Here is a 72,089-nt window from a genome sequence, read left to right as displayed (position 1 = left end):
GAACATCCAGGTGTTCGCTCAACTCTACAAAAAAACCTTTAAAAAATCTTCAGTTGTGGGTAAACTAGTCAACTCTCTTTAATTTGTTTGGTCCCCCCAACCCTAGGGTTACCTGTGAATGGATGGATAATGCTTTTGTTTCATTTTTTTATCTATAATGTACAGTATATTTTTGTTTGTGAATATAAAAAACATTTTTTGCAGATTTGATAATCTCCAGAAGCTAGGACCTTAGTATAATCAGTTAGCAAAAGTTGTCCATCTGGACACCAGATTGCTACGTAGACATAGTGGAAAATATATCCATTACTTGTTACAACAGTTCCTAGTCTAGTAATGTTATACAAAGTTAAAACCTCATGTTATGAGTGTGGAGCTCTTCACATGGTAATGATCATTATGAAGACCACTAGGTGTGTTTGTAAGTTTAGAACTAGATAAGGCCCTAGAGTAGAGCTCAAACCTTCATGTGTATTTGTTCAGAGATCTTCAGATTAAAACGGGCTCCACATAGAGCTAAATCATATCTAGCTACAATCATCAACATTAAAATTTTAACACCAAGAAGGAAAGGTCACGAAATTATGGAAATCGCATGATCCATAGATATGTTAATGATACGCAAATGATAAAAAATGGAAACAAAATATTCAAAACATCTTAATTTATTCATGACCAAGTATAAGTGTCATGTGCACACACACTCCTTGGCATGCTATCAGTGAGGTTTTTAATTGTTGTCTGAAGAATGTTGTGCCATGATAAATGCACTTCGGCACACAAATCATCAAGATTTGCTGCTGGCAGCTCCCTTTGCAATTGCTGACCAATGAAGTCCCATTATTGCTTGATGGGAAACAAGTCCAGAGACGCTGCAGGCTATGGTAGCATGTTTAGGCAATGGAGGTTGCTCACAGTAGCACAAGCAACATGTGGCCTTGTCCTATTGAAAAACAGCCACTGGGACACTTTGGGGAAATGGCCATACCACTGGTTCAGCAACCAAATCAATATAATGCTGAGCTTCAATTCTACCTGAAATGAAGACTTCAGGGGTCCGGCTACCATGCATTATGCCACCCCAAACTATAATAACAGGCATAGAACCAGTGTGCGGTTTCCTTGTGTAGGCCTCTTCATAGAATTGTCCATGTGGTCTCCAGACCAATCTCTGGGACTCATCACTGAAGAGGAAAGACCTCCATTCCACCCTCCATTGTCTTGCTGTGCATATTGATAATCTTTGAAAGCAATGGTGCGAGGTCAATGAAACACCTATAGCTGGACATCTGGTTCATAATCCGGTGTCGTGCAAACGCCTTCTGATGATGTATAGACACTGTTTGGTGCCCTAGGCTTGGGATGTGATGTCCAAGTTCATTTTCAGGATAGACGATCAGTCCACCTCTTGCTGTCATTCCAGTCTGTCATTTTTTTCTCTCACCCACCAGGACACACAACACTGAACAGTGCTGACATCTCAGCCTAGGAACGTAGTCATCTGCTGGAGTGATACATCAAGGTCTCTCACTTTAAGGATTCTATCCCCGTTAGTTTGTGACTGGCGATTACTGGAACATCGACAACTAGGAGGCTTCTTACAATCATTCCAAATTACTTTATCTGATTTTTCAGGTTTCATATTTTTTTAAAACGGTGCTTTCAATCTGGCCTTTATGCCACTCCCACATGTCACAGATTGGAGCTAGGTGCTTGAAAAATTTGGATATCGCGCAACCTTCATTTATTTCAGTAATGCAACTTAAAAGGTGAAACTAATATATGAGATAGACTCATTACATGCAATGCGAGATATTTCAAGCCTTTATTTGTTATAATTTGGATGATTATGGCTTACAGCTTATGTGTAACATTTTCTTTTTATTGAAGATTTTGTATTAGGCATAATAATTTCTTATGTCAATACATTTATAATTTTTAAGGTATATAAACAGTGGCCAGTGTTATAATACGAACATATCAGTATAAACCACTTGTAACAGATTATGAACATATCCTTCAGCTAGCATGAGTAAATATCAATTCGACTTAAGAATCTCTTTATTTCTGAGTCAGTAAAGGACGTGAGTCTTTATTAGTGACCTCATTATTCTGGAGTATGTACTCTAAATAAAAACAGATTAATAACTTCTGAACACAACTTATTTCCGGGTTATAGGAGATCAAGGGCCTTATTAACACAATTATAATATGGCGAGTAAACCAAAGGACAAAAGGCACAAAAACCCCATACGTTATGTGTGAGATAACACATCTTATAATTGTAGGAAAATTATAAGCGTTATATGCCATTTCAGTTTGTCTAACCAAAACAACTTATGAAACCCCAAAGTCTCAATTTTGAGGTACCCTTTGCTAAGTGGGTATGGATTAAAATTTGCTGACTAGAGTGTGACACTTTGAGCCTAGAATATTGAACCTTTTCACAAAATTCTAATTTAAAGCTGCATTAATTCAATTCCTTTTAATTTGCATTACTGAAATAAATGGACTTTTGCACGATATTCAAATTTTTCGTTTCACCTGTATACAAAAAAACATATGTTAACAGACGCCACAGACAGATGCCATACAGTGGCATCTGTCACCATAGGGTTCCATAAAAAAAAAAAATATTCGTTAATGTATATGTTTTTTACCAGACTCTGCAGGAAAAGTGTGGTGTACTACAATTTTGTATCCCTCCCCCCCCCCCCCCCCAACCTATACATTAAATGGATAGCAAAAATGTGATATGAATCTACCATTAGTGGCACCTGTTACTTCCTCAATAGAGGGGAGATTAAGGAACAGGCTGGGTTGTAAACTACATAGATATTAACCTAAAACCTACAAACAACTACCAGACCGCTTATGAATTAATGTCACTTTATTACATAGTTAAAAAAAAGCTATATCACAAACAAGATTAAAAGAACATAGGTGCAGGAAAAAGGCGACATCATCTGGAGGATGAACACAGCGGATACTACGTTTATGGATCTGTCCATCTATACAAACATGATTAACAATTAAGTGCAGAAAACATATTCCATAATAATCAAATGGACGACAAACGATTACCAATGCTGTGCTCCCTCCAGGATGGTGCCAACCCCGATGCGTGATTCGGCGAAACTTCGTCTAGGGTTGGCGTCTGAACCCCCAGACAAAGGTTTGCCAAAACGCGCGTCATGGTTGGCACCATCCTGGAGGGAGCAGAGCATGGGTAATCGTTTGGCATCCATTTGATTATTATGGAATATGTTTTCTGCACTTTATTGTTAATCATGTTTGTATAAATGGACAGATCAATGAACGTAGTATCCGTTGTGTTTATCCTCGAGATGATGTCGCCTTTTCCCTGCACCTGATCTTTTAATCATATTTGCGAGATAGCCTTATGTTATAAAATGACATTAATTCATAAGCGGTTTGGTAGTTTTTTTTATTATGGTGTATACCACAGGCTTATGTGAGCAATTCTATTAATGTGTTTTGAATAGTATAGGAATCCTTGGTTGGGGCATATAAGTGGGTATTATAGATATTAACCTATAGATGTATTAAGAATCATCTGTACAGATGGCATGCTAATCTATTTAAATTATGCAACAGTATGCACTACGCCGTTTGCACGGTACAGTCACTGCATTGGTTAATTATACTAATGCTACATCTAGAGGTGCATTCAATGGAGTTTTCAAGTAGGGAAACTGAAGGTCTACTAGTCTGAATCTCTTTTTACTTAAAGGAGGAAGCAAGACCCACCCACCAGGCTCTAATGCTAAGTTTTTTTGTTGTGATATTATGTACTGTATAGCTCGACTCTCCATATGCAGTCGGTTGTTATGGGCCTTGACAAATGAACCACAGGCTTTGTGGCAGCATCACACATCTGTGAGGAGACACAGGCACCTTGGTTTTGGACAGAGTCAAGCAATCATGAAGGTTGGTCAGGAGGAGCCAGTGGAGGTAAATGGACATCACTGGCTCCTAGTTGTTGGGAGGGCTGGGGATGGGCGCCCCGGCAGCCCATTGTGAGACAAGGGTTCACCAAACTGTGCTTGAGTAGCACAAATATTTGTGAAATGATGGCTGATGCGTGCACACAACATATTAATTCTAAGATCTAAAATAGTCTTTCCTTCATTTGATTTTCAAACAGATGTGAAGGGTCATTGAGGGACAATAAATGCAAAGCGAAGTACTTGACTGTACATCTAGGCAAATACTGTATAATAACCTATCAATAACTATTGCTGGATTAAAGGGCTCAACAGGAAATATACATAGTAAAAACTGCCACAATTGGCACATCACCACTGAAGCCGGTCATTGGCTGCTTGGGAGCATGTGACCATGCCCATGCACCGCCGAATAAACACTCTGGGGACCAGAAATTGGACACACCGGCGGCAGAGCAGAGGATTGGAGCAGCAAAGAGCAGGTAAGTATGAATTTTTTGTTTCAGGACACAGGCTGCGGCCAATAGCTATAAAGCAATTATAATTAGTAATATATATATATATATATATATATATATATATATATATACAGTACAGACCAAAAGTTTGGACACACCTTCTCATTCAAAGAGTTTTCTTTATTTTCATGACTATGAAAATTGTAGATTCACACTGAAGGCATCAAAACTATGAATTAACACATGTGGAATTATATACATAACAAAAAAGTGTGAAACAACAGAAAATATGTCATATTCTAGGTTCTTCAAAGTAGCCACCTTTTGCTTTGATTACTGCTTTGCACACTTTTGGCATTCTCTTGATGAGCTTCAAGAGGTAGTCACCTAAAATGGTCTTCCAACAGTCTTGAAGGAGTTCCCAGAGATGCTTAGCACTTGTTGGCCCTTTTGCCTTCACTCTGCGGTCCAGCTCACCCCAAACCATCTCGATTGGGTTCAGGTCCGGTGACTGTGGAGGCCAGGTCATCTGGCGCAGCACCCCATCACTCTACTTCATGGTCAAATAGCCCTTACACAGCCTGGAGGTGTGTTTGGGGTCATTGTCCTGTTGAAAAATAAATGATGGTCCAAGTGAACGCAAACCAGATGGAATAGCATGCCGCTGCAAGATGCTGTGGTAGCCATGCTGGTTCAGTATGCCTTCAATTTTGAATACCGTAAATCCCCAACAGTGTCACCAGCAAAGCACCCCCACACCAACACACCTCCTCCTCCATGCTTCACGGTGGGAACCAGGCATGGAGAGTCCATCCGTTCACCTTTTCTGATTTGCACAAAGACACGGTGGTTGGAACCAAAGATCTAAAATTTGGACTCATCAGACCAAAGCACAGATTTCCACTGGTCTAATGTCCATTCCTTGTGTTCTTTAGCTGAAACAAGTCTCTTCTGCTTGTTGCCTGTCCTTAGCAGTGGTTTACTAGCAGATATTCTACCATGAAGGCCTGATTCACACAGTCTCCTCTTAACAGTTGTTCTAGAGATGTGTCTGCTGCTAGAACTCTGTGTGGCATTGACCTGGTCTCTAATCTGAGCTGCTGTTAACCTGCGATTTCTGAGGCTTGTGACTCGGATGAACTTATCCTCCGCAGCAGAGGTGACTCTTGGTCTTCCTTTCCTGGGGCGGTCCGCATGTGAGCCAGTTTCTTTGTAGCGCTTGATGGATTTTGTGACTGCACTTGGGGACACTTTCAAAGTTTTCCCAATTTTTCGAACTGACTGACCTTCATTTTTTAAAGTAATGATGACCACTCGTTTTTCTTTACTTAGCTGCTTTTTTCTTGCCATAATATAAATTCTAACAGTCTATTCAGTAGGACTATCAGCTGTGTATCCACCTGACTTCTCCACAACGCAACTGATGGTCCCAACCCCATTTATAAGGCGAGTAATCCCACTTATTAAACCTGACAGGGCACACCTGTGAAGTGAAAACCATTTCAGGTGACTACCTCTTGAAGCTCATGCCAAGAGTGTGCAAAGCAGTAATCAAAGCAAAAGGTGGCTACTTTGAAGAACCTAGAATATTACATATTTTCAGTTGTTTCACACTTTTTTGTTATGTATATAATTCCACATGTGTTAATTCATAGTTTTGATGCCTTCAGTGTGAATCTACAATTTTCATAGTCATGAAAATAAAGAAAACTCTTTGAATGAGAAGGTGTGTCCTAACTTTTGGTCTGTACGGTGTGTATATATATATATATATATATATATATATATATCCAGAAAATCACAGGGCAGCACTCCTAGCTTCAAGCAGTTCAGGTGCCAGCGTTATCCCCTTGGTCCTGGGGTCCAAACACAATCCAAATAAATATAACGCGCCACTCCTTGGATAAAAAAGTGAAAATGCCAAGTCTAGCTTGATAATGGCTCTATGAGAGACCTGAAACGTTGCCTGTATCAACATGTGTTGAATAAATATCAAATTTTCCCTTTTTTATCAAAGGAGTGCTGCATTAAATTTTTTAGGATTTAATATATATATATATATATATATATACCGTATATACTCGAGTATAAGCCGACCCGAGTATAAGCCGAGGCCCCTAATTTTACCCCCAAAAAATGGGAAAAATTAGTGACTCGAGTATAAGACTAGGGTGGGAAATGCAGCTATAATGCAGAGTGTATGTGTATATAATGCACACACTCTACATTATATACACACATCTGCAAGAGGGTGATTCAGATTGATGGGAGTCTGACTCTGACTCCCTGTATTTAATGCAGAGTGTGTGCATTATATACACACACACTCTGCATTAAATACAGGGAGCCATCCACAGATCTCCCCCCTAAACAGTGCCATCCACAGATCCCCCCTAAACAGTGCCATCCACAGATCCCCCCTCCCCTAAACAGTGCCATGATGGCACTGTTTAGGGGAGGGGGGATCTGTGGATGGCACTGTAGGGGGATCTGTGGATGGCTAGTAGTATTTATCAGTAACCTTTAACTTTGGATATCTTACTTTGTCTTTGCTCCGGTAATAGCACTCCCACTAGGCGGCGCAGGCGCGTGACGTCAGTGAGTGAGCGCCGCCCCCCGCACTGCCTGCTATTACCGGAGCAAAGACAAAGTAAGATAGTAGACTCGAGTATAAGACAAGGGGGCTTTTTGAGCACAAAAATATGTGCCAAGAAACTCGTCTTATACTCGAGTATATACGGTACATAGTACTACTGTACACATTACAATTACAGTAGATTTTATCACATTCTGTTGGTCCTCCCTTTGCAGCTACCCAAGCTTCCAATCTTATGGCAAAGCTTTTTACAAGATTTTTAAGTGTGTCTATGGAATTCTTTGACCATTCATCCAGGAGCATTTTTTATGTCAGACACTGATGTTGGACGAGAATGCTTGGCTCACAATCTATGTTCTAGTTTATTCCCAAGATTTTTGATAGGGTTGAGGTGAGGGCTCTGGGTGGGTCAGTCAAGTTCTACCACACCAAACTTGCCTAACCATGCCTTTATGGACCTTATCTTGTGCACTGGGGCAGAGTGATGCTAGAACACAAAAGACCTTACCCATACTATTTCTACAAAGTTGGTAGCACACAATTGTCCAAAATGTCTTAGCATGTTGAAGCATTAAGATTTCCCTTCACTTGAACTATATATACAATCCTCAACATTGAAATTGCAACACCAAAAAGGACAAGCTGTAAGTTTATGCAAATTTTCAAGCACCCAGCTCCAATCTGTAGTGTGTGGGAGGGGCTTAAAAGCCACAAAACAAAGTTTTTTAGCTACATGAACCCTCAAAAATCAGATCAAATCATGTGGGATGATTGTGCGATGCCTCTTGTTTATCGGTGTGCCACTTGTAAACTAGGAGGGACAGAATCCTTGAACTGAGAGATCTTATTTTATCACTCCCGCAGATCATTTGCACCTAGGCCGAGATGTCAGCATTGTTCAACATTGTGGAAGGCCATGGAATGGTTAATGAAAGGGCAGGGGACTGCAGGAGAGAAGGAAAGAAAGGTGATTGGAGGATTTGCACCCCCCTTTTCCCGCCGGTTAGGTTATGGGGGGGGGGGGGGTGAAGCTGGGAAGTTTATAAAAGAGACGAGATGTGGTAACTGCCTACCTGTTGCTGGAAGTCAGCGTGAGGAACAAGAGTGCAGTCATCCAGATTCTTTCTCCTCATGTCAGACGCATTGCAGCAGCTCATCCTGGCTAAGGTGTCCCAGGAGGGTACAGGCTGGCTAGAGGAAGTAGTGCAAAATGCATAGAAGCTCCTCTTGCTGCGGCTGCTGAGCCTGGTTATTCAGGAGGTAGGCCGCGGAGGCACAGTCGCCCACCCACTCGCCTCAGCCCCAATTCCCTTCATATGCCTTCCCAGAAAAAGCCTCCCTCATCCAGGGGGCATAGGTTTGGGTCCATGGTCACAGGGCAGCTGTGGGGGGGACACAGCGTGGGGCCAGGGGAGGTAGGGCAGCACGTGCTTTCACAGAGCTGAGCAGCCTGGCCGAGGGGACTGCTCAGGCTGTACAGCAAGGAAAGGAGGTTGCAGACGCCCTCTGTAGGGAGAAAGTGAGCGCTCCTGTCCTGCTTTCAGGGAGTGAAATACATGGTGCAGCTGAGTGCAGGCAGCACCATGGGGCTCAGCCGACACAGTAAGATTGAGGGGAACGTGGCCATCAAACAGTCTTACCCTCCCCCATGCTTCAGATGCTGGTACTTCGGTGTCCACCCCTTCCCCTGGCAGATCACTGCTTGTCACTGGGCCCCGGCAGCGATCAGCCACGCCCCCTTCTGAGAGAGCTGTTGATAGTTTCCTCCCCCTCCAGGCTTCTGCTAATGCTGTTGCTGTTACCCATTTTGGTCAGCAGGTGGCAGCAGAGTCCTCTGCCTGCATGAGGATGCCTGAGTCCCAGAATCAGTTGGTCCAGGACTCTCAGATAGGTTTGAGCCAGACCTTGGTGGGTCAGGCCTTGGTGCCTTCACCATGGGCAAGGGATAATTTTTCTGCTGCTACAATTGCAGGTACTCCAGTTCGGCAACACAGAAGTTCTCATTCCAAGCTCAGGAGACAGAGAGGTCAGACGTCCAGATCCAGGCGATGCAGAAGGGATCAGCGGCGTTTGCGTTCGTGGAGCCGTTCCTCTGCTTCATCATCTTACTCATCCAACTCTACACCACTGCACTTGCGTAGCAGACGTCACTCTTCTACCCACCCTCGATTAGCGGCTAACGTGGAATCTGTCACAGAATCAGCAGGCGAGCATTCCTGATGGTTTTCTCCGCAGACCTTGGTAGTCCCCTCTGAACAGCCTTTGGTATCGGCAGCTGCCATGCTTCCGCCTTCCGTTCCCATGCAGATGGCGTCAGGCGGTGAGTACTCTTGTTTGCCGGCCCGGTTGGCTTTATCGGCACCTACATCTGCAGGCAATAAGGAATTAGTTTCAGCTTTACAAACAGTCTTAAGACACGTTGAGGGTCATACAGTTACGGCAGGGTCTTAGTTTTTCCAGAGAGTGCACAGAAGGGTAAGGGTCTAGACGTTTCTGGTCTGACATTTAGAGATTCAGTTTTTTGTGGGGTAGCGCCATTGGGTACTCATTTGTCCAAAGATGTTAGAGATCAGATTGCCAGGGGAGATTATGTAGACATATGGTCATTGGTTTCTCCTGATCAGGTTACAGTAGACAAGGAACGTTCCTTTGAAAGGGGTTCAGACAAGAAACCGCAAGTGGCCAAAACTATTGGGAACTGGTTGCAGGCCTTTTTGGTTTTATCACATGTAATATGTCAGACTGATCAGTCAAAAGGTCCCGAGCTTTTGATTTATTTAGATACGATTTTTAGTGCGTACAAAGTTCATGGTCGGGCGGCTTGGTGGCGCTACGAAAAAGAGTTTCGTCGGCGTTTAGCGGTTAGCCCGTCGGTTGGTTGGGCATCAAAAGCAACGGACGTTTGGATCGAATTGACCCAGTGTCCACAGCGGCCCTTTCAGGGAAGTTCTGCTGCACCCAGTCAGCAGACCAGTGCAGCATCCTCCAAGCCCTTTGGAACTTGCTGGTTGTATAATGAGGGACACTGCCGCTTCTATGCCACCTGCAAGTTCCGTCACGAGTGCTCCATATGCGGAGGCAGTCACTCGGCACTCCGCTGTTTCCGGCGGTCACGCCAGCCAGGCTGGGTACTCCCGGTGCAGCAAAGAACCCTAGTGAAAAATCTGGTTCTTCAGGTTTGGTTAGAGGCGTACCCCAGGAAGCAGGAAGCAAAACTCCTGCTTGATGGATTTACGCAGGGGTTTTTCATCCCTCATGTGCATTCGCCTTCTTTACTGTTATGTTCTAACTTAAAATCAGTCAAGAAAAACATTGCAATTGTCAGAGAGAAGCTCAGGAAGGAGGTAGCATTAGGGCATATGGCGGGCCCCTTTTCGGAGACTCCGCTTCCTAATCTGAGAGTGTCCCCTTTGGGTTTAGTCCCAAAAAAGGAGGTGGGAAAGTTTAGGTTAATACACCATCTTTCTTTTCCCCCTGGGACTTCGGTAACTGACGGTATCGCCAAGGAGGATGCGACAGTGTCATATACATCCTTTGATAGGGCAGTTTCGTTAGTTCATTCAGCGGGAGTCGGCTTTTCGTTTGTTACCAGTCCACCCTGACTGTGTTAATTTGCTAGGTTGCCTTTTGGAAGGGGAATATTTTGTGGATTTATGTTTGCCCATGGGAAGTTTCATTTCCTGTTATTTTTTCGAAGTCTTTAGTTCCTTTTTAGAATGGACATTAAGATATGAAACTGGTTGTGTAGCCTTGCTACATTACTTGGACGATTTTTTGTTTGTGGGCCCAGCCTCTTCTACACAGTGTCAGTATCTACTACAGACTTTCCGAGTCTTGATGTCTAATCTGGGGGTCCCCCTGGCTATGGATAAAACAGAAGGTCCATGTACATGTTTATCATTTCTGGGAGTGGAGATTGACACTGTTAGTATGGTATTTAGGCTACCCCAGGACAAACTATCTCGTTTAGTGGCGATGGTCAGTCATTTTGTGTTGGCCGCGAAGGCAACTTTACGCCAAACCCAGGTTTTGTTGGGTTTGCTAAATTTTGCTTGTAAGGTTTTGCCAATGGGCAGGGCCTTTTGTCGGCGTTTATCATTGGCCACCTGCGGGGTGCGACACGCCCATCATTTTATACGTATGACACAAACTTTGAAGGAGGATATGTTAGTGTGGCAATCCTTTTTACATTCTTTTAATGGACAGGTGATTTGTCAAGAATTGGAGGTGTCTAATGTGGGTTTGTGTCTGTATATGGATGCAGCTGGGGGTGATGGTTTTGGGGCTATTCTAGGATCTCATTGGTGTCGGGATAGTTGTCCAGTTTCTTGGAGATCCTTGGGTTTGACTCGTAATTTGACTTTGTTAGAATTGTTCCCGATAGTGGTGGCTGTGGACCTATGGGGTAGGGAGATGTCCAATAAGAGGATCTGTTTCTGGACAGACAATATGTCAGTGGTTTAGGTAGTCAACAAACAATCTTCTTAATCTTTGCCTGTCAGCGCTTCTCAGACATTTGATTCTTTGTTGCCTTCGTTTGAATGTTTGGTTTAGGGCAAAACATGTCCCGGGTAGACAAAATGTTTTAGTTGATGCTTTATCCCATTCACAGATGACTCAATTTTGGAAGCTGCACCCACGGGCGGACGAGGAAGGGGCTTCCTGCCCGCAATTCTTATGAAACCTGATAGAGAGGAACTTTTTACGCTGATGCGGTCTTCAATATCAGAAGGCATTTAGCAGTCATCTAAAATTCTGGTTGCAATGGTTGTCAGGTATTGGGGGGATTGTCCCTATGCAGCCTGACGAGTTGTTGCAGGCTACTCTGCAATTCCTAGTGCGATTACGCAATATTTCATGTTCAGCTAATGTGGTACGTAATCGGGGGTGTCTTTCTTTTTACAGCTACATGGACTACAAGATATTACGAAGCACTTTCTGGTTAGACAGAATGTTATGGGATGGAAAAAAGGTTCCTCTGGGGTAGATATGCATAGACCAGTTTCCTTTTCCTTAGATTTGCGTTTAATTACAATTTTGGAAGCGGTGTGCCATGATTCCTGGGAGCTTGCTTTATTTTGTGCGACTTTCGCTTTAGCCCTTTTTTGCTGCTCTCCGCATCTGCGAGTTAGTATCAGCTAGCCAGCGCAAGCCTGGTGGTTTGTTTTCTAAGGATGTGGGCTTTATAGGGGGTCGCATGAAGATATGTGTGCGTAAGTCAAAGACAGATCAGATGGGTCGCGGTCATTGGATATCCATTGGCCCATTGGGGTCGGCAGCTTGTCCTGTTGTATTAGTTTCTGATTTTGCACGTCTGCGCTCAGGGGAGGGCTCATTTTTAGTTCACCAGTCTGGTCTTTCGCTATCACAATTTCAGTTCTCTTCCATTTTTAAAAGCTGTTTGCGGGAATTGGGTTTACCCCCTGGGGAATTTGGGACTCATTCTTGCCGAATAGGGGCCGCTACTATGGCTGATTTGTATGGGCTTAACGAACAGGATATAAAAAAGTTAGGGAGGTGGAGATCCACCTGTTTCCGATCATATGTTAGACCAGATTTGATAACTATGTGAGGTGTGGGCAATGTGCCAATAATTGCCTATAATCTCAGTTTTTTTCTTTCGTTTATTCCAGGTTCAGAGCATGTTCACGTTTGGGTGGTTGGTTTATCGCTAGGGATTCCGAATGTGGAGGTACATTGAAGAGGAATTAGAGGTTTGCGGTAGGTTGGTGTATTACCTGAGGTGGTTGACATTAGCTGTCAAGGGGTAGTAAACTTAGTGTTGATCATCCACGCAGGTGGAAAGGACTTAGGTAAGGTTAAGATAGGGGATCTGATTCAGTTGATTACACAGGATTTGGGTCATTTTACTAGATTTTTTTGTAAAGTGATTACGGTCTGGTCGGAGATTATTCTGCGGCGCCGCTGGCAGGGGGCTCGGGATGTGGCGGCGATTGAGAGGTGTCGTCGGGTGTTGAATGTCAAAGTTTCTAAGTTTGTTAGAAGTCAAGGAGGTGTTGTTTTGCGGCATACGGAGCTTGAAGGGGACAACCAGATTGGTCTAGATATATTTCTGGCTGGTTTGCAGGATGGGGCGGAAAAAGCGTTGTCTTTGTTGGGTGGGGTTGGCCGGAATTCAGAGTAGGTCTACTCTGCCTTCCTTTGTGGTAGTCTGTGCCCGAAGAAAGAAAGGGAGGTCCTCATGCTTGCTGTACAACAGCTTGCATTTGGATGATATAGTGAACATCGGTAGTTGGATTAAAGGGCATAGACATAAGGATGTTTAATTTAATAAAGCTGTGGCCAATCCCACTTAACCCAAAACAATGGTGTATAGTCGTTATATGGAAGGTGGAGAGTCTAGTTAAAAGCGGAAAAAGAAAAGGAGGTTTGTGTCAGAGGGTTTGTTATGTGTGATGATCCCTGCAGTCTGGAAGGCCATGGAATGGTTAATGAAAGGGCAGGAGACTGCAGGGGAGAAGGAAAGAAAGGCGATTGGAGGATTTGCACCCCTCTTTTCCTGCCTGTTAGGTTATGGGGCGGGTGAAGCTGGGAAGTTTATAAAAGAGACGAGATGTGGTAACTGCCTACCTGTTGCTGGGAGTCAGCGTGAGGAACACCCGCCCACCCTACCCCTTTTCTATTTATATTTGTATTTCTGTTCTGTTTAGATTTCATTGTATGGAATTAATGTTTATTTCTGTTTAAATCCATTGACTTACTTTTATAGCTGCTGGTCTATACACCGGGGCTGAGTTCTCAGTTTGCCAAAGTAATCGTCACAGCTGTGGTGGTAGTCTGTGCCCGAAGAAAGAAAGGGAGGTTCTCATGCTTGCTGTACAACAGCTTGCATTCGGATGAGATAGAGAACATCGGTAGTTGGAATAAAGGGCATAGACATAAGGATGTTTAATTTAATAAAGCTGTGGCCAATCCCACTTAACCCAAAACAATGGTGTATAGTCGTTATTTGTATGGATGGTGGAGAGCCTAGTTAAAAGCGGAAAAAGAAAAGGAGATTTGTGTCAAAGGGTTTTTATGTGTCATGATCCCTGCAGTCTGTGTCCGGTGGTTGGGAAAACAACTACAAACTGGAATGACAACAAAAGGTGTATACAGGTGAATTTCTGCATGGACGGATCATCTGATTAGAGGAATGATGTGTAGTGATTCATTCTGTCCTGAAAGTGAAATTGAATGCCACATCCCAAGCCTATAGGGTAGCAAACACTGTCTACACAAACCATCAGAAGGTGCTTGCACAACATTGGGCTACGTGCCAGAGGTCCAGCTATAGGTTTTCCATTGACCTCACGCAACTGCTCTCAAAGGATTTTATGGTGCACAGCAAGACGATGACAATAGAGCCTGGAATGGAGGTCTTGTGGATGTAATGATACCCAGAGATTGGTCTGGAGACCACGTGGGCAATGCCATGAAGAGGCCTTCACAATGGAATGTAACAATGGTCCTATTCCCAGGATTATGATGCGATGTGGTATGTACAGTAACCAGAACCATTTAGTCTTTATTTAAGTTACACTAACAGCTTGGTGCTACATTGATTTGGTTGTGAAACCGGTAGTATGGCCATTTCTCAAAAGCTTTTATCGAGATTACATCATCTTGATCAGCTTGAATCCAGTCCTGATGTCTTGACCCCGCCACTGTGGCTTCTAGTAACCACCAGTGCTCGGGCTGTGGGCATGTACAGAAACACAATCAGCGCAGAAAAGAGATTACATAAATTAACAGGTTGTAGGCATAAGACAGCTCTGCGGTACGATAATTTATGTGGGGTGGTCGTGAAGAGGTTAAAAAGGGACCTAACCTCTAATACCTCTTTAAAAATAGGACCTCAATATTTAGGACCTGGAAACCCCCTTTAAGCTTTCGATTTGTTGTGGACTTGAGTAAAGGGTATCTCTTAAATGAGTGATACTGTCCAATATTTCTAAATCTACTTGCTAGTAGATGACTGAATACATATGCCTAGTAGCAAGCAAAGTCTCACTTAATGAGGAAAACTCATTTCATCCCTTTCATTAAAGGGGTTGTTTCACTTCAGCAAAATCATTCATCATGTAGATAAAGTTAATATGAGCCACTTACTAATGTATTGTGATTATCAATATTGCTTCCTTTACTGGGTTAATTTTTCCTTCACATTATACACTACTCGTATCCAGGTCTTACGACCACCCTGCAATCCACCAGTGGTGGTCATGCTTGCACACTGCAGGACATAGTGTCAGCCTCTCTGGTGGCCAGGACCGTATCTGTGTTGCATCGATGGCCGTAATGCCTGGATACAAGCATTGCATAATGTGATGGAAAAATGAATCCAGCTCACAGTACATTAGTAACTGCCTTGTATTAACTTTCTCTACATGATAAATGCCATTTGCTGATGTGAGACAACCCTTTTAACGTAACAATTTCATGCTCTTGCAATTGCTATTATCTTGGCCCACAAATTCAGAAACTGTCAATACAAGCGAATATTACTGTGCAAAGTGCTATATTATAAAGCAGTGCTTCCATCATGGCACAGAGTCTTTTGAAACGATTGGTGGCAATGTTCTTGCCTTTGGTTTTGAAATAGAAACATAGAATGTGTCTGCAGATAAGAACCATTTGGCCCATCTAGTCTGCCCAATATACTAAATACTATGGATAGCCCCTGGCCCTATCTTATATGAAGGATGGCCTTATGCCTATCCCATGCATGCTTAAACTCCTCCACTGTATTTGCAGCTACCACTTCTGCAGGAAGGCTATTCCATGCATCCTCTACTCTCTCAGTAAAGAAATACTTCCTGATATTACTTTTAAACCTTTGCCCCTCTAATTTAAAACTATGTCCTCTTGTAGCAGTTTTTCTTCTTTTAAATATTCTCTCCTCTTTTACCTTGTTGATTCCCTTTATGTATTTAAAAGTTTCTATCATATCCCCTCTGTCTCGTCTTTCTTCCAAGCTATACATGTTAAGGTCCTTTAATCTTTCCTGGTAAGTTTTATCCTGCAATCCATGTACTAGTTTAGTAGCTCTTCTCTGAACTCTCTCCAAAGTATCAATATCCTTCTGGAGATATGGTCTCCAGTACTGAGCACAATACTCCAAATGGGGTCTCACTAGTGCTCTGTAGAGCGGCATGAGCACCTCCCTCTTTTTACTGGTAATGTATCTCCCTATACACCCAAGCATTCTGCTAGCATTTCCTGCTGCTCTATGACATTGTCTGCCTACCTTTAAGTCTTCTGAAATAATGACCCCTAAATCCCTTTCCTCAGATACTGAAGTTAGGACTGTATCACTGATTTTATATTCTGCTTTTGGGTTTTTACGTCCCAGGTGCATTATCTTGGACGAAATGAAAATGAGCATTGAGAAGTGTGATGGATACCACGCCTCGTGCTCACTTGACGTCACCTACGTCGAGCTCACGAGACACAGTATGGTCAGTTGTTACCAAAGCGTGACATTACTCACTCCTGGAGGAGATTGTAAGGTCAGCTTGGTACAGTTTACACAGACAGCTCCTGTTCACGCGGGCACAGAGAGGCAACAAGCTGAGAGAGCCTTTTCACTGCCGCAGTGAAAACAGCGCTTTCTCGGCCCTGGTAATCTGCCACCAGCTTCTCGTTGATATAAGCCCGGTCCGCTAACGGGATAATATAGGGTGAGAAACCAACCCGCGGTAGTTTATAACTAGGCCGAAACACGGACGTGGGGACTCGTGATTGAGATACAAAACAGCACAAGATTAAATTATATATTTAATCGCCTTAAGGGCACACTAGGTAACACAATATACACTAAGAATATATACAGTGGCCTGAGGTAACAAATACAGGTAATATGGTACAAGCAGGATTACACAGAGCACAAGTTAATTACTAGGTAGATGAATGTTCCTTTGCTGTATTTACATGGAGGGCAGTGATGTCAGCTGGTTACAGGTCCCTCTAAACACATGGCACAATGTGACCCTCCTTCAGAGAAAAGACATGCCTGCTTGCTGGCACAAGCCTTTTAACCCTGTAGCCGGCCCCTCCCCTCCTGGCCTCTGGGAGTGGTGCCCCCCTCCCTGCTGATCCTGGCAACTCAATGACCCACAAAACTCTTTAGGGTTCATAGCTCTAGACCAGAAGGTCACAGGGAGATGGAGTAGAGTCCAAACATGGTAATGTTAGTTGGTTTCTGTGGGGAGATATGTATATCTCCCTTCCCTGGCATCCCACCCCCAAACTAAGACCATGGGCATGTTCATTGTGGACACCGGTACACAAATATGTATCCGGTTTGCGCCTGTGATGGCCAGGCGATTCAGAATTCCTTATACATCACCGGTTCCAGGCTGTCTGCTAGATTTGATTGAACTGGGAAATGGCTTAGACCCCCAGCAGGGAGGTTTTCCTGCAGGATCCGTGCTGTCTGAATTGAGGTGTGAAATGTAACCAAATGTGGCCTGCTAAGAGTTTTCTGCTATCTGGCTGGGGCTTTGAAGCAGGGCCCTCCTGTGATGTTTGATTTCCTCTGCCACTCCTGGAGCAAATGGCAGGAATTAAATCATACTCCATATTCCTCACAATGAGCATCTGCCGTTTAGGATCTAATATCTGGGGCCTCCAGCCACCTGGTGTTGGTCCTTTGTGTCTTGTACCATGCATGATGGCAGTGGTATGTTGTGTTGTGCGGGCAGTGTGTAGATGGGTGTTATCTTGATTTTTTTTCATGTCATTTTAATATTAGAGCTATTCAGCTAGGGTACAACCACACGACATAGTCATGTCATGGCCGTGCTGCGTTTGAGCACTGTGTGGCTAAAAGAGCTGCAGCAGGCGCTAATTAACAAAGACCGTACTGTTCAGTGGCGCTCTATTGTTAATAGCCACATGGAATTGAAGGTGCCGCACAGCCATTAACCATACAGACCCAATGAACAGTGTGGCCTTCGTTAGTTAAATTAGAGCCCACTGTAGTCCCTTCGGGCGCAAAGTATTTGAACCCAGCACAGCCATGACATGACCATGCCGTCTGGTCAGGGGCAGACTGGGAAGTTAAAGTGGCCCTGGAAAAAAAACTAAAAGTGGCTCCATGTTGAGGCAGAGACAACACAAGTAGGCGGGGCCCGCAATACCAAATACCACAGTGCAGCGTTAAATACTGCAATATCACCATACTGAGGACAGTGATACAGTTGAATGCAGGACGGCTCCTGTGAATGCCGGCCAAGGGCATTAGTACCTGATGCCCATAGTATTAATTACTACTGAGAGCATCTGAATATTATGTACCTGAACAGCAGCTAGGAAGACTGCCCCCTCGGAAATTTCCATGTAGGTTCTATGGCCAATCTGCCCCTGCGTGCGATTGTACCCTTAGGGTCTTTTCACAAGATTAGTTGATCGGCTGAACAAGCACTAGGGAGTGCATGTTAACGCCAGTCTTTACACGCAATAACTATACAAAAGCATCATGACAAAAATGTGTGGCTTTAACCAGACTTCATTCGCACAGCTGGGTGACAGACTGCAGCACCGATATGCCGTGCCTGGGTCTATGTGCCCCTGGTTCTCCCACCAACTAAAAGCTAGCAGTTCCATGCACCTCATCCCAGAGCAACCTTCAAGACTGCCCAGATCTGATTGAACTGAAGATCTCCACTGACAAAACCCTGCCAGATAGCTTGTCATGGCTCACAGACTCCACATATGGAAAGTGCCACAATTCTGCCAAAAAAATAAACTCATAATAGCTAGGCCTATGAAGGTGGGACTCACTTTACTCTGTATGTACAAAGCAAATTGCTAGACCCAGATCCACTAGCTGGTTAAACTCTACTATCCTACCCTTATCTGATTCAAATCACTTTCTGCAAAATCTCTATTAAAATGTTTACAAAGAAACAGCCTGAACTTATCTGGAGTCATTTGAATTATTATGAACATGAGTCATCTAGTATAGTGAGCTTTGCTCAGACAACAGGGAGTACATGAGGAGAAGACTTGCTATCAACATTTTATTAACTAGGGATTGGTGAGGACAAATGCGGATTGAGAAACAGCTCTTTTGTAATCTCTGAACCCAAAATGGCTGAAACATTCCTACATAAATATAACAGGAATTTTTACAAAAATGAGAAATAAACAATGCTCTATTGACAGTTCAGGCTCCACATGTTCCAGACTGTTGTGGCCAGGGCTGACTTCACTTTGGATGATAACCTTTGCGGTATCGTATGCTGACACTCTCTCCCCCCCCCCCCACCCCCGCGCGCGCGCACACACACACACACACACTATAGTGCATGTTGATATGCAGTGTAAATAACCATACCATATAAAGCCTAATTACTGTACCATGCAATATGACACCCATACTAATTATCGCATCTAGAAAGCAGTCTATATAACAGAGGCCGTTAAATGCAGAGGTCACAGTAGTTGGCAGAGCAGAGAACTGCAGGTTTCATCCCCTTCAACAAGTTCCTGAGGTTATACCATCAATATCCTGATGCCAAAAAAAATCTTTAAGGATTCAGTAATGTAATATTGAAAAAAGTGTACATACTCAAAATGTGACTTTTTTAATCAATTCAAATATCAGGCGATTTGATATGTTGTAATATATTTAATTACTACATTCAGGTTGCTTTTATGTCAAAATCCCTCGTGAATAGCCACACCTATCCTCTTTATGTATGTAAAAACTGTATTCAGATCTAAAATTGCCTCTGTGTGTGCGCCTGCTACTGGTCAAAACCTGATGTCAGTGGGCGGATTGGGAACCTAAAGTGGCCCTGGAAAAAAAAATCTAAAAGTGGCCTTAATGTTGTAGGTGGGTCAAAATTGAGAGAAGGCGAGGGCAACACAAGTAGATGGGGACAATATAAGTTGGCAGGGCCAGCAACACCATAGTACAGCACAAAATATCTCCCCAGAAGCTTGTCCCTCTGTGGTGGCCATCAATAGATACTACGTTCTGTCCTCCTTCCCGGTCTCTAATTAAGGTAGAGCAGGGGGGGCTTAGGAGATTAGCTACAGCCACAGCACCAACCCTACCTTTAGTATTCTGTATGGACTTCCTCTAATAATGACCTATATAGTGCACACAGTAGTATGTACCTGGCCAGTGGGAGTGAACAGTGCTCTGGTGGCCCTACGGATATTGGCTCAGTGGGAAAATTCCCTGTAATGTCTATGGCCAGTCCACCCCTGCCTGATGCATTCTGTTTCAGTGCATCGGGTATTTCTAAAATAGAGTGATAATAGATTCCTGTGCCTCTAGACTCAGGGCACTCAATAACTTCTAAAGCGTTCTTTCCTACTGGTGACATCAAGTTCTATCCAAAAGCATGGATGCTGAAGAGAAAGTTTCCACTTGTCCTTCACATGATTGTTTACAATGTAGTTTATTGTCTATGGGTGATCTTGCTGTAGTCAGTGCTTTCCCTCCGTGTACTGTATATTTCTTCCTTTCCATTTATACCTCCCTTCTTTTTTCTGGCTTGCTCCATATTTGCTATATCAGCTTCCCCTCTCTTCCGCTGATCCATATCCAGCAGCAGTGTGTAAACACCGCTGTACCCTTGTATTTGCAATTCAATTCATGTCAACTCTCATTACGTTCTCCCACCGAGTTATGTCACTTATTGTGGGCATCTGACCTCACGCTGCGGCGTGTATTTGAGTAAATGTCAGTATTTTACTCATAAACAGCAATCCTTTCTTATTTAACCAATTGAACCAACTCTATCCCCTAAATCCTTCCATTGTGTCCCTTGCATGGATCCTGGCACATTCTGCTCTAGTGCCTTCAGCTATGCTTACCTTTTCCAGCTCTAAACTGTTCATCAAAACCCTGTCTGACTTTCTCCCTTTTGTTCCTTTCTGCCCCACTGGCTTTCCCTCCCTCCTTTCCCTGTTCCCCAGGCTCTCTGCCAGCGAGCGGATGCTTTCTGCCTTAGTAACATCCTTTTCGGCAGAGCCCTCTTCCCGTCTACAGTATTAGAAGGGGAGGCACAGGAGAGGGGAGGGAAACAGGTTCCTCTGTTCCCTGCACAGGATGTCTATATTCCACCCACCCTGGGAAAGAATTTCTCTCTCATACTGAATTGTAATATAACGTTATATATAAACTAAGCTAATATTTCTGCAGTATTACATGTGGATACACGGGAAGATAATTTTCCCCATGGGCTATCCTGAGCAGCGGCATGCAGGAAGCCACAGTGCGTGACCCGCTGCACATGTGGAAAGCCGGAATTAGACTTACCGGTAATTCATTTTCCACGAATCCACCATGACGGCCCAGAGAGATTGACCCCTGACCTCTGTAGGGGCAGGAACAGAGATAGGTTTAAAAGGACCCCTCCCACCACCATTCACCAGTGAGTTCCAGATTATAGTGCTACAATCACCAGTTTACAAGTGAGACAACTCAAAGTGTTGTGTTTTTTTTTTTTTTTTTTTTTTTGGTATTACCTCATACCAAGGTTTTTTTTTTTTTTTTTATTAGGGCGGGATATCATGCCGTCATGGTGGATTCGTGGAAAATGAATTACCGGTAAGTCTAATTCCGGCTTTCCACTTCACCACCATGACGGCCCAGAGAGACATAACAGATTATATATGAACTAGGGTGGGGCAACGGCCTGAAGGACCTTGCGACCAAATGCGAGGTCGGAGGACCTGGATAAGTCGAGCCTATAATGTTTAATGAAGGTATTAACATTAGACCAGGTAGCAGCCTGGCATATTTGATTTAAGGAAGCTCCTGCCCTTTCAGCGAAGGAGGCAGATACCGCTCTTGTGGAGTGAGCCCGAATGACCTCTGGACAACTGATGCCCTCGATCTTGTAGCAGTCTGTAATAGTCTGTCTTACCCAACGGGCAATGGTAGATCTGGAAGCTGTCTTCCCTTTATTCTTACCACCGAAGAGCACTAATAAGTTGTCCACCTTCCTCAGGTCCTTAGTGACCTCTAGGTATTTTAGTACTGCTTGTCTGACGTCTAGCGTATGGAAACGTTCCTCACCAGAATTTTTAGGATCTACACAGAAGGAGGGCAGAATGATCTCCTGGTTCCTATGGAAGTCTGTTACTACCTTTGGCAAAAATGTAGGGTCTAGCCTCAAGGTGATACGGTCCTCCTGTACCCTGAGATATGGTTGTCTTATTGACAATGCCTGGATCTCACTCAGTCTTTTTGCTGATGTTATGGCTATAAGAAAAGCCACCTTATGAGAAAGATTCTTCAGGGAACTTGCGTCCATCGGTTCATAGGGTGGACCTGTGAGTCCTCTAAGGACGATGTTTAAGTCCCAGGTAGGCATCCTCGATCTGAGGGACGGTCTTAGTCTGGCTGCAGACCTTAGGAATCTTTGGATCCATCTATGGCTGGCCAATTCGGAATCGAAGTAGGCGCTAAGTGCTGAGACCTGGACTCTCAGGGTAGAAGGACTTAACCCTAACTCTAGTCCCTTCTGAAGGAAATCCAGAATCTTCTGTATATTTGGTCTGGTTTGATCTGGGGCTTCGTCGCCCGACCAGGTGCAGAATCTTTTCCAGATCTTGAAATAAATGGAGTTAGTCACCTTCTTTCTGCTGGCCTTTAAGGTAGATATAACACCTTCAGAGAGACCTCTCTGCCTTAGGAGGTTGGACTCAGGATCCAGGCCGAGAGGCTGAAGATTTCCGGATGGGGATGGAGAACCGGCCCTTGGATCAGGATATCCTTTCTCCTTGGGAGAATAAATGCTTCCTGTGGAGAGAGTTTGGTTAGGATCGAGAACCAGCTCCTCTTGGGCCAGTACGGGGTGACCAGGATTACTCTGGCTCTGTCCCTGATGATCTTCTGGAGAACCCTTGGGATTAATGGGAACGGAGGGAAGGCATATGCAAGAACCCAGTCCCAGTGCAGGGAGAAGGCGTCGATCGCTAGGGGCCCGTCCCTTGGGTTTAGGGAGCAAAAGGTTGATACCTTTGCGTTTGTCCTTGTGGCGAATAGGTCTATTACTGGAAGACCCCATCTCTGGACAATCAAACTGAAGATCTCGGCGTTTAAGGCCCATTCTCCCTGGTCTATGGTAGTCCTGCTGAGGAAGTCTGCTGCACAGTTTAGGCTTCCTTTTAAATGAACTGCCGATATTGATTTTACGTTTTTTTCCCCCCAGAGGAAGATTTTCCTGGATAGACATTCCAGCTTCTGAGATCGTGTGCCCCCCTGATGCTTGAGGTAGGACACGGTCGTTATATTGTCTGAATAGACCTTTATATGTTGGTTTTGTAGTTTTGGAGCAGCTGTTCGTATTGTCTCCCAAACTGCCCTGAGCTCCCTGTAGTTGGAGGACTGGGCTGCAATCCTTGGAGGCCAGTCTCCCTGGTACAGATCTGAGTAAATTTTTGCGCCCCATCCTTTTAGGCTGGCATCGGTCTGAATATGCACTGCTGGGGTCTTGAACCAGACCATGCCCTTTTCTAAATTTCTTGTGTGAAGCCACCACCGGACTGAAGACTTTACGTGGCCCGGGATCAGGATCTTTTTGTCCAACGAGGTCAGATTTTTGTCCCATTTCCTTAAAAGCCAGGACTGAAGGGCTCTGTAATGGGCTTGGCACCATGGGACTGCTACAATGCAGGCTGTCATCTGACCTAAAAGGCTCATCGTTTCTCTGAACGAGAAGGAGCGACGTCTCAGGAAGGCTCTGATTGATGACTGTAGGTTCTGAATTCTTTCTGCCGGAAGGAATGTTGTTTGTTTCTCTGAATCCAGCAAAACCCCTAGGAATTTTACCCTGGTATTCGGAACTAGGGAGGACTTCTTTAGGTTTATCACCCAACCTAAATATGTCAGAAGGGAGCAGAAGATTTCTCGATCTGCTATAGACTGACCTACCGTGTTTGAAATAAGTAGAAAGTCGTCTAGATAAGGGACCACCGTCACCCCCTGAGGTCTCAGGGAGGCGACCATCTCTACCACCAGTTTCGTGAAAATCCTTGGGGCTGAGGCCAGCCCGAAGGGGAGAGCCACGAACTGGAAGTGGTGAACAGACCCCTCGTGATCCCTTACTGCAAAGCGCAGGAACCTCTGAGACTGGGAGTGAATGGGAACATGATAATATGCGTCCTTCAGGTCGATTGTACAGAGGGACGCATCCTTTTGGATTAAGGGGATGGTAGAATTTAAAGATTCCATCTTGAACCTTTTGTAGATCACAAATTTGTTTAGCCTCTTTAGATTTATGATCATGCGGAAGGCGCCCCCCGGCTTTTTTACCAAGAATAGGCTGGAGTAGAACCCCCGCCCCCGTTGAAGTTCGGGAACTGGAATTACTACTCCTAGGTCCAGAAGATTTTGGACCTCCTTCCAGATCTGGCTGTACTGAAAAAGAGAAGGGTGGTGAGAAATCAGAAATACGTTCGGAGGGGGGGAAGATAGTTCTATTTTGTATCCAAACTTGACCAGATTTTGCACCCAGAGGCTCGGAGAAGTCTGTTGCCACTGGGCAAAATGCAGGGATAGTCTTCCCCCTATCCTGGCGTCACAGTTTCTCACCGCCCTTGTTTTGGGGATTAAGCAAGAACCCTCTACCTCTCCCCCCTTTGGGGTAACTCCAACGTCCGGTTTTTCCTTTACCACGAAAGGAACTGCTTTGGGTATTTTGACCACGAAAGGAAGGTTTCTTTTTAGGGATCCTATCCTCAGGGAAACCCCTCTTTTTATCCGTAGCCTTTTCAAGGATCGTGTCCAGTACAGGGCCGAACACGTATTCGCCCGAGAAGGCTATGGAACACAATTTCATCTTGGAAGGGATGTCTCCCGACCAAGATTTCATCCAAAGCGCCCTCCGGGCTGCGTTGGACAGGGCTGCATCCTTTGCCGAAAATCTAATTGTCTCTGCAGAGGCGTCCGCAAGAAAACCTGTAGCAGATTTTAGCAAGGGAATGGAATCTAATATCTGTTCCCTAGGCGTTTTGCTGCTTAGATGATCCTCTAATTCATTCAGCCATAGGTACATAGACCTAGCGACTGAAGTAGCGGCTATGTTCGTCTTAACACTAAACATAGCCGCCTCCCAGGACCTTTTTAATAAGCTGTCGGCCTTTCTTTCCATCGTGTCCTTTAGCTGACAGGAATCCTCAAATGGAAGTGAGGTTCTCTTGTTGACCTTGGCCACCTGTACATCGATTCTAGGGACTTCGTCAAAAATCTTTGAGTCTGAAGGGTCAAATGCAAGGCGATTTCTGAATTCTTTGGATATACCCAGCTTCTTTTCAGGATGGGCCCATTCATCCATCACCATCTCCTTAATATTTTCGTTTATAGGGAATACTCTGGAGCGTTTGACCCTCAATCCCCCAAACATTTCCTGCTGAACTGTATGGGGTTGCTGAACATCTTCTACCCCCATGGTATCCCTGACCGCCTTTAGAAGGTCGCTCATCTCACTGGGAGTGAAGAAAAATTTTCTGGAGTCCTCAACGATCTCGCCCTCAGATAGGTGATCGTCCTCCTCTTTTTTAGAGGATGATGCATCCTCCTCGGAGTCAGAGGGGATGTCTGCCCCCCTGGGTCTTTTCGGCGGGCGGATCTCCCTGGTATCCTCACGGAGGGAGGCCAAAGAAGATTTAACCTCCTCCTGGATCATGGATCTGAACTCCTGCATGATTGAGGGCTGTTCATCTCTCACTATCTTAGTGATGCAATCCTTGCACAGTTTTTTTGTGTAATCCTCAGGAAGCCTGACGGTACACTGGATGCATCTGGCGGTCTTCTTAACTTTTTTTAAAGTAAGTTTGGCCTAGCGAGAGAGAGAGAAGCAGCCCATTTAATTTATGTCAATCTGGTATAGGAGCAAAATTAAATGCAGTATACCAGTAGACACCACCAGGGGGAGGAGACAGTGGTTTCTCTCTAAGGCACAACCTCCCCCTGTAGCCAACTAATAAGCCGCCGTGCAAAGGTGGGCTACTCACGCTAGGGCGCTCTGGAGCGGTCTGCTCCCTCTGCTGTGTCTCCTTCTCCTGGTCCGACATCTCTGGTAGGAGAGCGATGCAGATAGCGCAGCGGAGCTGTTAGCGTCCTTTTTATGAAAAAACCATCTACTTCCGGGTTCCGGCCTGCGGCCCGGAAGTGACGTCAGACGCGCGCGACGGCCGCGAGCGTCTTTCCGGTCGGCTACCTCCGAGAGGTAGGCGACCCGCGGCATTCTCAGGGCAGGCTTCCCTCACAAGGGAGCGTGACCCCGGCGTCCCCTGTCAGCTTGAGAACGAGTCCGCCGGAGAGCAGGGGACGCATCCCTGGGTGAAAAGGAGCCACAAGGGAGGCAAGAGCACCACCGATGCGGTCACCCAGGTACAGGAAAATAATAAACGAGGTCCACTTCACCTCCCTGGAAGCCAGAGAGGACTTTACTCTGTCCTGGCCACTATAGGGGCAGGAACACACTGGTGAATGGTGGTGGGAGGGGTCCTTTTAAACCTATCTCTGTTCCTGCCCCTACAGAGGTCAGGGGTCAATCTCTCTGGGCCGTCATGGTGGTGAAGTGGAAATAAGGTTAGGTGATGGAGGTTGTGTGGTGGCTGAATACACATGAAGCAGTGCTATTTGTATGGAATAGAGGCATATATTATCCTATCCTACAACGTAAAACCAGCCTCATCATTAGCTCCTTTGTGATACATTGATACTGTTTTTAGTGAGTTTTCAATTAGGAGTATGTTATCACGACGTGGCAATGTATAAAGGCACCATATATACTGGTCAATACAGTGGTAACCCTTGTCATATAATTAGCCGATCACATTTGTGACTGTGTAGGCAGAACATATAGCTAGTTAGCTGATGAGCCAGAGGTGCTCAACGATTTGGATTGTAAGATATCAGTATCTATACCATCTGGTTTTACTATGGATGGTCATCTATTACATCTTCTTGCATTCATTTTTAAGGGTGCTGCCAAACACTGTTTTGTGTTTTTTTGTAGCTTTTTTTTTTTTTTTTTAGCTCCTATAGTGTGTTTTACTAAGGCTACTTTCACACTTGCATTTTTGCCTGATCCGGCAGGGTTCAGCAAAACGCTTCAGTTACTGATAATACAACCATCTGCATCAGTTATCAACGGATGCGGTTGTATTATCTTTAACATAGCAATGACGGATCCGTCGTGAACTCCAGTGAAAGTCAATGGTTCAGTTTTCTATTGTGTCCGAGAAAACAGATCCGTTACCATTGACTTTGCATATTGCTCCGCATCCCATGACTGAAAGAAAACCGCAGCTTGCTGTGGTTTACTCTCCGGTATGGGAACGCTAACAAATGGAGCAGAATGCATTCTGAAGCATTCCATTCCGTTTTTTCCCCCATTGACAATGAAAGGGGACAAAACGGAAGAGTTTTCTCCGGTATTAAGATCCTCTGCCGGATGTCAATGCCGGAAAATTGTAAACGCTAGAGTGAAAGTAGCCTGTTTTATGTATGCTTTGTGTGGTGTTTTTATTTATTTATAGGAAAGTATGTTCCCTATGTATTGTCATTGCCTCTGTAGAGCAGTAACACAAATACACATTGTAAGCTACCAAAAAAATAAAATAAAAACTATGGAGGTCTAAGTGATAAAGACACCTGATAATAAGGAAAAATAACAGACCCAGCAAATGGGGAGACTTGTGGAGTACCGCAGAGAACGGGCTGAATATCTGTTGTAATATATAGGAGTTCTGATCACCATCTTATTTTCCTACTGCCCCCCATTCCCCCACTGTCAGCTCTCAAAGCTGCACTGAAATCCGCAGTCCAGACTGCTGCTCTAACATAAAGGAGAGGACTCCTGTGCGCAAGTATTTCAGTGCAGCGTTACACGATGACAGCGGGAGGGTCATAGGAAAATAAAAAAATTGGGATCAGGACTTCTTATCTGTAGTCCTATTTAAATATTAATGCAGATAGTTCACGGTCACGGTGACAGATTTCCTTTAATTTTATTTAGAAGCAAAAGTAAATTGCTTGTGAACAAATATAACCTGTCGCTGTTTAGTAACATGCCCCATGGTGGGCACTTTATTGGGTAATAAGACGCACACTACATGTTCCAGCAATGTAGGTGTTAACATGGTCATACACCTTCAATTGCTGCCAGATGACTTTGATGTGTGTAGATATCACTCCAATATCCTTGGGAAGGTACGAAGTGATTCAACACCCATGACTGCTTTCACTGCAGGGAACCAGACTTGACCGACAAGTTTCTTTGTCCTTTAAATGACAAACATGTGGGTGACAATTCTATGTAACGCTTTGCAAGAACTAGGAATTGAACTCCATGCTACCCAACCATAGTGGTGTGTGGATTCTAAGAAGAAACTCGGGTTTGGGGAACAAAAGAACTCAGGGGAAGATTTACTATTAAAAATGCAACCGTTTTTTGGCACAATGTGTGGCGTACATGCTTTGCACTGCATTGAACAAGTGCTTTAGAAACTTTTCTAACCTTTTTACGCCTTGTCCAACAAGGGGTGTGGCTTAGTGTCGAGGTTGTGGCTTTGTGGGAAAGGGGTGTGCCTTGAATGCACTTTGCGCTAAAAAGCCAACGTATGGGTGGCGTAAACTTAGATTAGACAGTCTAAAGATGTGACCGATTTATCATCCAGTATCAGCCACAATGATAAATTTGGTGCTGTCTAAGTATTAGGCACCATGCACAGGACCGTATGCCCTCCGAGACATATGGTCCTAATGAATAGGCTATATGTCCAGCATTGATCGTGTGCACAGGAGCGCACAGCCTTACTGTTTACTATAACGCTGTGCGTGTCGGGCCACCCGTGAAAATACTGTTCTGCACTCATATGTTTTATCAGTGCAGGACAATAGTCCCAGGGGTGGCCCGGTACACACAGTTTCATAGTAACCAATGAAGCTGTGTGCTCCTGTGCACACGATGTATGCCACTCCGGGACATATGGCCCACTCACGGGACCGTATGTCTCGGAGGGCATACGGTTGTTTGCATGGGCCCTTGAAGTATTCGTAAATCTGCTGCCCCTTAATGCCCACCGCTATTGGTTATTTAGCCCCTTTTTTTTTAGAAAGACCCATATAATAAAAACACACAGGGTGCCCAGGGCTGTTGCGTGCACTACATTACTAAAGATGGTTAGTTGTAATTTTACATTCTAAGATACCACCCTGGGGCACTTTACACTACCATTTACAAACCGTAATGGTGAGAAAGTCGGAGTTCTCACTTCAACGCTCAGTGCTGATCAGAAGACAAGGAAGAGAGAAGTATGCAGTGGAAGGACTAGTGCTTGGGGTGGAGCACGTAGACATTGGTAACGATAAGGTGCAGGAATGAATGATTGAAATGCTAAAAAGCTGATATATGGGTAAAAGAAAAAACCAACACACAAATGCGGGAAATATTTAACCCATACATTGCCAATTGAGGATGGGATGATTGCTTTATTTACAGCCCACAGACTCAAGTTAGGATACATACACAACAAAACCAATAAAGACATTTCATATATACATGTGTTAAAGCAGTTCTTATCCTTTAACCTCTCCCCAAAAGGTTCTAGTTTTCCCTTTGAGATGGAAAGCAGTGGTTTAAAACAGAAATCACAGGCATACGACACTAATACAAGGACGATAGTTCTGTTGCATTCTCTCCGTACTTCCTCCTCGGGCAGTCAGACTGAAGTAGTGACTACAATGCAGAACCTGCCCTCTCAACCCACCGAGGGTTCCCAGCCAATGCCAACCACAGGCCAGCAGACAGCCGCAACACACAATTCAAAATACAAACCACACACTCCTAACATCCTCACACAAATGCAAAGACAACACGCACCCAATCTGTCACACATTTCATATATAGAGATACCTATTTTCCTTGATATCCCTCTATAGTTATATTTATATAAAAAGTTATTTGGCTTTTGTGCTGAAAACAAGATTATCACAAAATCTTTTTTTTTTGTTTAAAAAGAAAAAAATAAAGTCCAAGCGTGCTTCAAACTGGAAACTCGCATAATCAGTCCACAAGCCCCCTTGGAGCGGCCAGCTAACCTGGATAAAGGCCTCCAATTTTAGAGACCTTAGCAATGTGGTTGGTGGAGCTGAGTGGGGCACGGAGGAGTATCATGATCCTGCCAGGTATCCAAAGTGATTTTGGTCGGACTCACAGAGCTGGAGGCTTGGTTTGCTCTCGAGAGGATCTTTAGTACATGGCTGAGGGGGTCGGACTTTGAAAAAATCAGAGACATAGTGAACCTGAAAAAAACAAAAAACACACATGAGAGAAGGGAATGCAAAAATGGACTATACTTTAAGGCAGAAAAAGGGTACATCATTGATCGGGGAGGAGGGGAACCAGATTTGCAAATATCTACTACCTAATAAACCATATCTGAACTTACAGTGAGCGCAGCCACAAGAGCACCTTGCAAAAATCCCACAAGAACATCACTCCAGTGGTGTTTGTAATCCGAGACTCGTGTATATCCAACATATAGCGCAAACGACAACAGGAAGAATTGAATGGTGGGACGCAGCAGACGAGCCCATTTACCACACAGCCGTGCCTGTATGTATAACTGCAAAGAAGAGAGACATATTGAGCTTATGTGGCAGTAGACATACTACAAATTCTAAACTGTGAAAAATGAAAAGAAATCTAAAGGATTTAATCTGAAAAATAAGTAAACAATCACAATTTAAGGATCTGTTTACACAGGTATAATGGCTTATGTATTTTTTTATTTTATTTTACAGGAGCCATAATGGACCTATTATGACCAATATACTGGCTGCTGATGGGGAACCGAAACTGTTAAAGCCTTATACTACATTCAGAGGGCTTCCTGATGCTTTCCGAGTCATTTATATTATAAATGCTCTATGCCTTCTTTCTGCTTTTTGAGTAGTTATTAAAGGGCTTCTGTCACCCCACTAAAGTGATATTTTTTTTTTTGGGCTGGTGAAATTAGTTATATTGCGATATATCACAATATAATTATGTCACTTACTTTGATCCAGCAGTTTCTTCAAAAAACGAAGTTTTATCATATGTAAATTCGGTCTCTAACAGCAAGTAGGGCGGCTACTTGCTGCTAGCTGCTGCAGAAATCCGCCCTCTCATCGTGTTGATTGACAGGGCCAGCCGGGATCTCCTCCTCCGGCCAGCCCTGTCGGCATTTCAAAAATCGCGCGCCTCTGTGGATTCGGAGCAGGCGCTCTGAGATGAGGAGGCTCGTCTCCTCAGCACTCCCTCAGTGCGCCTGCGCCGATGACGTCTTCTATTTCGGTGATGTCATCGGCGCAGGCGCACTGAGGGAGTTCTGAGGAGACGAGCCTCCTCATCTCAGAGCGCCTGCGCCGAATCCACAGAGGCGCGCGATTTTTGAAATGCCGACAGGGCTGGCCGGAGGAGGAGATCCCGGCTGGCCCTGTCAATCAACACGATGAGAGGGCGGATTTCTGCAGCAGCTAGCAGCAAGTAGCCGCCCTACTTGCTGTTAGAGACCGAATTTACATATGATAAAACTTCGTTTTTTGAAGAAACTGCTGGATCAAAGTAAGTGACACAATTATATTGTGATATATCGCAATATAACTAATTTCACCAGCCCAAAAAAAAAAAATCACTTTAGTGGGGTGACAGAAGCCCTTTAAGATAAATTCCATACCCCTGAGTCACTTGAACTCATTCCCAGTCTAAGAACCGCTATGCAATTTTGAGAATGTGGCAGTAGAGTAGAAACACGTGGTATTCTACAAAACAGGATTCATTTAAGCCCCTGTATTTGCAAAAATGTAAACCGTACTTAAAGGGTATTCCCATGGCATATTGCTAGAATATGCCATCAATGTTAGATAGAAGTTGGTACAAAACGTGGGGCCCGCTCCTATCTCCAGAACAGGACCCCCGAAGTGAACAGAGAGAAACCACATACACAACAGACCAAAAGTTTGGACACACCTTCTCATTCAAAGAGTTTTCTTTATTTTCATGACTATGAAAATTGTAGATTCACACTGAAGGCATCAAAACTATGAATTAACACATGTAGAATTATATACATAACAAAAAAGTGTGAAACAACTGAAAATATGTCATATTCTAGGTTCTTCAAAGTAGCCACCTTTTGCTTTAATTACTGCTTTGCACACTCTTGGCATTCTCTTGATGGGCTTCAAGAGGTAGTCACCTGAAATGGGTTTCACTTCACAGGTGTGCCCTGTCAGGTTTAATAAGTGGGATTCCTTGCCTTATAAAATGGGGTTGGGACCATCAGTTGCGTTGTGGAGAAGTCAGGTGGATACACAGCTGATAGTCCTACTGAAAAGACTGTTAGAATTTGTATTATGGCAAGAAAAAAAGCAGCTAAGTAAAGAAAAACAAGTGGCCATCATTACTTTAAGAAATGAAGGTCAGTCAGTCCGAAAAATTGGGAAAACTTTGAAAGTGTCCCCAAGTGCAGTCACAAAAACCATCAAGCGCTACAAAGAAACTGGCTTACATGCGGACCGCCCCAGGAAAGGAAGACCAAGAGTCACCTCTGCTGCGGAGGATAAGTTCATCCGAGTCACCAGCCTCAGAAATCACAGGTTAACAGCAGCTCAGATTAGAGACCAGGTCAATGCCACACAGAGTTCTAGCAGCAGACACATCTCTAGAACAACTGTTAAGAGGAGACTGTGTGAATCAGGCCTTCATGGTAGAATATCTGCTAGGAAACCACTGCTAAGGACAGGCAACAAGCAGAAGAGACTTGTTTGGGCTAAAGAACACAAGGAATGGACATTAGACCAGTGGAAATCTGTGCTTTGGTCTGATGAGTCCAAATTTGAGATCTTTGGTTCCAACCACCGTGTCTTTGTGTGACGCAGAAAAGGTGAACGGATGGACTCTACATGCCTGGTTCCCACCGTGAAGCAAGGAGGAGGATGTGTGATGGTGCGGGGGTGCTTTGCTGGTGACACTGTTGGGGATGTTTTCAAAATTGAAGGCATACTGAACCAGCATGGCTACCACAGCATCTTGCAGCGGCATGCTATTCTATCCGGTTTGCGTTTAGTTGGACCATCATTTATTTTTCAACAGGACAATGACCCCAAACACACCTCCAGGCTGTGTAAGGGCTATTTGACCATGAAGGAGAGTGATGGGGTGCTGCGCCAGATGACCTGGCCTCCACAGTCACCGCACCTGAACCCAATCGAGATGGTTTGGGGTGAGCTGGACCGCAGAGTGAAGGCAAAAGGGCCAACAAGTGCTAAGCATCTCTGGGAACTCCTTCAAGACTGTTGGAAGACCATTTCAGGTGACTACCTCTTGAAGCTCATCAAGAGAATGCCAAGAGTATGCAAAGCAGTAATCAAAGCAAAAGGTGGCTACTTTGAAGAACCTAGAATATGACATATTTTCTGTTGTTTCACACTTTTTTGTTATGTATATAATTCCACATGTGTTAATTCATAGTTTTGATGCCTTCAGTGTGAATCTACAATTTTCATAGTCATGAAAATAAAGAAAACTCTTTGAATGAGAAGGTGTGTCCAAACTTTTGGTCTGTACTGTACATGTGATATGCAATCCTAGCAAAATGCCATCAATGTCTGAGATGGGAATACCCCCTTTAACCTGTATTATATGACATTGTGTATTTAGGAACCACATTCCCAATGCTTGTGATGTACAGATAACTACAAAAGCAAAAAATACTGGTACCTAGAGTAAGATGTGCAGGATAAATTCCCCTAAGACGACTGCAGGCGGTGTCTACAATGTCAGCTGTCAGTCAAGTGCCAGCTTCCAAAGATACAAATGTGTAACTAATCTTACTGTATGACGAGAAAGTAAAAGGAGGATTGACAATGTAACTGTCACAGTAGATAAAATACTTACTGCGAGGAAGAGCATGCAATACATTCCAAATGAGGAGTGCCCCGAGTAGAATGAGAGCCTAAAAGATAAGAATTACAATAAATAAAAGGCTATATAGATAAAAAACTATTTTACACTATGCACTGCAAGGGGTGAAATCTGTGGTAGAATATCCACACTGCATGTTAATTTCACCCCCAATTTTTTGAGGGACGTGTGGATAAGATTTCTGAAAGAGGACCTTTCATGGGTCCAGACTTTATAAACTAAGCATCAGGGTATGTAGGGCATACAGCGGGAATCTAAAAGCATTTACTATTTTTTTCTGGGCGCCGCTCCGTTCACCCGCTGTGGTCCCTGTTAAATTCTCCCGCCCTGTATGGCAATTTTTGCATTGGTACAGGGAGGAGGAGACTACCCTGTTTCTCAATAGGCATCTCCTTCTCCCTGGCTGTGAGCTGTCCAATCGCAGCGAAGAGGGTTTTTTTTCTCCCTGACTGTGACACTCTCTGCTAAGATTGGACAGCTCACAGCCAGGGAGAAGGAGACGCCAATTGAGAAACAGGGCAGTCTCCTCCTCCCTGTACCAATGCGAAAATTAGTATACAGGGCGGGAGAATTTAACTGGGGCCACAGTAGGCGAATGGAACGGCGCCCAGAAAAAATAGTAAGCGCTATTAGATCCCCGCTGTATGCCCTACATATCCGGATACTTAGTTTATAAAGTCTGGACCCATGAAAGGTCCTCTTTAAAATCTCATCCACTTTCCTGGTACTGTATAACGCTGGGGATCTGCTGTGTGCAAATCCGTGGCGCCAAATCCACAGCGTATCCGTCCTAGACAGTGATCAATGTACTATTCCTAGCTGTATCCAGTACTTATGCCGGTATACTAAATGTTATAATATTACACCCTAAATCACATTAGACAGTAAAAACTGAACAGCGCTCTGCCTTGGATCCTGATCTCACCTGGACTCTGTTACGTTTGCATGACGTCCACGGCATTCAAATTCCGTCACATATCCAGAGCAGTTCACAGTCGACCAGTCTGGGTCGCAGACAGCCAAAAAGTTGGGCCGTGGACGTCCTACCATGTACTTTGCAAGATCTGTGAAGGACTGGCTGACAGAGGCGCCAAACAGAAACGTTCCAATCACTTTGTACAGTGCAGCTACATAGTTGTTACACTCAGAGCGGGAGTAGAGTCGTTTGGAGAACACCATGTACATCTCACCAGAAGTAATCTGTGGATACAATAAAAATCTGTTAAGTTTTAAAGTAGTTTTAGGTCACTTTCGCACTAGCGCATTATAGATGGACTGCAGCACAGCATCATACAGTACCTATAATGCTGAGCGTTCAGCCAGGACATTTGGCCATAATAAGGGTGTAATTACATGCCCACAACATGTAAACTGGCCATCAGAGACATAAAGGTCCACTTTTACCTATACTGTCTAAAAGTAAACTTAGAAAGTCTTAAAACTGTGCCAGATTTGTCAGAGTGCCTGGATAATAAAACTGATGCACCTATAGACTATCTAATCTAACTGTATACCCACCTATATGTTAGCTTAGTTCATTCAAAATAATGCACTAAAGTCGTGGATCACAGCGTCATAGTGGGACTACGCGCCTATCCTCTACAAAGCAATGCCCTTTTTTCACTATGCCACGCTACCTTGACAGGCAAACCATAAAAAAGGGCAGAAAACTGCCTAAAACGAGTAATAAATATGGTAAAAAGCATATATGCCAGTTTTTTGGGGCAAATAACATAAGAATTCTGGAGCATGCTATACCCAATCTATTGTTATTCAGATGTTATTGAAGTGAAAACCTATATACAAAATAATAAGCAAAATCAAATCAAAAGTAATGGTAGGAGGGTTGTGGAAATCTACTTTAAAGAGGCAATGCCAAGTTTTCAAGTAAGGTCAGAATAGCGCTCTGTTACTTCCGACGGTCCCACAGAGAATGTCAGGAAGACAGAATGGAACCCTGGTTCTCGGGATCGGTGAAAACCCCAGCAGCCCGCTCCCAGCTGATCAGCTAGTTATCCCCTATCCTGTGGATAGGGGATAACTTGGCAAAACCACTTTATGGATAATTTTGCCTTTTGAGTGATACTTTTCAGGAATTAACAATTGAGTAAAACAGTGGCCCCCAACCTGGCAGTGAAATAAAGCCTTAAATAAAATACTACTAGGATACTAATGGCGAGTCTTTAAGAGATAAGCAATACTTACAATGATAACTGTGCAGGAAATAGTGACTCCAGCCATCAGACCATGAGTGATCGTGTCATCTCGGTAAGGGTATCTAATAGACTCATCATCGCAGTAGAATCCACGTTTGTATGGTCTGTTCACTAGTGTCATAATAATAAATGGCATGGACGCTGAGAAAAATAAATAGACATGTTAGTGATAGTATACTGAATTCAAATGAGATGCTCTCTCTCATACCAACACATAATATTTAAGGGAACCTGTCACCATGAAATGCAGTGCAATCTGCAGGCAGCATGTTATAGGGCAAGGGGAGCTGAGCAGATAGATCCCACCAGGAGGAGAATAAATAAATAAAAACACCACCAGAATTGCTACACCAAAGGGTGTCCTTTCTGGGTGGTAACAATCCTTCATTTCTCAGCTGCATCCAGCTAAGACGGAGTACGGCACCTGTTTTCCAGTGACTGTAGCACCCCAGATAATTGCTATACAAGTGTAAATAGCCATTTTGTGTCTCACATAAGGTGAGCACGCTAACTTTAGGGCTTGTTGCATGATACCCTCCAAGTTTAGAAGTAGCGTTCTGCCCTGTTTCGCGTTTCTACACTACTTGTTACTGATTACAGTACACACTTGCATTCCATCCTAAAACACAGATTGACAGTTTTTTTAAAACTGTTTTCTGCCTAAGAGAAATTGCACAGCAACCAATCACAGTGCGGCTTTCATTTTTCAAGAGCACTAAAAGAAATGAAAGCTGCACAATGATTGGTTGCTGTAGGTAACAAAGAGTTAGTATTTTAGACATTCAAAAATTTCTCTATAAGGTACATTCACACAGTAGATTTTGAGGCTATGGAGTCTTCTTCTGTGGGCACCACAATATGCAGTCACAGAGGCGTCAGTGTGATATCGCTCAGCCTCCTGCACACAGTTTGATCATTTTCAAGAGGTGATAGCTGGTAAAAATGCACAGCAAGGCATACTTACCAACATTTCAGTTGGAAAAATCAGGGCATATAAGGCCCACCCCTGGGAGTGCCCAACCCACCCAGGAATACCCATTATGTGAAGTGTTTTCATTAGCCCCACCCTTTTCGACCTTGGATATCGCATATGTGTCAGGGCTGTCTTTGAATATCAGGGACTGTCGGTTGGAAACTACGAGCAAGGATTTTTGTCAGATTCTGTAGAGGACGACATAGGGTGAATGACTGGTGTATATTATAATTAGAGATAGATAGATATATATCTATCTATATCTATATATCTCTATAAATAAAATCTGTTCACATGCCAGGCTGGCTAATATACCGCACGTAAGAGATGACTGGTAATGAAGCCACAGTGTTTATTTACTAGGGTAAACTGTGGACAACGACTCTTCAAATGTTCTGTAGGATATGCCGCCATGTGAACATCCTTGAGGTGTTAAATCCAGAAACAGGGTGCAGCACATGGATTATCTGGGCAGGTCTGAGCTTTCCTTTCCTTAGCTGGTTTAGCAGGTTTTGGAACATGGAAATGAAAGCCCACGTGCTGGCGCCCTACAGTCACCCGACTCCCTTTAACTAGTAGTTACTGGGTTGTTTATGATCCACCATGTCAGATCACTTTTACGAAAAGCATTATATGTTGTAAAACTACAAGAGCATGGACGTGGTACAATTAGAATGCAGGTGGCACAAGAATGACTGGCTCCACCACTGATCGGTTGGGCCATACATATATTTATCGAAAAAATATGACCATACTAGGATATCAACATTTTCATTTTATGAGTTTTATGTTTCAGATCTTTCACCCTAAAGCGTAGAGAATGTGAACAGTGGTTTCTATACTTTCTACCAAACATTGGCAGGTCATAACTGGTCACCCTGGTCGAATGTTATCCAATGAATATGGGTACTAGAAGAGCTACTGCAAGCAGTAATCCATCAATGGCCTAAACTTCAGGTGAAGGGGTTGTTGAAAGCAAGGCTGGCTGGAAAAGCAGGTAAACCAGGCAGATAGAGACCTCGGTTTAGTAATCCCCATGTGTATGTGGGTGTATTTTTCTAGCACAAAAAGCAAACACAGCAGACATATATGCACCGCAATGTGGTTGTTCAGTGCAATGTCTACACAAAGACATCAAACCTGGCCACCAGTACAAGTGGAGAATGCCAACGTTCATCAGGTCGCTCAGTAACATGCTGAACATGGATGAGTCCAAACAATACAAGTAGATATCCATAAACATAAGGAACATACAAGATGTCCAAAAATGATTAACCAACTTGTCCTGTGAGATTAATGATCATTTAACCTACCAATAACAATACTATGGAGAAGCTTTTTTAAAGACTCATTTCATGCCCCAGTCTTAATAATCTTGGCTCATTTTATTCTGGCCTAATTTGCATTAAGAGCAGGGATGCACAACCTGGTCTGAGGGCCACATTATCAGACTGATTCAATCTAAGCGGCTGCAGTATTACCATCAGAGTCATTTATGGGACATTGAACATACATGCCATAAAATTCCACTTCTAAGCCTCCCATCTATCGGGAGAATGAGAGATCCTTTTCACCTGTTCACATTTTAGAAAGGGACCATGTATAGATCCCCTTATATCACCAAAAAGTGAGAGTCTCCTGAACCATATGAGGCAACTTTCATCTACACCTTTCTGGATTGCCATACAGGGTTCAAGAGATTCCCATTCTGCGGATATATATACCCAGAGATGGCCAAACAGAGGACCATTAGTAATTGCATATCACTGCTCCCATGAGGTGTGCCACTCCTTTTATCTCTGAGCAATGAACAGCCACCAGACAGACCAGCATGATTGACCAGATGGTTTGGGGCTGAAAAGAAAGGCATTGCAGGCCTCATGTGGCTCTGGGCGCAGGTTGTGCACCCCTCATTAAAAAGCATCAAAAATCTAGGCCAGCTATGAGCAGGAACAGATTTGCTTCATAACTGACACCAAATCGTGGTGTAAATTGGGGTAAATCTGTTGGAAAGCCACACTCCTCTTACTAAAACTAACCCACTGTTATTGTCACTTTAAAAAGTGATGAGTGGAAAACCCCCAAAAAGTCTCAAAACCTGTTTCACACAATACAAGGGCCCTATTCACTATTATAAGAGTGATGGTAATCTGGGGTAGTTTTAGAAGTTCCATAAAAGGGGTAAGTCTTCAGGGATGCCTCCATTTTATTTTATTTTTAAAGGAAATAAATTATTGATCAGTCACCTTCCTTCAGAACGCCTAATGGTCTGTGCCACAGTCTTAGGCCTCACGCACACGGCCATTGCCCGGCTGTGGCCGTATTGCGGATCACATACGGCGGGTCCGCAATACACAGGCACCGGCTGTGTGCACCCCACATCACGGATGCGGACCCATTCATTTGGATGGGTCTCAGTCCGTCCCAGCTGCCACACTGATGTTGCCCGTGCATTGGGGACCGTAAATTGCAGTCCCCAATGCACGGAACGGCTGCACACGGCCGTGTGCATGAGGCCTTAAAGGAGTATTCCTATCACAATGATCACTGCTTAATCTGTTAATTATGTGCCAGTGATTATTTTTGTAAATATATTCTATTGGCAAAATTCCCACCCTTCTTGATAAAATTCTTTCCCTCCTACCTCATTGTTGTCATATGGTATCCCATAGATACGGCCACAGCTCACCTCCCGAATTCATGGGCCGCGCTTGCGCAGAAGACTTTTTTCACCCAGCTGGCCGCTCATTGCAGTTGTGAACGTGCACGCTGACACGCGCGGCTCATTTCTTCAGTGCCCCGTGTCATATAGAGCCGCGCATGCACTGTATGCAGCGCGGCTCTATACGAGACGCAGCACTAAAGAAATAAGCTTTGCGCATGCACAGTCCAGCGATTCGGAAGAGAAGCCACAGGAGACACATGAGTGTGATGTCAGAAAGAGGCGTGGCAGGGCTTCATGAAGACTGCCCAAGCCTGCCCCGCCTTAGAAGCAGGAAACCAGGACATGAATAGCAGAGCTGGCTGCAGGCGAGGACGAATTAGCAAGATGGGAAAACAGGGGTTAAGAGAGGAAGATTAGGGCTCAAAGGTCTGGAGAGCATGATGCAGGTCGGGTTCCAGTGACTCACCAGACACCGGACAGAATGGGTCTTGTTGCGCTATATAGCTATATATATATATATAAATTCCACAGCGAACTACTCGCAACTGAAGTAAAAAGCATAAAATGTAGAATCAGTTTTATCTGTAACCACATGTTATACAAAACTATAATTAAAAGCAAAACTATCTAGCAGTAGCTCATGCGTGTGTACACAGTATTTTATTATCCAGGATAAACAGAAAACTTCTTATGCAGTCATGAATGATAAATTCAAACACTGAAACGTCTAGAACACTATAGATGCTGTGAAGTATGAACAGGAAGGCTTAGATTTCTAAGAATCCTTCCTCTGTATTGTTCATGCTGGAGACAATTTATCCTACTCTATATAAAGGATTTGTGGTCATGGCTGCAGAGACGCCGACCTGACCTGAAGGGTGGAAACCAGCTTACCTGAATGGCCAGAACTAACTATTTGAATGACTAGTGGTGTGCCCTTAGCCATGAGCGTGGGTAGGCCTATAAGGGGGCATACCCTAGGCGAGATGCTGAAAGGAGGGAGGGAGGGAGGGGCACCGGAAGTGCACGTGAGAGGTGAACGCACTCCGGGGTGTTTATAGAGCCCTACGCCCCTCATACAAATGCAGGGATATGTCTACATATGAAAAATAATTCACATGTAAAATTAATCCACATAAAAACTAATAAGTACATTGGTTATTGTGTATTATGGTCCACCGCTGCATTCACAATCATGAAAGCTTCAGAGCTGAAATCCCAGCTGCCTCGCTCTGGATATTTTTTATCTTGAATTTATATTCTCTGCAATAGATATTGCACCTGATGTAGCTGAATAACTCTTGCATTGAATTATAGGAGCTCGGACCTAATGGGGTTGTCAAAACACATCTTTCTTAAATGCTCTACTTGGGATCCCTCTATTAGTCAGCACAGAGAGTTATTGAAACAGAGGCTTCAGTCCAAATATTTAAAGGGGGATTCCTATCACAATGATTACTGCTTAATCTGTTAATGATGTGCCAGTGATCATTTTTGTAAATATATTCTATTGGCAAAATTCACACCCTTCTTGATAATTTTTTTCCCCTTCTACCTCATTGTTGTCATATGGTATCCCATAGATATGGCCACCGCTCGCCTCCCGAATTCATGGGCTGCGTTTGCGCAGAAGACATTTTTTTTTTCACCCAGCCGGCCGCTCATTGCAGTCGTGAACGCGCATGCTGCCGCGCATGCGCAAGGCTTATTTCTTCAGTGTCGCGTCTGATACAGAGCCACGCATGCCCTGTATTCAGCGTGGCTCTGTATGAGACAGGGCACTAAAGAAATAAGCTTTGTGCATGTGCGGCAGCGAGAGCTCTCAGGACTACAATGAGCGGCCGGCTGGGTGGAGAGAAAAAAAAATAAAAAATAAAGGGTCTTCTGCGCAAGCGCGGCCTAGGGATTCGGGAGGCGAGTGGTGGCCGAAGGAGACACATGCAAGCAGTGTGATGTCAGAAAGAGGCGTGGCAGGGCTTCACTCAAACTGCCTAAGCCCACCCAGCCTAAGGCTCCATTCACACGTCCGTAGTGTATTGCGGATCTGCAATACACCTGGCTGGCACCCCCATAGAAATGCCTATTCTTGTCCACAATTGCAGGTGAGGACGAATTAGCAAGATGGGAAAACCCCTTCAATAGGTGGTTCGTTTGAATACTTTATACCAGACATGGGTGAGATTTTATAGCAGCAGCATGATGACGTCACCGCAGCTAGGAAAAAAAGAAATGAGGGGAGGAAAGGAGCTCACTGCTGATGGGCGCAGCTAGCTGCCACAACAGATAAGTACAGCCCCTTGGGCTCTTTTCAACCTACAGTTGTGTTAAAAAAAAAGTGAATAAAGCTCTAAATCCTTCTAATAGCTTTTATTTCCATACACACAAATGCATTGGGAAAACTACATATTCTATTCCAAATCAAAACATGAAGAAAAATATATCAAATTTGTATTGTTCCTCTAAATAAATTGAAGAAAAGTAAATATTAGACTGTTCAAAAAAATTCTATTGTATTCTTCTTTACAAACATTCACTAAATAAACAGAAAAAATGTTTGAGGATTTTGCTTTCCTTTGAATCACTTTACTAATATTTAGTTGTATAACCGCTGTTTCTGAGAACTGCTCTACATCTGTGTTGCATGGAGTCAACCAACTTCTGGCCCCTGTGAACAGGTATTCCAGCCCAGGGTGATTGGACTACATTCCACTGTTCTTCTCCATTTCTTGGTTTTGCCTCAGAAACTGCATTTTTGGATTAAGATTGGGCTGGCCACTCCATAACGTCAATCTTGTTGGTCTGGAACCAAGATGTTGAACGTTTACTGGTGTGTTTGGGGTCGTTGTCTTGTTGGACACCCATTTCAAGGGTATCTACTCTTCAGCATAAGGCAGCATGACCTCTTCAAGTATTCTGATGTATTCAAACTGATCCATGATCCCTGGTATGTGATAAATAGGCCCAATGCCGTAGTATGAGAAACATCCCCATATCTTGATGCTTGCGCCACCATGCTTCACAGTGTACTGTGGCTTGGATTCAGTGTTTGGGGGTCGTCTGACAAACTGTCTCCGGCCACTAGACCCAAAAAGAACAATCTTACTTTCATCAGTCCACAAAATGTCTCTTTAGGCCAGTCAATGTGCTCTTTGGCAATTTGTAACCTCTTCAACATGTCTTTTTTTCAACAGTGGGACTTTGCGGGGGGCTTCTTGCAGATAGCTTGGCTTCACATAAGCGTCTTCTATTTGTAACAGTACTCACAGGTAACTTTAGACTTTCTTTGATCTTCCTGGAGCTGATTGTTGGCTCAGTCCCTGCCATTTTGGCTATTCTTTTATCCATTTGAATGGTAGTTTTTCGCTTTCCTCCACGTCTTTCAGGTTTTGGTTGCCATTTTAAAGCATTTGCGATAATTTTAGCTGAGCAGCCTATCGTTTTCTGCACTCCTTTATATGTTTCCCCTCTACAAATCAACTTTTTAATCAAGGTACGCTGTTCTTCTGAACAATGTCTGGAACGACCCATTTTCCTTCAGAGACATGCACTGTAACCAGCATGTACAACATTTGCTGCCTTCCTTCCTTAAATAAGGGCAATAATTGCCACCTGTTTTTCAAAGAATGAATGATCTCACTAATTGAACTCCACACTGCTATTATTTTGAACATGCCCTTTTCAAAAAGTGATTGAATAAGGGCCGCTTCACACGAGCGGATGCCGTGCGTGGCATCCGCTCCGTGAAAGAGTGCCAAGACCCGCTGCAGACTGCAGAGGCACGGAGCAGTAACATGACTGTTAATGCTCCGTGCCTCTCTGTGATCTCTTTACTTCGAAATCACAGTGACAACTGTGATTTCGTAGTAAAGAGATCACAGAGAGGCACGGAGCATTAACAGTCATGTTACTGCTCCGTGCCTCTGCAGTCTGCAGCGGGTCTTGGCACTCTTTCACGGAGCGGATGCCACGCACGGCATCCGCTCGTGTGAAGCGGCCCTTACAGAGAATCAGCAGTATGCATGCCATGACTGTTGGGTTTCTATTACTCTACTACACCTGCTAGTAAATTATTTGCCATGAAGAAATATCATTACTACCAAAAACAGTGATTGATCAGGTTAGTGATGTTTGACTGCTATTACAACTGTAGTTTGCTTATTTATAAAAGTATTTTTTGGGGGCAGAGAACTTTCAGTTGGATAGCATATTTACTAATGACTGCAGCAGAGCTACACTTCCATACAAGCCAAAACTGCCGAGTGGTGACAGATTCCCTTTAAAGTCAGTTCACACATAGGTTTTTATGACAGTTTTTTTTTTTTTAGCCAAAGAAAGAAGCGGGTCAGACGGGAAGGAAAAATATACAGGAAAGACTTAGGCCCCTTGCAGAAGTGCGTTTGTCACGCTGTGAGTACGCAGCGCAGCTCCCGGCCTGACCTCCCAGCACTGCCGGGGTTGCATAGCATTATATTGATTTATGATGCAGTTCTTACAGTTATCTTACAGTTCTGGAATGTATTTGATAACACTGACTTAATGCTGCCAGTGTTATCCAATACATTCCAGAAGTGTAAGGGTTACATAACATCATAAATCAATATAATGCTATGTGACCCCGTCAGTGCTGGGAGTTCAGGCCGGGAGCTGCGCTGCGTACTCGCACCGTGACAAACGCTCGTCTGCAAGGGGCCTTTCCTTTTTTCTTTCCTGCTGAATCTGGCTCTCTCAAAAAACTACCACAAAAACTTGTGTGAACCCATCCCTTAGTGTTTTTCAATATCTCCTCTTTAGAGGAAAAACACCTAAATTCTTATCAATTCAATAAATCTTTTTGCTTAGGCTTGTTTCACACTGCCGGCAGTCTGATCTGGCATAGAATGCCAGGAATCGGCTGCCCAAAAAACGTTGCGCGTCGGATCGCTGCCAGATCCCATTACAGTATAGCAATGCCGGATCCGGCAGGCTGCTCCCGGCTAGAACAGCCTGATGGATCGACACAACGCAAATGTGAAATTTAAGATTACACTTACCGGTAATCACTTTTCCATAAGCCCATGACAGCACCCTTGAGAGACCGCCTCCATCCAGGACAGGAAACAGGAACTTTCGTGGAGAGCTCATAAGGAGGAGCATGGCCCCGAGACCACCAGTTAATCGCAAGAACTTGTCCTAGACCACACTCTTCTCCTTTTTTTTTTTTTTTTTTTTTGTATATGTATATATATATTTTTTATATATATTTTTTTTTTTTTCTATATCTTTTTTTTTTTTTTTTTTTTTTTATATGAATATCAGGGTGGGAATAAACCCGGGTGCTGTCATGGGCTTATGGAAAAGTGATTACCGGTAAGTGTAATCTTAAATTTCCCTTTCGCCCATGACAGCACCCTTGAGAGACGATTAGAATAGAAATCCCTTTATTTCTTAGGGTGGGACTACCGCCTGGAGGACTTTCCTACCGAAGGCTAGCTGTTCTCTATTGCCTAGGTCCAATCTGTAGTGACGGAAGAAGGTGCTAGGCGACTGCCATGTGGCTGCTCTACAAATTTGTTCTAGGGTAGCGTCAGCCCTTTCTGCCCAAGTGGTGGAGACTGATCTTGTAGAATGAGCACCAAAGCCCCCCGGGGGCGCCTTTCCAGCTGAAGAATAGGCCAAATTAATGGCTCTTACGATCCATCTGGAAAGGGTTTTAGAAGAGGCTGGGAGGCCCTTATTTTTCCCACTAAACTGAATGAAGAGTTTTGAGGTTTTCCTCCACTGACTAGTAACCTCCAGATAATGAGATAGGCATCTTTTTACATCTAAACAGTGCAGTTTTTCCTCTTTTTCATTTCTCGGATCTTGGCACAGGGAAGGAAGGATAATGTCCTGCGTTCTATGAAACATAGAAACCACTTTCGGTAAGAAGGAAGGGTCTGGTTTAATGAGAACCCTATCATCTAAGATGTTAGTGTACGGAGGCGAGGTAGAGAAGGCCGAAATCTCACCAACCCTCCTTGCTGAGGTAATTGCGACAAGAAACGCTATTTTGAAAGACAAGATCTTTATAGGTAACTGTTTAAGTGGCTCAAAGGGAGGTTCTGTGAGGCTAGTAAGGACCAAGTTGAGGTCCCAGGGGGGAATTGAAGGTCCAGGTATAGGCCTAAGCCTGCTGATGGCTTTAAAGAATCTTCGGACCCACGGGTGGCTAGCGATGGAAGAATCAAAGAACGCACTCAAAGCGGATACCTGTACTTTCAGAGTACTTGGCCTCAAATTTTTTTCATGTCCAGCTTGCAAAAAATCTAAAATCCTACACATAGGTGGGGGATTCAAAGGATTCACTGGATCCTTGGCAAACTTCTGGAAGGTGTTCCAAATCCTGAGATAAATAGAGGAGGTGACATCCTTTCTGCAGGATAGTAAAGTGGAAACTACGCTCTTGGAGAGTCCTCTACTTTCTAGGATTTCCCCCTCAAGAGCCATGCTGTTAGGTGTAGCTGCTTCACACTCGGATGATTGACTGGTCCTTGGGATAGAAGATCTTGCCACTCCGGGAGAATCCAAGGGTCCGTCAAGGATAGCTTCCTCAACCAGGTGAACCAGGTTCTTCTGGGCCAGAAAGGAGCAATTAAGATCACTGTTGTTCTTTCCTGTCTCAGCTTCTGTAAAAATCTTGGAAGAAGCCTTAACGGAGGAAAGGCGTAGAGGAGCTGGTTCGGCCAGGGAAGGGAGAAGGCATCTATCCCTGTTGGTGAATCTCTCGTGCTGAGGGAAAAGAAACGATGACACTTTCTGTTTTCTCTGGTGGCGAACAAGTCCAGATGAGGACGACCCCAAAGTCGAATTATTTGATCGAACACCCTTTGGTTCAGACACCATTCCCCCTGGTCTAGTGTATTTCGACTTAAGAAATCTGCCACTTTGTTTTCTGAACCTTTTAGATGTATTGCCATAAGGGACGGCACAGAAGGAATTATAAGGGAAAAGATATCCGTTGTTAACCGCATCAGATTTTCTGATCTGGTTCCTCCTTGTTTGTTCAGATAGGAGACCACTGTGGCGTTGTCTGAAAAAACTTTTATAGACTTTCCCTGTAGTAAAGGAAGGAACTCTTTTAAGGCGAAAAAGACCGCCCTCAGTTCCCTCATGTTTTGGGAGTCTAGACTCTGCTCTCTTTCCCAAACACCTTGTCTTAAGTCCCCTTGGCAACAGGCCCCCCACCCGGAAGGACTTGCGTCGGTGGTAAGGGTAACAAAGTCTTGTTGGAACCAAGGGAGCCCCTGGGACAGGTTTACGGGGTTCAGCCACCAGTGAAGGGACTGGATCACTTGGGGGGTGAGTGTGAAAGGTGTATCTAATGGGCGGAGGGAACCCTGCCACTCCTTCAGAATTTGCCACTGTAGGGGTCTGGAGTGAAGATGGCTCCAACTGACCGCTGGTATAGTTGAGGTCATTCTGCCCAAGACCGCCATTGCTTGTCTGATAGTAGGGTTCTCTGCCGATATCAGGGACTGAACCTGTTGTATTAATCTCTGAATCTTGTCCTGGGGTAGAATACAGAGTAGTTTTTTTGAGTCCAGCATCATCCCTAAAAAAATGCAAACTTGGGAAGGAATTAAATGGGATTTTTCTCCGTTTATTTGCCAGCCGAGGTCTTCTAGGATCTGCACTACTTTTTTGAGGTGCGCTTCTAGAATGGATCTTGACTCTGCTACCACCAGGAGGTCGTCTAAGTAAGGTATTAATAAAATGTCTTTTTCCCTTACATGAGCCATGACTTCTGCCATGACTTTCGTGAAAAGTCTGGGAGCTTGAGAAATCCCAAAGGGAAGGGCTGTGTATTGTAAGTGCTGGATGTGACCTCCTATAGAAACCGCGACTCTGAGGAATTTTTGACAGTCTAGCCGAATGGGAATGTGGTAGTACGCATCTCTTACGTCTATCGTAGCCATGAAGCAGCCCCTGAACAGATGTTTTATGACTGATTGGATCGACTCCATTCTGAATTTTTTGTAAGAGAGGAATTGATTTAAATCCTTTAGATTTATAATAGTTCTGAATGTTCCATCCGGTTTGGGGACCAGAAAAAGGGAGGAGTAAAAACCCTCGCCCTTCTCTGCCTCCGGCACCGGGATTAGAACATTCTTCCGAAGTAGGGATACAATCTCTTGTTGTAAGGCTAGATTTTTCCCCGGGTTTCCTAGAAAATTTGTGATTTTGAATCTGTCCGGTGGGCGGGAGACAAACTCTAGACAAAACCCTTCCTTTATAACGCCTAAAATCCAGGGACTTGAGGAGATTTTCTCCCAGGCGTAGAGGAAGAGAGAAAGTCTGCCCCCCACAGGAGAGAAACCGTCATTGCTGTGATGGTTTAGAGGTTGAGGAGGATTGGGAACTGAAGAGAAACCCCTTGCTTTTCCTATTCTTGTTGTCAGCTCTGAAGTCTTTCCTCTGCCCCCTAAAAAAATCTTTCTTGTTTTTGCGAAAAAAACGTTGTTTTTTCGGGGGTCTGGAGACAGGGAATCCTTTTTTATTGTCCGAGGCTTTATCCAAAAGGTCGTCTAAGACGGATCCAAAAAGATAATCGCCCTGACAAGGAATTGCACACAGCTTATTTTTAGATCCCGTGTCTCCCGACCAACCTTTTAGCCAAATAGCTCGTCTGGCTGAATTTGAAAGAGCGGCTGATCTAGCATTTAATTTTAAAGCATCGGCTGATGCATCAGAAATAAAGTCTACTGCTTTAAGTAGAGTGGGGAAAACGGTTAACAATTGATCTCTCGGGGTCTTGTTCTGAATGTGAGATTCTAACTCCTCTAGCCATAATTTCAGAGACCTAGCAGTGGATGTGGCAGGCAATATTTGGTTTGAATGCTTGAGCTGAGGTCTCCCAAACTTTTTTTAAGTAAACCTCTGCTCGCTTATCCATAGGGTCTTTAAGAGAACCTAAGTCCTCGAACGGAAGGGCCGATTTTTTTGAAATTTTTGCAACAGGTGCATCCAATTTAGGGGGTCTGTCCCAGTTTGCTGAGTCTGCCTCGTCAAAGGGATATTTTCTTTTTACATTTTTTGGCACAAAAAACTTTTATCGGGTCTTTTCCATTCCCTCTGTATTAAAAACTTTATATTCTCGTTAACGGGAAATACCCTAGATTTTTTCTGCCCGAGATCACCAAACATGATATCCTGAACGGATTTTGGGTCTTTGGGTTCGTCTACTTTCATAGTCGCACGAACTGCTTTTAATAAAGCTTCCGTATCATCGGGGGAAAAGAGTGGCCTGCCCGTGGATTCTTCATCCTGGGACGAATCTGGGCTATCTAGGATTTCTCCCGTATCGCTTTCCTCTAAGGGATCTGAGTCAGATCTATTAGCCGTGCTTGGTCTGGTTCCCAGGGAGGTAGAGGCTACAGCGGGAAAGCTCTTTTTGAAATCCTTCAGGGAGTCCGAGACCTCCGTCTTTACCATCTCCCTAATACTGTGTAAAAGGGATGGGGACTCCTCCTCCACTAGTTTCTCAATACAACTTTGGCATAACTTTTTCAACCAAGAGGGGGCCAGTTTCTTTTTACAGATGGCACACTCCTTCCCTCTGGTCTTTGAAATTGCCTTTCTAGGGCCCTCTTTTGTAGTCTAAATGCAGGAAGAGACAAGAGGGAAAGGAGATTTAGCTTAAAAAATGAAATAGATGGTGGGGAATGATCCCCCTTACCCCACCAGGAGTACCGGTCTGATCTCATGACCCTCCTGTTGATCGGCGCGTAAGGCACTCTCCTCCTCCATACTGCTGTGGGATAGAGAGTGACTCCCCGGATCCAAGGAAATGTGGCTTCCTGTAAGGCTGGCTGGCTGGGCTGCTGCTGACCGTGCGCCTGTGGGTCCGAAGTCCTCGGTCGGGTCCTGCTGGAAACTTTCTGCGGCCTAAGTAGGAGAAGGCTCTTCCTACTTCCGGAACGCACGCTGCGTGCGTTCCAAAAACCGGAAGTCTCTACCGAGACCCGGATCTCGCCGCATCACGAGATTTTTAGTTCCCCCTGCGCGCGGCAAAGGAGAAGGCCCCGGCCCGCCTGAGCACTGTCGGGCAGGACCGGCGTGCCGAACGCACCTCTCGGTGAGCCCGGGACTGCAGAGTATCGCCAGCGGAGCGTAAGCCAGACCCCAGCAGCAGCACCAGACTCCGGCCGGCGGCTCCAAGAGGAGACTTATGCCGGAACAGGTAACCCCACTCTTAACACAATTCCTCCGGGGCCCTGCAGCCTAGCTTTTTCTTTTCTTCTCTCCACGAACCGTCCTCTGTCTAGGACAGGAAACAGGAACTGGTGGTCTCGGGGCCATGCTCCTCCTTATGAGCTCTCCACGAAAGTTCCTGTTTCCTGTCCTGGATGGAGGCGGTCTCTCAAGGGTGCTGTCATGGGCGAAAGGGAAACAAGACTTAAAGGGCATCTGTCAACAGATGTGTAGCTATGAAACTGTCTACCTGTTACATGTGCACTTGGCAGCTGAAGACATCCGTGTTTGTCCCATGTTCATATGTGCCGGCATTGCTGAGAATGTGAAGTTTTAGTGCATGCAAATGAGCCTCTAGGAGCAACGGGGGCATTGTCGTTACACGTGGAGACTCAGCTCTCTCTGCATTTGCTGCGCCCTCTGTAATTTGATTGACAGGGTCAGAGACATGATTGTGTTTACACTGCCTGACCCCGACTTCTCCTAAAGTCTATTGCTGTAAGCGGTAATTTTAGTATTCTGTACTGCGCCTGTGCCGGAGAGAACTGCCAGCGAGCCTCTTTCCTGTTCTGCGCTTGTGCCGAGACTTTAGGAAACGTCAAGGCCAGGCAGTGTAAATGCAATCATGTCTTGTCCTGTCAATCAAAATGCAGCAGCTGCAGAGAAAGGAAAGCCTCTTGGTGTAACGGCAACACCAACGTTGCCCCTAGAGGCTCATTTGTATAAATTAACATCTTTTTCCTCAGTAATGCGGACACCTATGAACATGGAACCAACACAGATGCCTTCAGCTGCCAAGCACAGATCAGCCAGTGGTGTAGGTACAAATCTGCTGAAAGATGACCTGTAAATGAGTGTTTATGAGCTGCCAGGAGATCAGAGATAAAGGATACACAAAGAGCCTTCAGACTAGCTCTGTAGATGCACTGAAAGGAAAAACTGTTCAAAATTTTGAATAAACTTGACAAAAATGATTTTTTTTGTCCCAAATAAGTAGAATTCAGATTAAAAAAAAAAAAAAAAAAAAGTGGCCATAGCCTTTAAATCTTTGAGTCAGAGGTTATGGTCTGATAACACATGCAGCACAGAGCTGAGGAACTGGATCGCGTGAGAGGATTACTAATAAACAGTTAAAAGGACATGTAGGACACAAGGAATTAATTAGGAGGCAGCGATACTGAACGTAGGCTTGGGTATCTGCTATCAATTATAAGAAGGCATTCAGCAAAAGCTACACTTAGGACATCGGATAACAGAAAAGCAGAGACAAAACTGGGGCTCAGCCAATATCTCGGTAGCAAACTGTATTGTGCACCCTCCACAGTAAACACAATCCCCTGGGAGGTTTTATACAAGTCTAAACAAAGCTGCCTGCAAAGAATTTGGAAGTCCTAGGTAACCAAATGGGGCCCTATGCTATGTGCCAGATGTGCTGGAGGTCAAGCATGATGGGAAGCAAATACGTTCAGCAAAGGGGAACTTCACCACGGGTGTACTGGCTATGGTCAGAGGTATCCTTATCATATCAGAGCCTTTATAACAATTCTAAGGCTCTGGTCATGTTAGCAGCATGGCTTCTGCTTACAACGGGCAAACCTTGAAAGACCCCACTGACCTCCATAGGAATCTGGTATGGTATTTTTGGTGGCAAGACCAGCACTTGCCATAAGGTTTTTGCTGGCGTTTTATGCACCTGCATTTTCTAAAGGTAAAAACGCTAGGGATTTTATCAAGCCTCTTGCACCAGAAGTGGGATGTGTAACGCTGCAGTTGCAGTGTTACAAGTTACTGCCAGGTTTTCACTACGGATGATGCCTGGAGCTCCCAGCGGAGGGATACTTTGTGATCAGCTTACTGTCAAGGAACTCTGAGTAGTGATTGTTTGAAGTGGAGAAACTCTTTAATTGAGTTTAACGGATAAAAATGGGTTAACATATACCCATTAGTAACCTCACCAATCCCCTGCCACTGTCTTTCTGATGCTGCTCCAGGCCCTGCTGCTCTCCACTTCCTGTTCATGGCCATGTCACACAGGAAATGGCATGGAATGGCTCCTCAGCCAATCACTAGCTAAGGCAGTTCATTGCTGTGGCCACTGATTGGCTGAACAGCTAGTCCAATCCACTTCCCCCAGGAAGCTTAGAGCAGTGAGTACTGATTTGGATTCATTTCTTTTAAACATTCTCCTGTAAAATTCTTTTAAACAACAAAAGATTATAGTAGTCACTCAAAAAGATCTCCTGGAAGTCAAGCTTTATATATACAGCTCACTTTGTGGGCCATATGTTTAGTGCAAAAAGGTTTTTTTAAGGGAAAGTATTCTTGATATTAATATTAACTAATGACAAGTACTGAATTGGAAATCTACAAATCTGACAACAAGTAATAGCTTTCACTTGTATATCCTTTCTGTCTTTAAAGGGGTTGTTCGCGTTAGAAAAAAAAAAAATGGGAAAAGGCAAGGGAATGTATTAAAATAATAAAGTTATAACGCAACCACACATAGTTAAAGGGATGGTACAGAATTAGAAAATGATGGCAGAGTAGTATGAGGTCACTGAAAACCATTTGTAAGTTCTCTCTATATTGTAATTCTTTTGGTCATAACATAATATAGATCCACTTTTAATTCTGGGCGTATGGTGATAAGCCATTCTACGACTCCACCTCTGCCTTTATTTTTACCATTTATTTTCACTGGGAGTGTCCAGGAAATAAAAACTAATTATAGATGTATGTATATGTCTATATCTACCGTATATAGTGATAAGCAGTTTCTGTGTTTCACCCTATCCTGCCTGGACCAGATACAAAATGACAAGAAATAGTTTGGTAAATTTGTATACACTATGAGATTAACAATAGTATATATGATAATGTCCGCCAATCTGCTAAAGCACGTATTTGTACTGCCCTAGGCCAACAACAGCTGCCATGTGATGCAACAGGAAAGACCACGTTCACCAATTTTCATGAAGGAAATAGAATTACTATAACTGCATGATCACTTGCGCCTTATCATTTACACTTCGGGTCATATCGCTAAAAAACCCATACAGACGCCATATTTCTCAAGGCTGAGAATTTGCTACAACTGATTCTCGACTAGGCAATAAGCAGAACAAGTTTCTGCAAGGCCTCATGCACAAGACCGTATGTATTTTGTAGTCCGCAAAATACACAGTCCGTGTTGCATCTATATTTTTTGCGGACCCGCTGACTGCAATGGGTCCGTGGTCTGATTTTGCAGCCAAGTTTGGGACATGTTCCCTCTCTTCCTGGAACGGACAAAGATACAGAAAGCCCAGGGATAATCCACAACCGTATGTCTTTACGCAAAAAAGATAGAACATGTTCTATACCTGGCTGCAAAATGCAGGCGGCACATAGAATGCGTCCTTATTCTGTGGACTGCAAAATACATACATACAGTCATGTGCAAGAGGCTAACCTGAAAGTTTGCAACAATGGGGGAGATTTACTGCACAAATCCACCAACTGTTGTTCAAACGGAATCGAAAAACTAATGCAACAATCTTGCAGCAGGTTTGTTATGTGTTTTAGACACTTTTTATGCCTCGTAAAGTCAGTTTTGAAAGTGTCTAGTAAAGGAAGAGTGGAGTTGTAAAATGCCACGATCATTGGCATGCCCCATTGTATTGGCACAAAATATTGGTTACGAAGGCAAAATAAGGAAAAGAAAAGTGTCTAAGGCCAGCTATTTTTTTTCCAGTGTTCAGCTCCTTTAGCCAAGTGGATTAACGGATGTGCTGGATAGGGCATTTAAATGACTCAAATGGAAACAATGGCGTCCGTTCAGAATCCCAAACAGAAAAGTCCTGCATGTATGACTTTTTCAGCCGGTCTCTAACAGAATCGGCAATGGAGGCCCTAAACTGAGCCTCCACTGCAGATGTGAACTTGCCCTGGATTTTGTATAGCTTGTGCCTGTCATCCTCCAGAGAAACAATGAAGGTAAAATTTAGCAGTCTGGTGTCTTTATAAGAAAGCCTCAACTAAAGTGCAGTATACTAATCCCCAGGGAATATTAGTAAAACAGTATATTAGTAAAATGCAAAAACAGTATATTAGTAAAATGCAAAAATAGTATATTAGTAAAATGCAAAAATAGATTAGGCTACTTTCACATTAGCGCTTTGGCTTTCCGTTTGTGAGATCCGTTCAGGGCTCTCACAAGCGGTCCAAAACGAATCAGTTTTGCCCTAACGCATTCTGAATGGAAAAGGATCCGCTCAGAATGCATCAGTTTGGCTCCGTTCAGTCTCCAGTCTGCTTTGGTGGTGGACACCAAAACACTGCCTGCAGCGTTTTCTCTGACACAATAGAAAACGGATCCGTCTCCCATTGGCTTTCAATGGAATTCATGACGGATCCGTCTTGGCTATGTTAAAGATAATACAAACGGATCCGTTCATGACAGATGCATGCAGTTGTATTATTGCAACGGATCCGTTTTTGCAGATCCATGACGAATCCACCGAAAACGCGAGTGTGAAAGAAGCCTTAGTACTGCTATTACTGGGACATGTGCCTCAGTGTGAGAATGCCCTTACGTAAAGTAATGGGTTAAGCTTTATGTATATTAAACCCTTTAGCCGCCCCTTTAACACACACAGCACGCTATATAAAGATATATATCTGGGAGAATATACAGACCCATAAAAGTTAAATTGAAAACTCTATGTAACACGTCATGAACTGCCTTGTAAGCGGGTGAAATTAGAGTCTTAGAGAACATATTACTAACGCGCTAGGAAAAACTGATTGGAAAGTAGTGATTAAAATGAAATCAGACCTTCCAGAGAGACGCACCCCATGTCTCGCTAAGGTAACACCTAGCAGCAGATCCTCGCGAGACCACAGCAGGATCAACAATGCTCAAACCCATTACGCAGGTGTTAAAGGGGTTGACCAGTTTATATTACTATTTGCACGAGAACCGGAGACAGCCGCTGATGGAGAGTTCTGTTAATCGGCAGCCACCGTTCCCTTTACACTGGGGACGGGACGGACAGGGAAAACAGCGCATGCGCAGTCACTGCCTAATTTAAGTGAATGGAGGACTCTAATTAAACGATCAAATCAACCTTTGAATCATAGATCTGGAGCAAAAGTTGCTTGAGACTTCAATTACTACTGTATTAATATCTGCGTTTTTAAAAACATTTTAAAAGAGATATACGAAGTGGGCTTTGGAACTGGCTGCTACCTCTGTACCAAAGCCCACATCGGATTCCTATTTTAAACTGTTTTTAAATACACAGATATGAATACAGAAGTAACTCAAAGTCTCTGGTGATATCGGCCAATACAAACTTTGGCTCCATGGAGCCAATACATTTTATTTCTGTACAGAATCAGCATAAAAAAATAATAAGCTTTTAAAGGAATCGACTTCGTATCTATGATCTGAAGTTCAATTCACTCAAGCCTACCACTGATGGCCAGAACCGTCCATGTTCCCAACAAAGCTCCGGCACGCAGGTCAGGGGACATGCATGTAAACATTAATTATTCATATATAACTAGAAGACATCAGAGCCGACCGTTTATAGTCCTTCTTACTGGCTGCATGCATGTGCTGTTCCCAGCACGCGCAGCAAGTAATATAAGCTGGCCAAACCCTTTAATGTGGAGAATATTCCAACTATTTCTGGTTGTCAGGTCCAGCCAAGTAGTCGCCTTTTCCTGTGGGGTGGAAAGCTTCTCTTCCTAAAGGGAAGTTACTATGAAAACAATGGAGCTATATTAGGTAAATGAAACTTACAATTTTCATTCCGTTCACTGACTTCATGTACTATGGTCTTGTTTTGACCATCAAGTCAAAAAACGTGACTACATGCAAGCGATGTGCAGGCCATAGAAGCGTTAATACCTCTAAAGCTAGCCAGGACTATTATAGGACTAGGATGGAATGCCAGAAGATTAATAATCTGTACAAAACAACCCTAAGGTCCCTTTCACACAGTCAGCATTTGGTCAGTGTTTTGCATCAGCAGAGGAACGTACAGAGATAAAGTATAATGGAAAGATTTGTGCTTTTCCTGTGTTTTGGACCCAATCCCGGTTTTGGCTTACAAATACCGATGAATAACACTGATCGTGTCCTCGGAGGTATGACCACAAAAAATGCCCGAAATGGTTTTTCTTTCTTGCAGAGGCACTGCTTTCAGAATCGCAGCAGGTCTTTCGCCATTTACATTGCTAAGGCTAAAACCCCCGAGTACAACTCGCAGCATAAATTAACAAACAGGCTTACTGAAATCTCATCCACTTTGCTTGTACTGGAAGTGATGTGGACTGTCGCGGGTTCTCTACAGTGGAATTTCACGCATTTATGTAATGTGTGGCCCCAGCAGCACATTTCTAGATGCATGGCTCCGGACATCTGTACAGACCACCAACTGGATGTGAATTTGACACTGCTCATTTTGCCCAAACTATGGTCTGAAATTACTAAGTTACCTTGGTAATGCTACAGGAAGCTAAAAATCTGGTGCCCAGAAAAGTACCACTCCATAGAACTGTAAAACTGCCAATAGTAAGAGAGCTTTGAAAAAAAAAAGGACCCAATAAGAGACAGTATAAGAAAATGAGGGACCTTTATTTAGGACACTTACTTATACACATGCTTCAAGATGTTGCCTGCTTTCCTATATTGATGACCTATCCTCAGGAAAGGATCAATATCAGATCGATGGGAGTCCGACTCCCAGCACCCCAGCCCATCAGCTGCTTGTCTTCACTTTTTACCTGCACGCCCTCTAACTTGTAGTGGCGGTGCAGTGTAACAACTGCTTGTCCTGTTCACTTGAATGGGATCTGCAGTTGTAATTACACTGCACCCCCGCCACAAGTTAGAGGGCGTACAGGAATACTGACGAGGCGGCGCTGCTTCCCCTTCAAACAGCCGATTGACAGGGGGTGCCGGGAGTCAGGCCCCTGCCGATCTGACATTGATGACCTAGCCTGATGATAGGTCAGTATAGTAGCGCTGCACAATCTCATTATAGGCCGTTTGGTTCCCCACCAGATTACACAAAAAATTCTCTGCCCATTGTTAGCATGCTCCCTCAATTTGTATAGGTAGAAAAAAAAGAAATAAAAGGTTTCCAGCCTCTGAATGGAAATAAGAACGTTTCTATTACAAGAGGAGATTAACCTAGATGAGAAAGGCCTCTTTAGGAGACCCCACAAGGACACTTGCCATGCAGTTGACAGTTATACGTTCAATTATTCTAGCACATACCTGATGGAAGTAAAAGACTAGGAGGAGATGATACAAGCACAGCTCCTGTCTAGTATGATGCAGTGATTCAGACTTTAAAAGGGATTCTGTCATCAGAAATTAGGCATATAACCTAAACATATGGCGAGGTCTGTACTAATACGCAGAATCCTAAATTGACCTCATCAAATGCGCCTGTGGCTCTTTAATCATATAAAACAGGTTTATATAACCTGTCACTCACGTCACAATTGTGTCCAAGGGGACGTCTCATGATGCAATGTGCCCGGCTGCAGCCATCTCCTTTCGGTGCCCAGCGCCACCTTCTGAATCGAAATCGCGGCCTCTTTTTCATTAGATCCGCCTACCTCAGTTCATCGCTGCCTTTCCAACGTCCGCTCTCCTCTGCCAGATCCCGCGCGTGCGCACTAGGTATCACCCGGCTGTAGGAGGTTGGATGGCTGTAATCGGGCGGCCAAGGCAGGTTCTAGCGAAGTGCGCCGGCCGTCGCATGCGCACTTCGCATAACAAGTCCGCTGCCAGGAGTCCGCACGGGCGCATCAGGTGATACCTAGTGCGCATGCGCAGGATCTGGCTGAGGAGAGCAGACGTTAGAGAGGCGGCGATGAACTGAGGTAGGCGGATCTAATGAAAAGGAGGGAGGCGATTTCGATTCAGAAGGCGGCGCTGGGAACCGAAAGGAGATGGCTGCAGCGGGGCACATTGCATCGTGAGACGTCCACTTGGACACAATTGTGACGTGAGTGACAGGTTATATAAACCTGTTTTATATGATTAAAGAGCCACAGGCGCATTTGATAAGGTCAATTTAGGATTCTGTGTATTAGTACGGACCTCGCCATATGTTTAGGTTATAGGCCTTATTTCTGATGACAGAATCCCTTTAAAGCTACAGTTACATTCAACCCCCATTGTAAAATAGGTTTATGAGCCAAAAATGCAAACATTCAGCTGTTTTCAATAAACCAAATCAAAGAAAAAAAATTAATAGCTTAACATAACTAATATAATAAGTGGTTCTTCCAAACAATATTTTAAAAAAAATGTCATTTTAGGGTATGAACACATGGTCAGGATTCCTGATGCAGTTTTGGAAGCCAAAACCAGGAGTGGATAAAAATAAATAAAAATAAAATAAATTACAAAATAAAAACACAGGAGAAGCGGTCTGTCCTTTATACTTTCTCTCCCTCTACGGTCCACTACTTGGGGCTTGCAGAAAGCCATATGCTTGCCACCAAAACAACTCCATTCAGATGAACGGAACTGAAATTTTCTGCAACAAAATCTGCCGAGTGTGAAGGCAGCGCAATTCAACTCTCTAAACAGAATCCCTCATAAGGGCACACATTTACAAATGAGGGCGAACTGAAGGCTCCGTAAAAAGGCCTCTGTCGCAGATTCTGTTATAAAGACCAGGACCTTTTAGCCCAGAAAAAAATAAAAAATAAATAAATAAAAATAATGGATTCTTAATGGAAACTAAATGGACGTCATTGCAGTCAACTGAGTCTGTTATGTAACCTATCTGGCACTTTCATTATTTCCATCGTTCTGCTCCTCTAATGAAGCAGAACAAAAGGGAAAAAAATAGTGCTGGTGTTAACATGGCCTTAGTCGTTGTCTCAAGCACACCAGATCAAGGCTTCATTAGTGGCATCAGGTATGCTTGAGAAAAAAACACATCAAATAAAGGGACTGGCTAGGGGTTTGTTGACTGACATTTGATTACTTGTTAGAATTAAGGGTGTATTAGACAGCCCGATTCTGCAGGCGATTGTTGGGAGGGAAGTAGGGATCGACCGATATTGATTTTTTAAGGCCGATAGCCGATAATTTATACCGATATTCTGGGAATTTTCATTTAAAAAAAAATAAAAATTCCTACACAAATCTGCTGAAAATTTATGTTTATTGTTAATGTGTATTTTTTTTGTAAATCTTTTTTTCATTTATACTTAATATTTTGGTGTTTTATTTTTATTTTTTAACTTTTTTTTGGTTTTTCTAACTTTTAGCCCCCTTAGGCCTCCTGCACACGACAGTATTTTTTAACGTCCCGCAAAAAGTGGTTCCGTTGTACCGTGATCCGTGCCCGTTTTTTCTTCCGTGGGTCTGCCGTGATTTTTGGAGGATCCACAGACATGAAAAAGTCAAGATTGCCATTGAAATGATAGGAAAAAACGGACACGGATGACAATCTTGTGTGCATCCGTGATTTTTCACGGACCCATTGACTTGAATGGGGCCGTGAAAAAAAAATAGGACAGGTCATATTTTTTTTCACAGCCAGGAAACACTGATCACGGATGCGGCTGCCAAACGGTGCATTTTTTGATTTTTCCACGGACCCATTGAAAGTCAATGGGACCGCAGAAAAACACGTTAAACGGGACAACGGCCACGGGTGCACACAACGGTCATGTGCAGGAGGCCTTAGGCTAGGTCTACACGACGACATTAGTCGCGCGATATTTTGTTGCACCAATGTCGCGCGACAATTTTTATAATGGCAGTCTATGGTGTCGCACTGCAACATGTAACATGCTGCGACTGCGACAGTCGCAGAAAATCCATTCAAGATGGATTTTTCAGCGACTGTCGCGTCACAGTCGCAACATGTCGCATGTTGCAGTGCGACACCATAGACTGCCATTATAAAAATTGTTGCGCGACATTAGTGCAACAAAATGTCGCGCGACAACTGTTGCGCCCTATCTGTCGTGCGACAAATGTCGTTGTGTAGACCTAGCCTTAGGGACTAGAACCCTTGTCCTATTCACCCTGATAGATCTGTATCAGGGTGAATAGGAGCTCACACTGTCCCTGCTGCTCTGGGCTTTGTGCACACAGCAGCATGGAGCTTATCACGGCAGCCAGGGCTTCAATAGCGTCCTGGCTGCCATGGTAACCGATCGGAGCCCCAGCATTACACTGCTGGGGCTCGATCGGAGGAGCAGGGGAGAGGGGATCCGCTACACCACCAATGATTAATACAGGGGGGTGGGGGGGGGGGCACACTGCGCCACCAATGTTTTTAATGTGGGGGTGGGGGGCGCACTGCGCCACCAATGAGTAATATACTGGGGGCTTGGGGGAGGGGCTGTGGCCACCAATGAAGTTAAAGCTCTCATTTATTCATATACAGGAGGCGGGAGCTGGCTGCAGAATGACATAGCCGGCTCCCGACCTCCTATGAGCGGTAGTTGCGATCCGCGGCACCCGAGGGGTTAACCGAGGATCGCAGCTACAGCTCATAGAGGTTGGGAGCCGGCTATGTGATCCTGCAGCTCCCGCCTCCTGTTCAATTTGAATGAATGAGAGATTTCTCTTCATTGGTGGCGCAGTGGCCACAGCCCCTCCCCTTCTCTTGTCCCCTGTCCTCCTATTGGCTGCAGCAGCAGCACAGGGGGAGGGAGACACTGCTCCTTCTCCCCTGTGCTGCTGCTGAGGGAACACGGAGAGCGCTGTCAGCAGCGCGATCTGTGTTCCCAGTACGTTATCGGTATATCGGCAAAATAAATGCCGATATCGATAACAGTCAAAATCCTCAATATCGGCCGATAATATCGGTAAAACCGATAATTGGTCGATCCCTAGAGGGAAGCGTTCCTTCACAGCAATAGTCTGCTTGAAAACACCCTGCCTACAGTATGGTGGTGGCTCGGTGCCGATCTGGAACTTTATTGCTTTCTCTGACACCGGAAACCTGCAGTGTGTGGAGGGCAAGATGGATTCAATCAAGTACCTGGAAATCCTTGGAGAAAATGTCATGCCATCACTGGATCTTCTAACAGGACAATGATCTCAGTGTCCACCAAGGTTTGGTTTCACAAGAACTCCTAGAAGATTCTAGAGTGCCTGTTGTAGTTGCCTGACTGGAACAGCATAGAGAAATCTTAGTTGAGATTCAAAGAAGGCGGTTGCAGCATGCAAACCTAAGAATATTAGTGAACTTGAAGACAGTGTCCATGAGGAATGGGCCAAGATTCCTCAGGAATGATGGCAAAAGCTGGTGTCTGGCTATGTATCATGTTTGTGTTCTACTAAATACTAAAAGACGCTTTTCATGAAGGGGCCAAATAATTCTGAGAATGCAGCATCATTAACCCCTTACTGACATGTGCCATACAAGTATAGCGAATGTTGGGTCTTTAAAGATGGGTCCCAGGGGCCTGCTTATACAATGCTGAGATCAGAGGAGCCATTAGTTTGCTGTAGAAGCCTGAAGGATCTGAGGCCTGCAACAGCTATGTTCCTATGGAGTGCTGCCTGGGCAATGGGCCATAGGTCCGAAGAGAATCTCCCATAGACTGCAAAGGTGATTTGACAATCACATGTTCAAGTCCCCTAGAAGGACTTAAAAAAAAAAACGTTTTTAAGGCTATAAAATATACTTCAAACCACACCCATTTCCCCCATATTAAAAAATATATAAATAAAATAAAGATCATAGCACTGCCATGTCCCAAAACATCCATACTATCAAAATATAAATGTATTTATCCCGTATGGTGAATGCTGTAACAGAAAACAAATTTGCCGATTTTCTGTTTTGTTTCTTCATTGTCAAAAAATAAATAAAAATAAGGGTACTTAACACTTGCGTTTTTCTTTTCCGGCATAGAGTTCCGTCCTAGGGGCTCTATAACGGAAAATAACTGATCAGTTTTATCCCCATGCATTATGAATGGAGAGCAATCCGTCCAGGATGCATCAGGATGTCGTCAGTTCAGTGTTTTTGACTGATCAGGCAAAAGATAAAACCTCAGCATGCTACGGTTTTATCTGCGGCGAAAAAAACTGAACACTTGCCTGAATGCCGAATCCGGCATTTTTTTCCCTTAGGAATGTATTAGTGCCGAATCCGGCATTCAAAATACCGGAATGCCGGATGCGTCCTTCTGGTCTGCGCATGTGCAGACCGAAAAAAAAAAAAATTTGAAAACAAATTGAAACGGATCAGTTTGTCCGTATGAAAAACGGACAGATGGATCCATTCTTGCAACGCATTTGTAAGACGAATCCGCATCTGGATTAGTCTTAAAATGCAATCAGTGGGCATACGTTTTGCTGGATTCCTCTGCCGCAAGTGTGAAAGAAGCCTAAAAACTGATCAAAAAGTCAGACACACCCCAAGAAAAACTATGTGTGTGGTATCGCTGCAATCGTACTGACCCAGAGAATGAAGCTGACATGACAAGTTTTACTGCATAGTGAACGCCATTTTTTTTCTCCCCAATTCCACACCACTTTTTTCCAGCTTCCTACTACATTGTATGCAATATTAAATGGTGCCATTAGAAAAGACATCTTGTCCCACAAAGGGAAAAAAAATAACTGAAAAATTTAAAAGAAGTTGTGGCTTTGGGTACGCAGAGAGGAAAAAAGTCTCGCCAGGATGGGGTTAAAAGTGGCATTTTGTGTTGAATTCAGAAGAACCACTTATTATATTAGCCATATGGATGTATTTAAATCGGTTTATTGTAAATGAGGTTTATTGCAAACATTGAACATTTGTAACTTTGGCTCATAAACCTCATTTACAATGGAGGCCGAATAAGTCTGATTACAACTGTAGGTACACTTGTATACGGTTCCCACGTGACACATCTCAGATAGATTTGACTTGTACAGATAACTGATGAGTTGAGGACAATCTCTTGGCCTGGACCACCGCAGGCACTTTCTGAGGTCCACCCATTCGAGGCCCTACACATACCTTGTAAACACGGCCACGTGCTGGCTGATCCTGTTCTAGTCATGTGGCTGGATGAGTGCTCAAGTCACCTACATTTTAAGCCAATTCTGATAGCAGCCTGGCATCCGCTGAGAAGCTAAAGGACTTTTTAGCAGGGATGGAGGTAAAGTCATTATTATATCGGATTAGGGGGTCATTCACACGGCCGTTTTTAGAACAAATCCAAGTCTAAGGGGGCTTTACACATGGCCCTTTTTTTTTTTTAACAGCCAGTAAATAGTGGCGTAAAAAACAGGACGTGTCCTATTTATGGCCAGACGGACCCCAATTAAATCAATTGGCCCATTTTTAATGACTGTATAGAAGACAGGAGTAGCACCAGTCTAATGGCAGTTAAAAACAGGTTGAATCGCCTTTCAGGGGAGAGATATAGATATATATATATATATATATATATACATACATACACATATATATCCTCATCCCCTTGAACACGCTGACACTCGCTCTGCACTGGAGGGTACTGGAAGGACCAGACGCTGTAAATGCCATGACGTCAGATCTAAGATCAGTACCACATGTCAGTTTCCACGTGGATTCTGCACAGCCTGAGGATGAGATTTGGGTACATCCCTCTGGGCTGTATGTGTGCAGAATCTGACATGTGGAGCAGATTTTAAATCCACAGCACGACCTATTATGCTGCACTTCATGGCATGGATCTCACCCTCTACAATACATGGAAGGAAAACCGCAGCAAATAGTAAAAATCCACATGTATGTAACCTGTGTGGATTTTGAGACTGATTCCTCAGGGGATTTTCTGCAGCAAAATGCATTCCATGTGGACGTACCCTTAAAGGGGTTGTCTCATCTGAGACAATAGGGGCAGATCGCTAGAGTATGCCCCCACTGTCTAATAGGTGTGGGTCCCACCTCTGGGATAACAGAGCCCCGAAAGTGGTAGAGGGTGCACTGCGCATGCGCAGCCACCCTCCATTCATTTCTATGGGGCCGCTGAAAATAGCCCAGCACTGGCTAAGCTATTTCTGCCAAAGTGAATGGAAGTGGTGGCCGGTCATGAGCAGTGTGCTCCTGTTCACTTCTATGGGAATCGGAGTCCACCAGCCAACACTTGGCGGGGTTCCGTTTAGGAGACAGGTGCGGGTGCCAGAGGTGGGACCTGAACCTATCAGACAATGGGGGCATATCCTAGTCTGTGATGAGACAACCCCTTTAATTTCATCCACTTGCTGCTACTGTAAAACCGTGCAGACCTTCCTCCTACAATACCGCTTACAGAAAACGTGCAGGGCATACACCCCATGTGGACATACCCTGAGCATGTATTCACACATACAGGTTTAGGTGCCCGGTTGCAGCTTTGACAGGTGAAAAACATTTACGTACAGTGGGGGAAAAAAGCATTTAGTCAGCCACCAATTGTGCAAGTTCTCCCACTTAAAAAGATGAGAGAGAGGCCTGTAATTTCGATCATAGGTATACCTCAACTAGGAGAAACAATGAAAAAATTATAATTGTGAAAATCATTTTGTCAGATTTTTTAAGAATTTATTTGCACCTTATGGTGGAAAATAAGTATTTGGTCAATAACAAAAGTTTATCTCAATACTTTGTTATATGCCCTTTGTTGGCAATGACAGAGGTCAAACGTTTTCTGTAAGTTTTCACAAGGTTTTCACACACTGTTGCTGGTATTTTGGCCCATTCCTCCATGCAGATCTCCTCTAGAGCAGTGATGTTTGGGGCTGTCGCTCAGCAACACAGACTTTCAACTCCCTCCAAAGGTTTTCTTTGGGGTTGAGATCTGGAGACTGGCTTGGCCACTCCAGGACCTTGAAATGCTTCTTACAAAGCCACTTCTTCGTTGCCCGGGCGGTGTGTTTGGGATCATTGTCATGCTGAAAGACCCAGCCACGTTTCATCTTCAATGCCCTTGCTGATGGAAGGAGGTTTTCAATCCAAATCTCACGCTACATGGCCCCATTCATTCTTTCCTTTAGGCTACATGCACACGACCGTATGTGTTTTGCGGTCCACAAATTACAGGTCCGAAAAAAATAAATAACCCTTTGTTACTTTGACCTGCAGAGAGCTGGAACCATTCACTTGGTCCCCCCGTATGGTTTGGGGATTTTTGCTCACCGTTTTTGTGATCATTTTGACTCCACTGGTTAGATCTTGCGTGGAGCCCAGATCGAGGAAGATTATCAGTGGTCTTGTAAGTCTCCCACAGTTGATTCCTTCACACCAAGCTGATTGCCTATTGCAGATTCAGTCTTCCCAGCCTGGGGCAGGTCTACAATTTTGTTTCTGGTGTCCTTCGACAGCTCTTTGGTCTTGGCCATAGTGGAGTTTGGAGTGTGACTGTTTGAGGTTGTGGACAGGTGTCTTTTATAATGATGACAAGTTCAAACAGGTAACGAGTGGAGGACAGAGGAGTCTCTTAAAGAAGAAGTTACTGGTCTGCGAGAGCCAGAAATCTTGCTTGTTTGTAGGTGACCAAATACTTATTTTACCGAGGAATTTACCAATTAATTCATTAGAAATCCTACAATGTGTTTTCCTGTATTCTGTCTCTCATAGTTGAGGTATACCTATGATGAAAATTACAGGTCTCATCTTTTGGTGCGGACACATTCATTCTCTATGGGGCCGGAAGGGATGCAGAGAGCACACTATGTGCTCTCTGCATCCGCATTTCCGGAGCGCGCCCCGGGAGCTCTGCAAGAAAATAGAGCATGTCCTATTCTTGTTCGAAATTGCGGACAAGAATAGGCATTTCTATGGGGTGCCTGCCAGGTGTATTGCAGATCCGCAATACACTACGGACGTCTGAATGGACCATTAGGTGCTAGAACCTGGGATCTTGTAATCCCTTGTCCTATTCACCCAAATAGAGCTCTATCAGGGTGAATAGGACCTCGCACTCTCCCTGCTGCTCTGTACACACAGCAGCAAGGAGATTACCATGGCAGCCAGGGCTTCAGTAGCATCATGGCTGCCATGGTAAACGATTACACTGATGGGGCTCCGATCAGAAGCTGCCACCAATGAGGAGGAGTAGACCCTGTGGCCACTGCCGCTAATGAAGCGGGCGGAGGGGACCCTGTGGTCACTGCCACCAATGATTATAATACTGCGGGATGAAGGGGGGGGGGGGATCCATCATGAACTCCATTGAAAGTCAATGGTGGACGGATCCGTTTTCTATTGTAGCAGATTGTGGCAGAGAAAACGGATCCGTCCCCATTGACTTGCATTGGGGGTCATGCCAGATCAGTCTTGCTCCGCATCCCTGGACGGAAAGAATGCTGCGGTTTGCCCTCCGGTATGAGAACGCAACTAAACGGAACGGAATGCATTTTGGAGCATTCTGTTCTGTTCAGTCCAGTCCCTATTGACAATGAATGGGGACCAAATTGAAGCGTTTTTCCCCCCGGTATTGAGCTCCTATGACGGAACTCAATACCGGAAAACTAAAACGCTAAATGTGAAAGTAGCCTTAAACGTTAATTATCTTCATTGGTGGCGCAGTGGCCACAGTCCCTCCCCTCCTCCGCCCCTCACTCTTGTCATTGGTGGCAGCACAGAGGGGAAGGAGAGACTGCTTCCTTCTCCCCTGTGCTGCTGAGGGAACATGGCGCGTGCTGACAGTAGCGCATGCCATGTTCTGTGAGCATCGGTAAAAGGCAAATCCCTGTATCGAATCGATACCGGTACAAAAAGTATCAATAACTCGACACCTGGTGCAACCCTAGTGGGAAGTATGGATGACATGATGAATGAGATGATGAACCAGGAGGAAACTAGGTCCTGTGACGGAAATACTGATGGTAAAATGTGGCTCGGTTTGTGTGAAAATCTGTGACAAAATGTGAAGAAAGCCCATCACAGACACGTGTGCCCATTCACTTTTGTACAGAAATGATTCTTTACACACGACAGGGAATACACATACAGCTACAATGTGCGAATACACCCATAGGGCGAAGCAATATACAACCTGTCCCCACCACCCGTGGACAGATATTGACATCTCCCTTGGATACAGACAATAGCACTCTACCTGCCCTGCGGCAGCTACACAAGGGAGAAAGCAGGCAGATCTGGAGCACAATGAAGGGGACAATATCACAAAGTGTCCTACAGAAGGGCACCAGTCACATCGCAGCCAAGCAATGGGCAGCTGCTTCACTTTATTGGCTACCCTCCGTCTGTAGAACTCATGTCACCTGACACCCACCTCAGATTAACATACCTGACATCATAAATGCTACACCTGCTCGAAGGTCAACCCGGAAGACAGGCAAAAATCAGTGCAACCAAACAAGGAGAACATTAACACACCGGTCTGGGTCTCATGGCTCCTGACATGGCATACAGGCGTCATGCACTTGTGACAGACTGGGAAGCCACTCTGACAGACCTAGCACATCCATGTTTTATGGTCAGGGTTTACATGAGCATGCTAGAAACCTAAGAGTCCATTAGGTTCCATCATGTAGGTTGATTCTTCTGTCCAATCTTAGTAGTGCGATATTGCTTCTAACCTTAGGCCATGGGGAAACCTAAACATAGTTTTCTGACAGGCTAATGTATACCTATATATAAAGCTATAGGCACACCTGTAGGAGCACACAGCGGCCGCTGTACACAAGGACACACCTGGGTGAGCTCTCCATGAACTTGTAGATCAGGTTTCCCAACTTGACTTTTTTCATGCACTCTCCAAAAGGTAAAAAACAAAGGAGGAGGAAGCCTTAAGACTCTGTGCCTTTCAAAACCTGAAAGTTCATATGCAAATGAAAGGAAGCCCAATATCCCTCTAGACCCAAGTCACACTCACAGGGGCACCTGGGAAGTTGTTTGGTGGGGTCATCACACTGGAGACCCTTAGCTGTCTCAGAGCCTACCTGTGACATGGAGAGGAACACATCTCTTGTGCCCATTTCCTGCATACTAATGAGTAGCACATGGAAGCAAAGCAGGGTTTGAGGGTGCCCCACTGTGTGTTACACGTGGAGGAAGAGTTGCCAGACACTTCTGGAGGTGGCCTATTTGATCTCAGAGCAAAAAGATTGAGCATGTGAAAATTCTACAGCTCCCTCAACATGTGCCGTCAAGGGAAAGCTGGGATACCCCCCATACACACGAAACGGTCGGCCAGCCCTACCAAAATCAACCGACAATTATTTAATGCGTATGGTCAACTTCAAGGGGTTGTCCCATCTGGGACATTGATAGCATATCTCTAGAATATGCCATCGATGTCAGATAGGTGCAGTCCCACGTCTGCACGTGCTCACCATTCAACGGTATGGGGGTACCCAAAAAAAGCACGCTCGCCTATTTTCGGAAGTCCCATATCAGTGTATGTAGAGCACAAAGCGCAAGCATGGCTGCTGCTCCATTCACCACAATGGGACTGCCCTGCTCCCACAGCGGTAAATGGAGAGTGACCATGTGTGCGCAGCTCCCCTCTGTTCACTTTGGGGGTCCCGCACCTATCTGACATTGATGGCATATCCAAGGAAACTCAGATCTATGCTGCTGTTTGCAGGGCCAGTGGCCTCGGGCGGTTTTATGGAAACAGGAGCATCCATCACCTACCTCGCTCCCACCGTATCATTATTCACACAATACAGGTATACAGAGGAACTGCTTGTGCTACAGACAAAAGACAAGCCTGGTTGTCAGAGGAACGCATCCACCCAACTGTTACCTGAACCCACTGAACTGGAACTTCTGCCAGTCACAAACGCTGGCACCACCACCACCTCTGGTGTAGTAGCAGGAAACAAAGACACAGGCACTGAAGAGGTTAACTACACAGACAGTGAGCCCACTCCAAACAAGAGGTTTGCACCTTGCTGCTTTTCCCAACCCCCAATGTAATCAGAAGCTGGATGGCAAATATCACACCCAGGAGGGGAGCTGGAGCCTCAGCACTGCACATGTATGATCATGTACCCAGCATGCCATGTGATGCCAGGACACCTGGTGGCATCCACCCCAACAGGTCTACATGGCAAGCCCGGGGACTGCGGGGGTGCAACAAAGGGGGACCCGTGCGGGGAGGAGCGGAGCTCTGCACTCCCAGGAAGCTGCGAGGAGGGGAGAGCTTCCCGGGACACCAGGTGGGATACGTGGAAGCAGGGAAACTTCACACCGACCGCAGGACGCCGCCCGCACTCCGGGCTACTTACCGACGCATACGCATAGCACGTCCAGCACCACATACACGTTTCTCCGGCCGGGCAGCATCCTCCCCTGCCCGCTCCGGTCCGAGCTCCGGGACCAGACTGAGTGAGACAACCACGCCTACCGCGAGTCCATGGCACGCCCACTGCGTGACGCAAGAGCAGGAATGCCCTCTTGGTTAACCCTTATTATTCCAATGCATGGTGCCTCCTTCACACTTCGTTCTGTTGAGTGACCGAAAAACAGCAACTCGGCCATTTTTGGGGGTTCACTGTGCAGGGTACTTTTATATTTAGTGTTGACATATTGGGATGTGTTGTCGGTGTTTTGCTCAGGTAAGAGTGTGATTTAAAGGGTTAAATGACTGTGAGTCCCTGATCTCTGGTGCCAACATATAGAAGGCAATTATTATTATTTATTATTATTAAAGCGCCATTCATTCCATAAAATTCAGTTGAGTTTCACTTGGACCAAATAGGTTTTGGGCACAAGAACTGGCATCAAAGTGGCCAGATGGCCACCTTTAAGTGATGTTTTGAAAGGGTTAAATGACTTTGGGCCACTGATCTCACACTGCCAGCATACAGAGGGTTATGCCCACATTAAAGAGGACCTTTCATCTGTTTTACTTATAGGAGCTAAATATCTAGACTTGCGGGGTACACCCCGCTGATGTTGCCACCCAGTTTTTTTTAAAAACATCGCCCCGCTGCGCGCTCCTGAAGTTTTCGTATGTAAATACTGAGCATCGGTACAGGGAGGAGGAGACTCCAGGGTTTCTCAAAGGGCGACTCCTTCTCCATGGCTGTGCCGCGATCCAATCACATCGGAGAGCGCCACAGCCAGGGGGGTACCCCGCAAGTACAGGTATTTAGCTCCTATAAGGAAAACAGATGAAAGGTCCTCTTTAACATCAGATCATCCTATGAACTTCTGTGTGCTAGCAGTGTAAAGGGGATTCACACGGATACCGGCCGTCTGCATCGCATTTTGCACGTCCACCCTTTGTTAGAAATGCTTTTTCTTGTCCACAAAACAGACAAGAATAGGACACGTTCGATTTTGAATGGGTCCGCGTTTTTTTGGCCCAGATGCGGACCGAAATATGGTCGCGTGAATGCCCTTAAGGCCTCTTTCACACGACCATTTTCTTTTTTCCGTTTACGGGCCGTTTTTCACGTTCCGTATACGGAACCATTCATTTCAATGGTTCTGCAAAAACAACGGAATGTACTCCGTATGCATTCTGTTTTTCCGTTCCGTTGAAAGATAGAACATGTCCTATTATTGCCCGCAAATCACGTTCCGTGGCTCCATTCAAGTCAATGGGTCCGCAAAAAAAAAACGGTGTCAGCCGTATGTCTTCCGTATCCGTTCCGTTTTTTTTTGCGGAACCATCTATTGAAAATGTTATGCCCAGCCCAATTTTTTCTATATAATTACTGTATACTGTATATGCCATACGGAAAAAGGGAACGGAGAAACGGAACCGAAATGGAATCACAACGGAAGCAAAAAATGGAAAAACGGCCCGCAAAACACTGAAAGAGCCATACGGTCGTGTGAAAGAGGCCTAAGGCTGGGTTTTTCAGTCCAGCAAAAAAAAAGAAAAGGATCTGTTAAATGAATGTGTTTTTTTTACAGTGGACCCCTATGGTGAGAGATGCCACTGTGTGACATCCATATGAGGCAGCCATTTGATGTACATGTCATGTGTGAACACAGCCTAAGAACAGTGACCCAAAGTCATCAGAAAACGAGTCCATCTGCCCACTTCAATGCCAGTTTTTATGCCCATGACTACTTTGGGCCAGGCTGACCTCAACTGGATTTGTGAATGTGGGGCGTCACCCCCTGTGTGCTGGTAGCACAAGATCAGCGATCCTAATTCATAACATTCTAAATCACTATGATGCCCATTTTTGCGCCAGTTATTTTTAGTTTTAATGATATTTATCTCAGGGCAACTCCCTGCAATGTGTTTTATTATTAAAATAAAATAAAAATTGTATTATTTTTTTTGCAAATCGTAATTATTCCTCAAAAAACTTAGGGCCCAAGTCGTTCAGTTGTTCTGTTTTTATCACGCGGGTGTAATGTGTTTTGATGCGTTTTTCACGCACGTGATAAAAAACTGAATGTTTGCAAACAACATCTCCTAGCAACCATTAGTGAAAAAACGCATCGCATCCGCACTTGCTTGCGGATGCGATTTTGACGCAGCTCCACTGACTTCTATGGGGCCAGGGTTGCGTGAAAAACGCAGAATATAGAACATGCTGCGATTGTCACATAACGCACAAGTGATGCATGAAAACCAACGCTCATGTACACAGACCCATAGAAGTGAATGGGTCAGGATTCAGTGCGGGCACAATACGTTTGCATCACGCATTGCACCCGCGCGGAATACTCGCTCGTGTGAAAGGGGCCTAAGTGTTTGAGACATTTTTTATGTAGTTTGTGCCATTCCTGGCATTTTTTATTATTTTATTTACTAAGGGGCAGACAGATGTTTTGTGTGCAAACCTTCATTTTTAGCCAGATTTATCCCTTGCAGCATTTTGAAAAGTCACAAGTCCACTCCATTCCTCCTGGGGAGGTGAAACTGACAGGACCATTATAATAATTAGCCTTTTTTACGCCCTTTTCTTCCAAGAGTAACAACTTTTTATTTTTCCATTCATGTAGCTATACAGAGGCTTTTCTAATAGCACCGTTTTATATTTCATATGATGGAAATATGACAGGTAACCAAAATTATATAGTTTTTATGTTTTAATATTTAAAAAATATATATATATTTTTTTACAATAAAGTATTTGCATCTCCTCCTTTTTTATTATTCTTTTTGGATATT

At 44.4% G+C, this 72,089-nt stretch overlaps 1 protein-coding gene across 1 annotated transcript; it reads right to left on the bottom strand.

The window, feature by feature from the left end:
• Window positions 1-29,442: 29,442 nt before the first annotated feature.
• Window positions 29,443-69,384, bottom strand: PLPP2 (phospholipid phosphatase 2). Its single transcript, XM_044269773.1, has 6 exons — window positions 69,235-69,384; window positions 36,176-36,327; window positions 34,896-35,170; window positions 33,944-34,001; window positions 30,453-30,629; window positions 29,443-30,306 (listed from the first exon to the last, which is right to left on the bottom strand). The coding sequence occupies exons 1-6, from the start codon at window positions 69,290-69,292 to the stop codon at window positions 30,175-30,177; spliced, it is 852 nt and encodes a 283-aa protein (XP_044125708.1). The 5' UTR covers window positions 69,293-69,384; the 3' UTR covers window positions 29,443-30,174.
• Between the last annotated feature and the right edge of the window lie 2,705 nt (window positions 69,385-72,089).

Source organism: Bufo gargarizans, chromosome 1, assembly GCF_014858855.1.
Source record: "Bufo gargarizans isolate SCDJY-AF-19 chromosome 1, ASM1485885v1, whole genome shotgun sequence".
Lineage (NCBI taxonomy): Eukaryota > Metazoa > Chordata > Amphibia > Anura > Bufonidae > Bufo > Bufo gargarizans.
This window is presented reverse-complemented; position numbering and strand designations above follow the sequence as displayed.

Excerpts from the sequence above, each read along its gene's own strand:
- PLPP2 (XM_044269773.1), bottom strand. The coding sequence starts at position 69,292 with ATGCTGCCCGGCCGGAGAAACGTGTATGTGGTGCTGGACGTGCTATGC. Across the intron at positions 36,328-69,234 it reads CGTGCTATGCGTATGCGTCG|CGTCCATGCCATTTATTATT; the intron begins GTAAGTAGCCCG and ends TATTTTTCTCAG. Across the intron at positions 30,307-30,452 it reads CTCTTGTGGCTGCGCTCACT|GTTCACTATGTCTCTGATTT; the intron begins GTAAGTTCAGAT and ends TGTTTTTTTCAG.